This window comes from Neoarius graeffei, chromosome 25, assembly GCF_027579695.1.
Source record: "Neoarius graeffei isolate fNeoGra1 chromosome 25, fNeoGra1.pri, whole genome shotgun sequence".
In the NCBI taxonomy this organism is placed as follows: domain Eukaryota; kingdom Metazoa; phylum Chordata; class Actinopteri; order Siluriformes; family Ariidae; genus Neoarius; species Neoarius graeffei.
Window position 1 is genome coordinate 34,127,463 of NC_083593.1, and position 72,089 is coordinate 34,199,551.

Sequence of the window (72,089 nt, forward strand, 5' to 3'; positions counted from 1 at the left end):
CTGATTTAAAATGGACTGTGGCAAATGGACTGTGGCCAACTGTTCTGTGGTCAGACGAATCAAAATTTGAAGTTCTTCATGGAAATCAGGCACGCCATGTCATTTGGACTAAAGAGGAGAAGGACGACCCAAGTTGTTATCAGCGCTCAGTTCAGAAGCCTGCATCTCTGATGGTATGGGGTTGCATTAGTGCATGTGGCATGGGCAGCTTACACATCTGGAAAGACATCATCAATGCCAAAAGGTATATCCAGGTTCTAGAGCAGCATATGCTCCCATCCAGACGACGTCTCATTCAGGGAAGACCTTGCATTTTCCAACATGACAATGCCAACATACTGCATCAATTACAGAATCATGGCTGTGTAGAATGGGGGTCTGGGTACTGAAATGGCCAGCTTGTGTCATGGTTATAAAGTCTGTGACTGACAAATATTGAGTAGATTGATAAAAAGGTTCAGGGTTAAGCAGGAGCTTATGACTAAACATAATAATTCATGGCAAGATAAGATTTAAAACAATGCACCGGTAATTCATGTTGTTCATACTGTGACAATGTAATTCATTAAGAACAGTGATAAAAAGAATAATAATTCATTATTTTCATGTGTTCAGAGTTAAAAGGGTTAAAATGATGAGTGATCACCTACTCTGTGTTCAACTGCTTTTGCCTTGCGGGTACAGAAAACAAAAGAGACAGTGATAGCAGCTAAGGATAAAAATAGTTAATTTTGTATCATTTTTTATTTATTTCCTTTTACTTATCTTTCATCAAGATGCATTTGCAAATGTTAATTTTGAGAACTCAATTGTGTTTATATTTCCTGTGAAAAAGTCTGTGGCGGATGTGTAGCACAGCGGTCGATTGGTGATGTCTGTTTATATAGCTTCCGTGTTCTGAGAAGAGAAGCTGGGGCAGAAAGAAAAAAATAAATACACAGTGAAGGCTAATGTCGTGCTCACATGGTTTTTTAACTTTTATATTTTCATAATTTTCCCTGGCAATGGGGCGTAACATTTGGAGGCACCGCTGGGATTAGTGTGCAGCATGGTTAAACACCGACGAGAGGTGTCCCCAGCCATCACACATCCTTTTTTTAAAAAAAAAAAAGAAAAAAGAAAACCAACCCGCACCATCGGAGCGAGTGAGGAGTCAGTCGCCGTGGAAACTTGACCGTCTTCGGCTACAAGTGATCTGAGGTATTGCTACATATCAGGAGAGCTACTGCTACGGAGATTAGCCGGTACCACTTCGCCGCTCCACATTCTGCTAGAAGGATGGCGTCGACAGAGATAGAAAAACTACAACTCGGAGTTATAAGAGAACTGTGTTTGCTGACTAGAGAAAGTTTAGTGGACCTGTGTGATTATTTAATCCCTGGTGGAGCAAAGTTTGAGGATGTTTGCGCCAGGGGACGGACGGCTCTCATCACGCTAATTTCAAGCTACATCCAGAGAGAAGAGCTAGAGGGCCTTGAGGATCAAGGTTTGGCTGAATTACTCCATCTTCAAGACAAAATCTACAAGCTACAGGTCGTGTGTAATGCTAGTGTAGCAAAACAAGTGGAGGAGCAGCAGAGAAAACAAGAGGAAACTATAATAAAGGAAATCGAAGCATTACAGCTGCGGCTAGCAAGCACACAGAACGAGAGAGACAACAAGGAGAAAAGAGACGCCAAAAACAGCGGTTACAGCAGACAGGTACAGTAACACAGAACACAGCCCACAATCCCCCACCTCATCACTGGCACAAAGACTTTAAAATTGCTGGACAAATTGGTGAGCTGGGTCAAAAAGACAAACTGACTTTTTCAAGCTTAGCAAGGCAAATTGAACATGGACTAAGTAAGGGGTTTCCAGAACTGGAAATTGTGGATGCAGTGATTAGAGCCATAGCACCTGGCATGCAGCTTCGCAGCTATTTGGAGGGCAAAGTGAACTTGACCTTACCAACACTGAGACAAATCCTCCACTCACATTACCAAGAGAAAAGTGCAATGGTTCTCTATACACAGTTGACTTCGGAGGTGCAAGGAATTAAAGAAACCCCCCAGAACTTCCTCATCCACGCCCTCGACCTGAGACAAAAGATCTTGTTTGCCTCACAGGAATCTGAGTCGGGTCTTCAATATGATCCTGGGCTTGTTCAAAGAATGTTTCTTCACACCGTGTTAACTGGGCTGCAGAACGACAGCATTAAGCGAGATCTTCAGCCTTATTTGGAGCAAACTGACATCTCTGATGAACTGTTGCTTGAGAGAATGAACACTACATGTGCCTATGAGACAGAGAGACAGATGAAAAAGAAAATGGCAGTGCGACAGAAGCCTATTACTGTTCACTCAGCACAGTCAAGTAATGTTCCTGCTGAAAATAATTAAACAACATCCATTCACCAAAATCCCAAAGTTTCCCCCGTCGTTCTCTCCCAGCTTGAGGAGATTAAATCGGAGGTTGCTCTGCTGAAAGACCTGAAAGTTGAAGTGTCACAGATCAGGGAGTCCATGCTACAGCCCCAGCACACGCCCACACCACAACCACCAGCAGGGGGTGCTGATGGCACATCAGGACTGCAATTCTCAGGTCAGCAGATTCAGGATTTGTCACAGAGCTACTGGTTCAATGCAGGCCCTAGACACCGAGGTGGAACTGCCCAGTACCAGCAAAGATTTGCCCCACAACGCAGCTTCCCTCCACCAAATCGCGGACGAATGAGATGTTTTGGCTGTCAACAGAGTGGAGCTGAAGATTATTGCACTCACTGTTACAGGTGTGGCAGCAGCGAGCATTTCCTTGCTGGATGTCGAGCAAAGGGACAGAGACAATTCGGAGGTAAGCCTTTAAATGGAAGGTCACTTGCACGGGACGGGGAGTGACCAATCACACAGCGAGGTCCCAGCGATGTGCACACTGTGGACAGAGGGGAGAAGGGGTAATGCTGAAACAGTGTGCATCCTGTAAAAATTTGCTTTATTGTTCTAGGCCATATCAGGTTGATAATTGGGCTGAACACAAAACACACTGTAAATCTCCCTCATGTATGACTGCTAACGCTACCTCAAGAAGAGAAAAACAGGCTAAGAGAGCTGCATTAGTAGGGGAGAAACACCTGGTGAGCTGCTTCATCCAAGGTCAAAGGTTTCAAGCTCTGTGGGACTCAGGCTCCCAAATGACAATAACTGATGAGTTATGGAAAGGAGTGCACTTACCAGACACAAGACTGAGAGACATTTCTGAAATTTTGGATGTGACACCGGGCCTAGATATAAAGGCAGCAAATGGGGAAAGCATGCCATACACAGGGTGGGTTGAGATAGCTTTCAGGTTAGCTTCTGGGGCTGCATCCAAGACAGAAGTAATTGTCCCCACACTTATAATGAAAGGTGGTAAACTTGCTCAACCAATCATTGGCTCTAATGTCATTAAGATTATTATTGACAGCGAAATTAAACAATCAGACACTACTCAGAAGGAACAGCTGAGCAAAAAAGTGAAGTCAGCATTCCCAGGCCATGCAGACATTTTTGTAAAGCAAGTTACCACTGTTGTTGAGCAGGTCAGTGTTAGGCAAGCTAATGAGTATGTAGTTAAGACAAAAGGGGAGAGGATCAACATACCCAAACACCTGTCAGTACAAGTTGAGTGTCACGTCCACATGGATTCCCCACATGAGAATGCAACGTTAATCTTCGAGCCTGATGTGAATCCTTGCTGGGCAGAAGGACTTGAACTGTATGACATGCTTGTGGAGGTAACCAGAGGCATAAAAAACCCTCTATTACTGTAAGTGTGCAGAACCCAACAGACCACGACATAGTGTTAGCAGGGAGAACTGTTATTGGGACTGTCCAGCATGTACATGCAGTCTACCCCGCCTCTGTGCTGGAGAGATCTCGCCCACCACCGTCAGCCACAACAAATCACATAATTGCTAAAGAGGATCAACCTGATGGTAATGTTTGGGACCCACCTGTAAATCTGAGTCACCTCTGCGAGCCAGAGCAGGAGATCATTCGCCAGATGTTAAGAGACGAGTCTGCCTCCTTTTCAAGGACAGATGATGATATTGGCCGCATAGAAAATTTGCAACTCAGCATCTCTCTTAAAGACACTGAGCCTGTAGCTAAAACATATCTCTCTGTGCCTAAACCATTGTATCAGGAAATGAAGGACCACCTGAGTGACCTCATCACTCAGGTTGGGTAGAGAAGTCAAACTCCCCTTATGCTTCACCAGTCGTCTGTGTCCGGAAAAAGGATGGCAGTCTACGGCGGTGCATTGACTACCATGAGGTGAACAGGAAGACGCTCCCTGACCGTCAGCCTATCCCCAGAGTACAGGATATAATGGATGGCCTAGGAGGCAACTCATGGTTCTCTCTCCTAGACCAAGGAAAGGCGTACCATCAGGGATTTATGGCAAAGGAGAGCAGACCTCTGACTGCTTTTGTGACACCATGGAGTCTCTATGAGTGGGTCAGAATTCCCTTTGGTCTTATGAACGCTCCAGCTGCCTTCCAGTGCTGTATGGAGGATTGTTTGGAAGGGCTGAGAGATGACATCTGTATCCCTTATTTAGATGACACCCTGGTCTTCAGCGGAACTTTTGAGGATCACATCGAACATGTCAGGACAGTGTTACAGTGGCTACGTGAGCATGGTATAAAATTGAAACCCAGGAAATGTGAGGTGTTCAAATGGGAGGTCCGCTACTTGGGGTGCATAGTGTCTGCAGAGGGCAGTAAAATGGACCCTGCTGATACTGTAGCAGTGAGAGCTTTAAAGGAGAAGAGGCCGCAGACTGTGGGAGAACTGAGCGCAGTCATGGGACTCCTGAGCTACTACCGGCAGTACATAAGAGACTTCTCCTGCATCGCCAGCCCACTTTATGCTCTTACAGAATCAGACCCCAAACCAGACAAACACAAAGACAGTAACACATGGACAAGAAAAGTGAAAGGAAAATTTAAAGTCTCACAAACTGATCTCATGGACTGATGAACATCAAAGGATACTGGAGGACTGTCTGGTTGAGACACCGATACTTGGATTCCCAGATTTCAACAAATTATTCATCTTGCACACAGACGCTTCACATCAAGGTTTAGGTGCTGTGTTATATCAAGAACAGGAGAGTAAGCTACGCGTAATAGTCTATGCATCACTCACTCTGACCAAAGCAGAAAAGAACTATTATCTTCATTCTTGGAAACTTGAATTTTTAGCTTTGAAGTGGGCTGTCACTGAGTGATTTAGAGACTATCAAATCGGCTCCTCCTGTATTGTATATACCGACAACAACCCACTTACCTATGTGTTGTCAACAGCCAAACTAAATGCAACAGGGCATAGGTGAGTTGCAGAATTAGCTGACTTTGACCTAATCATCAAGTATTGTCCAGGTAAAGAAAATTGTGATGCTGATCGTCTTTCAAGAATGCCCTGTGACATAGAGACGATGATGGATGAATGCACAGAGGAAATGTCCTCCCCTTCAGTGCAAGCCACAGTACAAGCTGTTGAAAGTGATGTTCCACACACAGCATGGTGCATGATGTCTTTGGAGTGTGCAGAAATAGGTGAAGACACACCTACACCCTTTTCAAAAGCAGATATCTGTCGCGCTCAGAGAGATGATCCAACCATTGGCCCAGTCATCACCTGTAAACAATCAAATGAAAAGCCGACAAGACAGCAGTTGAAGTCATTCAGTGTACAGACTAAGGTGTTTGCTTCGTGACTGGAACAAACTTACCTTTGATGGAGATGGAATGCTTCAACGAAGGACTGCAACCAGAACCCAACTTGTTCTGCCTGAAAGATACAAATCAACAGTTTTGAGACAGCTCCACAATGAGATGGGACATCAAGGCATGGAGCGCACAACATTGCTCATCCGGGGTCGCTTCTTCTGGCCACACATGCAGCAAGAAATAGAGCACTATGTCACACAAAACTGTACATGCCTGAAACAAAAAAAGCCCTGTAGGGAAGCCAGAGCTCCACTCATGCCGATTGTCACCACTCAGCCATTCGAGCTTGTATCCATTGACTTCCTGCATCTGGATAAGTGTTGAGGTGGATATGAATACATATTAATAGTAGATCATTACACGCGCTTTGCACAAGCCTATTCCACAACATCAAAATCTGCCAAGACTGTTGCTGATAAAATATTTAATGATTATGCACTGAAGTTTGGATTCCCTCTGAGAATTCACCATGACCAGGGAGGTGAATTTGAGAATCAGTTGTTTGCACAGCTGAAGAAAAACTGTGGAGTGAGGGGCTCTCGAACCACGCCTTATCACCCCCAAGGCAACGGGCAAGTGGAACGGCTAAACAGAACACTGCTACAAATGCTGAGGACGCTCACAGAGAAACAAAGGTCAGATTGGAGAGAGTCATTGCCCAAGCTCATCTATGCATATAACAGCACCAGGAGTGAAGTCACAGGTTTTTCACCTTTTTACCTCCTGTTTGGCAGATCACCAAGACTACCTGTTGACTTATTTGGTTTGACCCCTGAGACTGGGACTGCTGATCATGAAGAGTACATGAAAAAGTGGAAACAACAGATGCAAAAGGGTTATGAGATCACAACAGCAAATGCAAAAAAATGTGCTGAGAGGAGCAAGAGGAATCATGATCACAAAGTCAGGAGCTCTGTGTTGCATGAGGACGACTGTGTTCTTATTAGGAATATGACACCCAGAGGGGGGACAGGAAAGCTCAGGAATCACTGGGACGATTGCATCCACAAAGTAATCCGTCAGGTGGGAAAAGACATGCCCATATATGAAGTGATACCTGAGCAAGGCAAAGCAAGAGGACGTAGGATTCTGCACCGTAACCTCCTGTTGCCATGTGACCATTTACCCCTAGAAATCCAGTTGAAACCAGCTAGACAAAGACAAATTATAGCTCAGACTCGTCAAGACAAAGAACAAACAGACCCAGAGACAGACGATGATAGTGATGATGATGACTATGTGTACTATCCACTCAGACATCAGCCTGTGTCACAGCCCCAAGCCCACACAGAAAGGATACTGATGAAGGTGTCACACAGTTCGTGCAGGATGTTGAGCCTGAGCATCAGGACATGCACCAGCTGGAGCAGGACACAAGAGATCCAGTGTCAGAAGAAGACATGTCACTTCAAGAGGAGATTGCACTGGAAGAGAGAATACCAGCAGCACGATCACCTGTTCAAAGTGAAGATCACAGTGGGAATGAGCCACAGTACCAGCGACCAGTGAGAGAGAGACGACCCCCAAGAGTCTTCACATATGACCAGCTGGGTCATCCCAGATGCTGTGGCATTGGATTTCCAGAGCACATGATGCACTACTATCCTCCAGCATCCTATGGAGCCATGCAAGCAACAAGTACATGGACTGCTCCAGTACAGCACTGGAATTATCAGCCTGCTGTTGCACAGGGCTACTGAATGAAGAACATGCACTTGCACATATTGAGTATTGATGCAAGTACAAACATATCATACATTCAAGGATGGATTGTTTCACAAAGTGATTGTTGACATATATGCACATACATATTAGGTATTCATGAATGGACTGATGGACAAGCAGCATATTGATACACATGTGCCACACACTTCTGGACTGCGAGTAAGCCAAGTGATTGTATACACTGTTGAATGATTGATCTGATGACATATGGGTAAATGCTCTAAATACTACTTGACTACATTACTTACCTGTTGGATGAGATGTCAGGGACGACATCTGTGTTGAAGGGGAGTGTGTCATGGTTATAAAGTCTGTGACTGACAAATATTGAGTAGATTGATAAAAAGATTCAGGGTTAAGCAGGAGCTTATGACTAAACATAATAATTCATGGCAAGATAAGATTTAAAAACAATGCACCGGTAATTCATGTTGTTCATACTGTGACAATGTAATTCATTAAGAACAGTGATAAAAAGAATAATAATTCATTATTTTCATGTGTTCAGAGTTAAAAGGGTTAAAATGATGAGTGATCACCTACGGTACTCTGTGTTCAACTGCTTTTGTCTTGCGGGTACAGAAAACAAAAGAGATAGTGATAGCAGCTAAGGATAAAAATAGTTAATTTTGTATCTTTTTTTATTTACTTCCTTTTACTCATCTTTCATCAAGATGCATTTGCAAATGTTAATTTTGAGAACTCAATTGTGTTTATATTTCCTGTGAAAAAGTCTGCGGTGGATATGTAGCACAGCGGTCGATTGGTGATGTCTGTTTATATACAGTAGCTTCCATGTTCTGAGAAGAGAAGCCGGGGTGGAAAGAAAAAAAATACACAGTGAAGGCTAATGTCATGCTTTTTTTTTTTACTTTTATATTTTCATAATTTTCCCCGGCAACGGGGCGTAACACTTGCAGTCCAGATCTTTCACCCAAAGAAAACATTTGGCGCATCATAAAACGGAAGATACGACAAAAAAGACCTAAGACAGTTGAGCAACTAGAATCCTACATTAGACAAGAATGGGTTAACATTCCTATCCCTAAACTTGAGCAACTTGTCTCCTCAGTCCCCAGACGTTTACAGACTGTTGTAAAGAGAAAAGGGGATGTCTCGCAGTGGTAAACATGGCCTTGTCCCAACTTTTTTGAGGTGTTGTTATCATGAAATTTAAAATCACCTAATTTTTCTCTTTAAATGATACATTTTCTCAGTTTAAACATTTGATATGTCATCTATGCTCTATTCTGCATAAAATATGGAATTTTGAAACTTCCACATCATTTCATTCCATTTTTATTTACAATTTGTACTTTGTCCCAACTTTTTTGGAATCGGGGTTGTACATGGAGCATTGAAGAAAGAAACCTTTACAGTCGAGAGCGTCTCTGGCAAATTTCCCGGGTACAGGAAGTTGTAGCATGGGGCTAGGAAGAGACTCAGGGCACGGTAGGAGGGCCTGCGACATCACGGTTGCTAGTTGCATCATACAGGTGTTGAGATCCACTAGCATACATGTCAACCCCTTTGGGCGTCCACCTGCAGTATCAGAGGAAGAAATCCATAAAATCAACATAAAATCCTTATAGCCTTCGAATCGCACCAAACTTAATAAATAAATAAGTAAATATAACTTGCCTGAGAACTTCGTCCAGCATGTCGAAAATCGCCTCGCCCGTGCCGATATTGCACACGGGCATGTCTATGATTCTTGACTTCGCCCCTCTGTTTATGTCGAAGATCTGCACCAAAACGGCCAGTCGCTTGTCTGTCTTTTTGTCATTGGATTCGTCGATCATCAAGGAAAATGGCGACGTCTGACAGTGCTGGATGATCGGTAGTGTAGCTTTGGGGGCCAAGCTCTTTTTGATTATTTGCATTGTTTTGTTGCGCCTACAGCTGATAGATTTCGCAATTGTACTGTCCATGCAAATTCGCGGCAACAGTTCTGTCAGGTGGTCCACAACGGCTAGCGGCAAATTGTGCTGAGCAATAAAATTACAGATTGTAACTTCTGCTCTTATTACACTTGTTGGTTGATCATCATTCTTAGGCTTTGCAAACATTGTCATTTGCGGCTGATTCTGTTTCTGGTGCAAATTTCGCTGATGTAGTTTGGACCTCATGTGTTCCCTCACGTCGTAAACTCCAGACACTGCAACTTTTATATCTCGCACACAAACTGTGCAGTGCACGTACTCCTCATTTTTCGCCTGAACAATGACACCATTAAATGTCTCCTTCCATTCAGGAAGATACCGCCCACCGTATCTCATTTTCTTTCTCAGTGTTCCCATTCTTTCACTCAGCAGACGCTATTCAAAATCTCTCAGGTGTAAACAATGTCGCTCTGCACAATGAGAAAATCGTTCGAACAATGACCGTTTGGCGCATTTAAATGCAGATCGTGCGCATGACTGGAACGAGTGAAGGCTCGCAGTCGCGATACTGCACGAGCCTTGAGGAATAAACATCCAGTTTCACATAGCCTGGGTTATCTGCCCCTGCATACACGCTGTTCTTTGTCTATAAATCGAGCTTTTGTATGTTTTTGCGACGATCAGCTGACGATGTTCAAGTAAGATACACAAAATAAATTTAGGTCAGAAAATACTGAAAATCCGTAAGACTTTGTTTATATGCCCGTACGCCCTTGAAATGAGCTAAAATCCGTATAATTTCCGGACAATCCGTATAGGTTGACATGTATGCACTGGCATCTGTTGATTTTCTCCCAGTAAGCATCCCTGAGCATTCAGAGCAGTCTGCCTCTTCCGCTACATCCATGGTGGCAAAGTATCCTGTCAGAGTGCAGGCACTTACAGATGTAAATGTAGAGGAGAGCAAGGAAGCAGACTGTCAATGATGCCAAAACGAGAGACTAGAAGCGAGGTCAGGAAGCAAGCGAGGGTTGGGCGATCGGCAAACAATGTAGTATAGACAAGACAAAGAGTGTAAACAAAATAAGCCTAGCAAAGGTCAGAAAATCGAGAGGCAGATGGAAAAATGCAAGGCTTGGTATGGACTGGATGAAACAGAATGGTACTTTGCATTAGAATGATGTGAGAGAGAGACTTAAGTAGGGGAAGAGCTAATTGGGGAGATGAGTGTCAGCTGTAATTAATACTCCGCTGCCAGAGGGCACTGTGGATCCTGGGGATTGTAGTTCTGAGTGTCCATGTTTGTAGTTTGTGTGTTTTCAGCAGGTTTACTGACAACTAGTCCCTTTTCCAGCAAAATACATCCACAACATATTGCCACAACCCCCATGTTTCACAGTTGGAATGGCATTCTTTGGATTAAAAAAGTCATCCTTTTCCCTCCACACTTTGCTGATTATTATGGCCAAATTTTTTTTTTCTTCTTTGTTTCATTTGACCAGAGAACATGTCTCCAAAAGGCTAAGTCTTAATCCTGGTTATCACCCTCAAACTTCATTCTGACTTTTTAAGCTGGTCTTCTTAACAGTGCATCCTCTTAACAGTGGATGTACATACTTTGGTACCTGATGGCTCTAATGACTTCATCAGTTTCTTTGTTACTGTCTTGGGGTTCAGTTAAACCCTTCACACTAAAACTTGTTCATCCATGGGAATTATTTCCTGATTGATGCAGTGTTGGTGTGGATATCCGTCCATCCATTATCTGTAGCCGCTTATCCTGTTCTACAGGGTCGCAGGCAAGCTGGAGCCTATCCCAGCTGACTATGGGTGAGAGGCAGGGTATACCCTGGACAAGTCACCAGGTTATTGCAGGGCTGACACAGAGACAAACAACCATTCACACCTATGGTCAATTTAGAGCCACCAATTAGCCTAACCTGCATGTCTTTGGACTGTGGGGGAAACCAGAGCACCCAGAGGAAACCAATACAGACACAGGGAGAACATGCAAACTCCACACAGAAAGGCCCTCGCTGGCTGCTGGGCTGGAACCCAGGACCGTCTTGCTGTGAGGCGACAATGCTAACCACTATACCACCGTACCGCCCTGGTGTGGATATGTTATATTTAAATACTATTGTTTGTACAGATGCTCTTGCTACTTTCAATTGTTCCTTAGGACAAGTGAGAACCTGGACTTGTGGCAGTCCATGATTGTTTTTTTTCTGAGGTCTTGGCTAAATTGCTTGTACAACTCCAGTTCCAAAAAAGTTGAGACACTGTGTAAAACATAAATAAAAACAGAATGTGAAGATTTGTAAATCATGGAAACCCTATATTTCATTGAAAATAGTACAAAGACAACATGTCAAATGTTGAAACTGAGAATTTTTTATTTTATGATAAATATATGCTCATTTTGAATTTGATGTCAGCAACACATTTCAGAAAAGTTGGGACAGGGCCAACAAAAGACTGAAAAAGTTGTGTAATGCTAAAAAAAAAAAAAAACCTCATTTGTTTAATTGTCAACAGGTTAGTAGCATGATTGGGTATAAAAAGAGCATCCCAGAGAGGCTGAGTCTCTCCAAAGTAAGTAAAGATGGGGAGGGGTTCACTGCTCTGTGAAAGACTGTGTGGACAAACAGTGCAACAATTTAATAATAACATTCCTCAATATAAAATTGTAAAGAATTTGGGGATCACAACATCTATGGTACATAGTATCATTAAAAGATTCAGAGAATCTGGAGAAATCTCTGGAGACAAGAGACAAGGCTGGAAACTGACATTCGATGCCTGTGATCTTCAGACCCTCAGGCGACACTGCATTAAAAGCAGACACGTGTCTGTAGTGAAAATCACTGTATGGGCTCAGGAATACTTCAGAAAACCATCGTCTGTGAAAACAGTTCATTACTGCATCCACAAATGTAAGTTAAAACCATATATAAACAATATGCAGAAACACTGCCACCTACTCTAGGCCCGAGCTTTTTTACAATGGACTCAGGCAAAGTGGAAAATTGCCCCGGGGTCTGATGAGTCAAAAGTAGAAATTCTTTTTTAGAAATCATGGATACCACATCCTCTAGGCCAGGGGTGTCCAAACTGATCCATAAAGGGCCGTGTGGCTGCAGGTTTTCATTCCAGCCATGCAGCAGCACACCTGACTTGGCTCATTCAATCAACTGAACTGTCTTCACACAGTCAAATACTTGCAGCCACACCCACCCTTGATTAAAGGGTGGGTGTGTCAGTTGATTGAATAAGCCAAATCAGGTGTGCTGCTGCATGGCTGGAATGAAAACCTGCAGCCACACGGCCCTTTATGGATCAGTTTGGACACCCCTGCTCTAGGCTAAAGAGGAGCAGAGACCATCCGGCTTGTTATCAGTGCACAGTTCAAAGCCAACATCTGTGATGGTATGAGGGTGCATTAGTGCACATGACATGGGTAGCTTGTACATCTGGGAAGGCATCATTAATGCTGAATGATATATACATGTTTCAGAGCATGCTGTCATCCAGACAAAATCTTTTTTCAGGGAAGGCCTTCCTTCTTTCAGCAAGACAATGCCAAACCACTTTCACATATAAAAATTGCACGGCTCCTTAGTAAAAGAGTCCGGGTGCTAAGCTGGCCTGCCTGCAGTCCAGACCTGTCTCCCATGTAAAACATTTGGCGCATTATGAAATGCAAAATATGACAAAGGAGATCCAGAACTGTTGACCAACTAAAATTGTACATCAGGCAAGAATGGGACAACATGTCTCTTTGAAAAGCAATTAGTCTCCTTGGTTCCCAAACATTTGCAGAGTGTTGTTAAAAGTAGAAGTGATGCAGTCCAGTAGTAAACATGCCCCTGTCCCAACCATACCTGTCAACCCTCCCGTTTTTCCCGGGAAATCCCTTATTTTGACTTATTTCCCACTGTCTTCCCGGTTTTTTATTTTCCCGAAAATATCCCGTATTTTCACATTATATAAAAGTCCCATATTTTCACAATATAAAAAAGTCGGTAGGTCCAGAATTCATGAAGCGCCTCTGACAGGAGTTTACAGCAGGAAGTCGGGCCATGAATTCACGTCCCCGCCCTCTCAGGCATCAGTAATTACAGAACTCCGTCCGGAGGCGAGGCTGAACAAGTGAATAGGTCCAGTGTTGCCAGATTGGGAGGTTTACCGCCCAAGTTGGGCGGTTTCAAGTGCATTTTGGCGGGTTTTGAACATAATTTGGGCTGGAAAACGTCAGCAGTATCTGGCAACACTGATTAGGTCTGAGGTGAAGATGGTGATGCTAATAGCTAAGAAAAACATTAGCCTCTCTTTCTTTGATGATTTCAACAAGTGCGTGGCTGGAATGTTCCCAGACTCTTCCCTCGCAAAGAAATTTTCCATGGGGAAAACGAAAGCCTCCCAAATAATCAAAGGTAAGCTATACATGTTTACATTAAGTATGTCCTGGCTAAGACCTCATAAATAGCCTAGTGTAAACTAATTGGTGTATTAACTGTTTTATCCACTCATTGTCTATTTTATTTTCTATCTGAAACTTACCCATTTTAAATCACTCTTGGTTTAATATCTTATATTACTCTTTATCTCTTTATTTATCTCTTTATCTATCTATCTATCTATCTATCTATCTATCTATCTATCTATCTATCTATCTATCTATCTAGTGTTCCGAGGCCATGACTATGGTAAAACCATAATAAATTGCAATGGAACTGAATTTATTGACTGGTTATATAATGACCTTTCTTATTTTAACATAAGATACGTATTTTAGCCCTTAATTTGGGAAATAACTGGTACCACTGAAAGCAAATAAAAATAAATGTATAGTTTATTCACAAATGCACTCTATAAACCATAAGCATATTGAGTTTGGGTCTTGGCTATCACCAACATGCACCAGAGTACAGGAAATCACAAATACTAGATAGAAAATTGCCCCCCATTCAACTACACACCCACTTTTGGTGAAGGGTATGACTTTCCGAAATTTTCCCTTATTTTGAGTTAAAAATCTGGGAAATATCCCTTTTTTTCAAACCTCAAAGTTGACAGGTATGGTCCCAACTTTTCTGAAATGTGTTGCTGACATCAAATTCAAAATGAGCATATATATTTTTTCAAAACACAATAAAATTTCTCAGTTCCAACAGTTGATCTGTTGCCTTTGTACTCTTTTAAATGAAATATAGGGTTTCCATGATTTGCAAATTCTTGCATTCTGTTTTTATTTACAGTTTACACAACATCCCGAATTTTTGGGAATTGGGTTTGTACAAACAAGTGAGCTGACTAAAGTTAGCTATTTATTGATTCAGTACTTTCTCTCTTGAAACAAGTAACAACAGGGCTGCCCATAATCATGTGATTTTTCTTTATCTCAGTAAAGAAATTCAGTGTGAGTGCAGATGTGGGTTTTCCCTTAAAGCTTTACAAATCCTGCTGAATGCTTGTCATATCTTTATTTTATTGATAGTTAAATGGTATCACTGATAGAACCATGACAGTGTGACGAATGCTAGGTACAGAATGTATTTAAAACTATAAATCAGATGTCCTCCCACTAAAAATAAAATTGTGGAGGGAAATGCAATGTGTGGTTTTGTCAAAATTAAAAAAAAAATTGCTCATCATAATCTCTGCCACCTATTTTATGGGCTTCAAGGGCATGATGTACTGAAATATAACAGCAAAGACATTGGTGCTCTTCTCATCTCATCTCATTATCTCTAGCCGCTTTATCCTGTTCTACAGGGTCACAGGCAAGCTGGAGCCTATCCCAGCTGACTACAGGCGAAAGGCGGGGTACACCCTGGACAAGTCGCCAGGTCATCGCAGGGCTGACACAGACACAGACAACCATTCACACTCACACCTATGGTCAATTTAGAGTCACCAGTTAACCTAACCTGCATGTCTGATTGAGTGAACGCTGGCATGTTGATGGCTGCCGCTGCTCATCAGTAACTTTCTAACTTTTAAACCCGCCTTTGTTTTAAGTTTTTTAAAAAGTGATTTTATGTTCCCTGCTGGGGGCGGCACGGTGGTGTAGTGGTTAGCGCTGTCGCCTCACAGCAAGAAGGTCCTGGGTTCGAGCCCCGGGGCCGGCGAGGGCCTTTCTGTGTGGAGTTTGCATGTTCTCCCCGTGTCCGCGTGGGTTTCCTCCGGGTGCTCCGGTTTCCCCCACAGTCCAAAGACATGCAGGTTAGGTTAACTGGTGACTCTAAATTGACCGTAGGTGTGAATGTGAGTGTGAATGGTTGTCTGTGTCTATGTGTCAGCCCTGTGATGACCTGGCGACTTGTCCAGGGTGTACCCCGCCTTTCGCCCGTAGTCAGCTGGGATAGGCTCCAGATTGCCTGCGACCCTGTAGAACAGGATAAAGCGGCTAGAGATGATGAGATTAGATGTTCCCTGCTGTTTATTATGCGGTTCAAGAAATCTTATGCCTGGTTTGTACTCGCCTGGACTGTAGCGTCTCTTCTCTTCCATCTGATACCTGGTCTGATCCAATACACCGCTGCTGAGCTCCTCCGCCTCCGCGGTCAACTGTCTGTGCCCCCACCGGCATCGCTACACCCGGACATTGCTCTCCAGCCTCGGCAGAGATACATTCACTGTGACTCCCGTCAGAACTTTTACTACGACGACTCCAGACCCATTAAATTACTCTGGTCCACCTCTCGCCGACCCCGCAGACTTGCTGGTCAGGCTGCTGATCACAGTGCGTTAGCCATCCCGGCTAGATCAATAATCAACGCCTCTGTCAGACAAGACAACTCCACCGTCAACTTTGGTCTCCTCAACATCCGCTCACTCAGGGGCAAAGGTCATCTCATCCAAGATCTCCTCAATGACCGTAAGCTTGACTTCCTCTGTTTGACTGAAACATGGCAACAACCCGGCGATTTCTCACAACTCAATGACTGTACACCTCCTGGATTTGTTTACATCTCTCAACCCCACGGCTCGGGTCGCGGTGGTGGTCTCGCATTAATCCATCGTGAGACATGGAAAATCCAGCCTGTGTCCGTGCCCGCCTTCAGTTCAATGGAATGTACAGTGTGTCAACTTCCAGGCCCCACTCCCACCATCATTGCTTCTGTCTACCGCCCTCCTAAGCCACACAAAGACTTTTTAAATGACGTTGCTACCCTGCTCACTCACCTTTCCACTCTCTCTCCTAATATTATTCTGTTAGGGGATTTCAATATCCATATGGACAATTGCAGTCTTCCTCTCACCCGTGACTTTTCATCATGTCTTGATAGTTTTGGATTTCAGCAATTTATTGATTTCCCCACCCATGTTAAAGGTCATACACTGGACTTAATCTGCTGCTCTGGTCTCTCCCCTTCCAACTGCTCAGCTGATGACCTCCACATATCTGACCATTTCCTTGTCTCCTTCAGTATCACACTCTCTCTATCCATCATCAAGACTCCTCGTCTTATCACTTTCAGGAATATTAAGGACATTAATATTGATTCACTGTCTGCCTCTATTGACAATATTCTTATTCCCGACCATCTCCCTTCCCCTGATGAACTAGTCACTTTATACAACAATGGTCTTCACAACATCTTGAACTGTATCGCTCCTGTTAAAACTCAGATTGTCACCTTCTCATAAACTGCCCCCTGGTATACCCCCGAACTCCGGTCCATGAAAGCCAAAGGTCACCAACTTGAACGTCTCCACAAGAAAACTGGTCTAACTGTCCACAAAGAAATGTACAAAGCCCACATACTTCAATACAAGTACTCCATCATTCAAGCTAAATCTGACCACTACTTTACTCTAATTCATTCCAACGACGGCAATTCCAAAGTACTGTTCACCCTGCTCAACAAAATCATCAAACCACCTGACTCTCTCCCCACTCAGCTGTACTCAGCTGACACCTGCAACAAACTATTGCACTTTTTCAATTAAAAAATTCACAAAATTCACCAACATCTTAGCTCCAACCCTCCATTTCACCCCTCCACTGAACTCTTTCCCTTCCACCAGCCATTTTCTAGCTTCCAGCTCCCTGATCCCTCTGAAATTTCTGGCCTCATCCGCAAGTCCAAGCCCTCTACCTGTCAGCTTGATCCCCTCCCCACTTCCCTTGTTAAATCCTGCCTTCCCTCTCTCCTCCCCATCATATCTGCTATCATCCACTCTTCACTCATCACTGGAACTGTTCCCACACCATTCAAAGTTGCTGCTGTCACCCCAATACTCAAGAAACCTGGCTCTGATCCCACAGACTATAATAACCTCCGCCCCATCTCCAACCTGCCCTTCATTTCCAAAATCCTCGAAAAAATTGTAGCCTCTCAACTCCACTTCCACCTATCTCACAACTCCCTATATGAGCACTTCCAGTCTGGATTCTGCCCCTGCCATAGTACAGAAACTGCTCTCTTAAAGATCACCAATGACCTTCTTATGGCAGCTGATTCTGGTCTACTCTCCATTCTCATCCTCCTCGATCTAAGTGCAGCCTTTGACACCATCTCTCACTCCATGCTCCTCCATAGACTCTCCTCCATCGGTATCACTCACACCCCCCTCGACTGGTTTCACTCCTATCTCTCTGGCCACACTCAGTTCATTCAACTCAAGTCCTTCAGATCTCAACCCTCCCCCGTCACCTCTGGCATGCCCCAGGGCTCTGTCCTGGGGCCCCTCCTCTTCATCACCTACCTCCTTCCCCTCGGCAATATATTTCATAAATTTAATATCAACTTTCATTGCTATGTGGATGACACCCAGCTCTACCTGTCTGGAAAACCCTCTTCCACCCTCCCTTCCCATTCTCTTACCACCTGCTTAGCTGAAATCAAATCCTGGATCACCTCTAACTTCCTGAAACTGAACAGCGACAAAACTGAAGTCCTCCTTGTAGGCACCAAATCTACCCTCTCCAAAGTTGACAGTATCTCCTTTTCAATTGATGGTTCCATAGTCTCCCCCTCCCCTCAGGTCAAGAGCCTGGGTGTCATCCTAGACAGCTCTCTATCCTTCCTCTCTCATATCCATAACATTACACGGTCTGCTTATTTTCATTTACACAACATAAATTGTCTTCGCCCCTCCCTCACCTCCCACACCACCTCTATCCTTGTACACAGTCTTGTCACCTCCCGCATTGACTACTGTAATTCTCTCCTCTTTGGTCTCCCTCAAAAATCCCTTCATAAGCTCCAATTGGTCCAGAATTCAGCTGCCCGTATCATCACCAATTCGCCCTCTTTTCATCACATCACCCCAACACTACAGACTCTCCACTGGCTCCCTATCAAATACAGGATCAATTTAAAAATTCTCCACACATTCAAGGCCGTCCATAATCTTGCCCCTCCATATTTGTCCAATCTTCTACACATTGCTATCCCCTCTTGTTCCCTCCGATCCTCCTCCTCCATCTTCCTCACTGTCCCCTCTGCCCGCCTCAGTACTATGGGGAGTAGAGCTTTCAGTCACTCTGCTCCCCAACTCTGGAATTCACTCCCCCCTGACATACGTAATATCGACTCTCTACCTCTATTCAAATCCAGACTGAAAACTCACTTGTTTCAGTTAGCATATTCATTGTGACTTTTACCATCTCTAAATTCTCTGTTTACTTTCTCTGTGCTTTTATTGTGTCTTGTTTTACTGTTTTTACTCGTTTTTACTGTTTGTATAGTGTCCTTGAGTGTTTTGAAAGGCGCTTCTAAATAAAATGCATTATTATTATTATGTCTTTGGGGGAAACTGGAGCACCCGGACAACATGCAAACTCCACACAGAAAGGCCCTCGCCGGTCATGGGGCTTGAACCCTCTTGCTGTGAGGCGACAGCGCTAACCACTACACCACCATGCCACCCTGGTACTCTTCTATTTTAGGTAAATCAAACACTTCAAGCTTGTAATAGCAGAAGGAATATCACTGGGTGGGAACAAATTATGTGGAACCAAAAATAAGGAAAATGTTTCACAGAAATAAGCCACTGTCATTCACTCCTATAGAAAATCACCAAATATTTTTTCTTTTCATTTCCCCCCAATTTTCTCCCTTATTTAGTCATAACCAACCCCCCCCCCAATCAGGCAACTTTCCTTTATCACAATGCAGCTAGCAACAAGTGATGATGAAGGCTATCACATGCTTTCTCCATGACACATGAGGCTAACTGACTGCAACATTTGGAGCTGCTGCTCATGCTATGTAAAGGGGCAGTGTAACACACTCAGAGGAAATCACCAACCACCCACTTCATGCATGAACATGTATGAACTCATAGATGCCCATGAAACACTACTGTCGATGTGAATGATAAGGGAAAGAGAGTATGCCACCCCTCCCTCCTTGACAGCAGGGCCAATATTGTGCTTTTGGACTCCCAGCCACATAACTGTGTCCTCCTCTTGGGCGATTTTCAACGTGACTGAAATCACCCCAAAAGGGGCAGTACTCTAGAAGCAAGACCACCCTGATTGGACAATGATACCCAGAGACAGATTAAAATGGCCTAGAGTAGCATTGGTGAAAGTTTGTTTAAAAAAAAGAAAAAATCTTTTTTTTTTCGTTTTGGCAGTGCATCACCCAATCACCCTTATACACCACCCGCCCTTGGTCCTCCTAGCTTTTAGTAAACAGAATGAAACAAAACTTTGAAGGAAATCAAATATATTTAGAGTTTTAGTAGTACACCAACACTGAAAAATGGCCAGCTGAATGCAATTGTTGTGCTAAATAGGAAAATTCTAAATTATACTCTAGATAATCCATAAACAACTATGTCTGGCCCATTTCTATAGAGATGAACTTGACCTGTCAAACAGCAGACCCTGTCATTGCATGGTAGAATGATCACCACCCACACTCTATAGAAATACACTTACTCTCAGTGTTTTTTCTACTTCTTGTTATACTCCCTGTTTGGTTCTGCTTCAAATAGTGGCATGGTATGGCAGTTTCACAGTCCAATCCCACTGCACAGGAGTGTGTTATCTGAGAGAAAGGCAAAGACTTCACCATCAGGACATGATGCTTCTCTGAAACTTCTATTGATCCAGCTGTCCCTTGATAGATGGAAAGTCATGAGAGACTTTTTAAAGTGTATTTTCTTCAGCCTTAACCCACCCACCAACCACCCCCATCACACACACACACACACACACACACACACGCACACACACACTTTTGCATTGTTTTTGTCCCTAGGTATCTGTCAGTTCAGTGTGAGTGTTAGAACAGTGCTGTGTTGTGTTTTGGGGCTTGCTGTTGTTTTAACTTGCTTTGTAGCCTGAAACCTGATACACTGGGGGAAATGAGAAGATGCTACTTAGAAAGAGAGTGATGTGATGCGTGTGTTTTGTGTGTGTGTGTGTGTGTGTGTGTGTGTGTGTGTGTGTGTGCGCGCACGCGCGTGTGCATGTGCTTGTGCACTCATCATCTGAGTTGTGTTCCTTTATATACATATCAATGATTTCTAACTTGCTTGTGGTGTGTTTCTTTAAAAGATCCATATGGAATAAGAATAAGGTCCATGTTAATCCATATTGAATAAGAATAAATCCATATTGAATAAGAATAAGGTCCATGTTAATGTTTGCTGAGTCTACTGAAACATATCCCAAACTTTTTGACCGAATGAAACTTTTCCTGATGTTGGAATGCATGTACTTCATGGCATTCTTTATTGTCACTGCTTCTGCTTCTTCTTCTTCCTCTTCTTCTTCTTAAATATGTGAATATACTAACTGAACATTAAAATAAATAGTCACTCTTTTTTGTAGCAGAATCTGATGTGGCAATTTATTGTGCATTTAGTGCACAATGTAGCATCTACTACCTTATAGTGTGCACATGTAAATATTTGATATCCCCCGTCCTGTTTAGGTTTACATGAGAATAAAATTATGTGTGAAGATGACTGAAGCTTTCACTTACAAGCTCATGAGAAGATTGGGAAACATACTCCAGCACATTTCTCAAAGTCAAATGTTCTTTAACTAATGATCATTTCTCAAAATTATAACTAATAAAGCATGTAAATTAGTTTGGAAAATTAACAAGTAACCAAACCCACTGGTTATTTAGTAAGAACTACTTTATTTGGATCTTAATGTGTAAAGGGTACAATTATTATTGTCCATCCATCATCAATTATCCTGTGCAGGGTTGCATGCAAACTGGAGCCTATCCCAGCTGACTATGGGTGAGAGGTGGAGTACACCCTGGACAAGTGGCCAGATCATCACAGGGCCAACACATAGAGACAAACAATCATTCATACTCACATGTACGGCCAATTTAGAGCCACCAATTAACCTAACCTGCATGTCTTTGGACTGTGGGGCAAACCTAAGCAGACATGGGGAAAACATGCAAACTCCCCACAGACTGGGCTTGAACCCAGAACCTTCTTGCTGTTAGGCAACAGTGCTAACCACTGTGCCACCCTTGTTGTTGTTATTATTATTATGTGGGGGAAACCATGGCCTAATGGTTAGCGAAGCAGCTTTGGGTCCAGAAAGTTTCTGGTTTGATTCCCTGGACCAGCAGAAATGGCTGAAGTGCAATTAAGCAAGGCACCTAACCCCCATCTGCTCCCCAGGCTGCTCTGGGTATGTTGCATGTCACTCTGGATAAGAGCATCTGCTAAATGCCTGTAATGTGATGTATTATTAACAGTAGTATTAGTGCCAGAGTAGTATATTAAATGTAATTATTTTGTATCTTTTTTTTTTGTAAACTGATCATTGTCATACCTTTTGAATTCACTCTTGAACTAACTAAAATGATTAACTCTAATTATTAGCCAAGTATTCCAGTCAGACATGTTTGTCTTCATGATGCAGCTCCAATATGAACCAACTCTCTCAACTCTCAACTGTCTCAGTGAAGTTGAGTAGTGGTGTGTCCAGCTGGGATATCAGAGAGCACCATGGGGCAACAGTACAGTAAGGATTATGTTGTCTTCTGCAATCAGAACATCTGATTGCATTCTTGATGGAGTGCTTACATTACTACAATAATGGTTTAAATCAACTAAAGTGAGATATGACTTATTAAGTCTGCATGAATTGGACAGTAGTGTCGGCTGTCACTGAGTGCCACCCATATGGCAGGAGCAGCCTCTTGAGGTGTGACCACCATGTTGCCATGGCATACTCCTGAGGCCTTCAAAGTAGCAAATTAAGAAATTTACTCTCCAATACAATTTCATGACCTCAGTTTAATATCTTATGGCTACATGAAGTTATTATGGTGCATGAGATAATAAAAATCAAATGCAAAAGAATATGATGTGCTGGAACAAGTGTTATTTTATAAGGTTTGGAAAAATGAAGGTAATAATAATAATAATAATAATAATAATAATAATAATAATAAAGGATGAAGGACATATTGAACAAGGTCACAGTGACTGTGATAATTATAATTAGGACTATTCACAATATATACATTGTATATAATATATTGGATTCTGATAAGGTGTTTATTTCAGTCAGTGCTCACCATTATTCATTCATACAATCACCACAGGGGCGGCACGGTGGTGTAGTGGTTAGCGCTGTCGCCTCACAGCAAGAAGGTCCTGGGTTCGAGCCCCGGGGCCGGCGAGGGCCTTTCTGTGCGGAGTTTGCATGTTCTCCCCGTGTCCGCGTGGGTTTCCTCCGGGTGCTCCGGTTTCCCCCACAGTCCAAAGACATGCAGGTTAGGTTAACTGGTGACTCTAAATTGACCGTAGGTGTGAATGTGAGTGTGAATGGTTGTCTGTGTCTATGTGTCAGCCCTGTGATGACCTGGCGACTTGTCCAGGGTGTACCCCGCCTTTCGCCCGTGGTCAGCTGGGATAGGCTCCAGCTTGCCTGCGACCCTGTAGAAGGATAAAGCGGCTAGAGATAATGTGATGTGATGTGATGTGACAATCACCACATTAGTCTTTTCATTTTTTCTTTTTTAAAATATATTTTTAAAAGAACATGTTAAACTGTTATACTGTATACTACTACAACTATACTTTAACTGTCATTGAGAAAAGGATGTATTTTGATTCTTGAGAACTGTACTTTTTATAATGTCCACTATTTTATTAGAAAATAAGTAAATAAATGTTCAATTGTCAAATCATCAAAATTTTATATTAGACTTGTGAAAATATTAACGTGATATTAATTTTCTGAGTATATTCAGGGCATAATTATATTTCAGTTGAAATCTTTACCACCATTCCATAAAGCCAAACAATCTTAACAGCCTTATTTGAAAGCACAGAATTTCAGATATGACTTGAACATGATGAATGTTTTGCTAGGATCTTGTATGCCAAACAAACAAACAAACAAACAAACAAAAACCACTATTACAAAGCTCACGACATCCTTTTAAATGGAGCAGCAGAGGTGGAATACAGCTTTCAAATAGCAGTGTTGGAGATGACTGCTTATTTGGGGACTTTATATATTGATAACTGCCTGGTAGAGAATGAAAACACACACACACACACACACACACACACACACACACACACAGAGTTTGTGCTGTTTGAAGGCTTGTCAGAGAGAAGGAATTAAGTTATGGACTATGGATTATTGCAGAGTTTAGCCTGTCAGAGGCTCTGCACCCAGGAGAGGGAGTATTCATCACACGAGTCATCAAGGACTGACAGCTGCACCATGCATCCATTTAGTGAATCTCTCTCTCTCTCTCTCTCTAGCTAGCTAGCTAGCTGTCTTGGTGCACAGATTTTGAAATGCCATCTATACATACAACCTCAGAGGTTGGAAAGGAAATGCCCCATTCTTTCACCAGTATTTGGACTTTATAGAGTCCAGTATCAGCATTCTCCTCCCTTTGACATGATTCATGGCTGATGTGAGTGACTCTGTTCAAGCACTCTTATGAGAGCTCCTTTTAAAATGCTGTACTGCTTAGAGCTCATACGTTTCTTATTAGTCATTAGCATGCCAAAAGCACAGCCTCACTAATGAAGACACTTGTTCAGTGTGTTTAATGGGGCTCAAGTACCACGTTTAACAGCCATCACTAAGCGAACAGTTGTTTTTGCCCTCTTGATGTTTTTGTTTCTCTGAAGAACCATTTCCAGTATATGCAGTTATTACTGTGGATTAATGTTTCTTCAGTGACATTTTTTTCGAAAACATTTGTGCCTGGTTTTGAGTCATACAGTGCACAATGGCCTTTGTGCAATAAATTCCCAGAGTTACGGCTCAGTGAGCATGCATGCATGAGCAAGAATGTATTTCCTTAGAGTGTAGACCAAAATGTGGGCTGAGAATTCTTTCTCTATATGATATTTAACCTGCTAAAGCAGATTGTTTTATTTAGCCCTGTGTGGGACATGGATAGAGATGATCAAGAATGGTTTTCGTATATGAAAACTGATTGTGTATCAGTATGGGGTTGGTATTGTTGGGGAAACCGGAGCACCCAGAGGAAACCCATGCAAACACAGGGAGAACATGTAAACTCCACACAGAAAGGCCCCTGTCAACCACTGGGTTCAAACCCAGAACCTTCTTGCTGTGAAGCACCAGTGCTAACCACTACACCACCAGCCTAGAGACAAAAAACAAAAAAATCTAATTGGATAACTCTATTTTTTGGGCGGCACGGTGGTGTAGTGGTTAGCACGGTCGCCTCACAGCAAGAAGGTTCCAGGCTCGAGGCCGGCGAGGGCCTTTCTGTGTGGAGTTTGCATGTTCTCCCCGTGTCTGCGTGGGTTTCCTCCGGGTGCTCCGGTTTCCCCCACAATCCAAAGACATACAGTTAGGTTGACGTGGGGCGGCCTTGGGCTGAGGTGCCCTTGAGCGGGGTACCAAACCCCTGACTGCTCCCCGGACACTCTGGCTGCCCACTGCTCTGGGTGTGTGTGCGTGTGTTCACTGCTTCAGATGGGTTAAATGCAGAGGATGAATTTCACTGTGCTTGAAGTGTGCATGTGATGAATAAAGGTTTCTTTTCTTTTTAGTGGTGGTAAAATGACACAACACAGCTCAGTTAACACCACAATATCATGTAAAGTTACTGTTTCACATTTTTGAGCGCACACACAATAGCTGAAGATCTTGATGAACATCAGCAGTCAGTCGCTCTTGGGGGTGAGGTGGGCCTTTGTCACTGGCTAATGAGACAGATACCTAGCAAAAACACAATTTTAAACACAATCACAAGCAATTATCATATGATACATATAATAAGATACATGCTGCTTTAGCTGCTGGAAGGAGTGGAGATGTGGGTAGAACAGGATAAGACACTGAACCATCTCATGGCCAGCTTGTGTTAGTCAGGCATTCGCAGTGATGTTTGCAGGTGATGAGTGGCATGTCGTGAATGTCAGCTGGTGAATCCACTGGCCACCTCAAAATTCTGATGGTTTTCCCTAATAGCAGTGGGCTCTTTCAGCAGGATAATGTACCTTGCCACACTGCAAAAATTGTGTCGGAATGGTTTGAGGAACATGACAAAAGGTTCAAAGTGTTGAATTAGCCCCTAAATTTCCCAGATCTCAATCCAATCAAGCATCTATGGGATGCGATGGACAAACAAGAACAATCCATGGAAGCCCCAACTCACAGGATCTGCTGCTAATGTCTTGGTATCAGATACCAGAGCACACCTTACATGCCTTGACTGCTAAAGCTAGTTAGGTGGCACAACACAAGGGGGACTGACACAACATTAGGCAGGTGGATTTGCATATTACAGGTGAATATATATATATATATATATATATTGGTCAGAAGTTGGCGGCACGGTGGTGTAGTGGTTAGTGCTGTCGCCTCACAGCAAGAAGGTCCTGGGTTCGAGCCCCGGGGCCGGCGAGGGCCTTTCTGTGTGGAGTTTGCATGTTCTCCCCATGTCCGCGTGGGTTTCCTCCGGGTGCTCCGGTTTCCCCCACAGTCCAAAGACATGCAGGTTAGGTTAACTGGTGACTCTAAATTGACCGTGAGTGTGAATGGTTGTCTGTGTCTATGTGTCAGCCCTGTGATGACCTGGCGACTTGTCCAGGGTGTACCCCGCCTTTCACCCGTAGTCAGCTGGGATAGGCTCCAGCTTGCCTGCGACCCTGTAGAAGGATAAAGCGGCTAGAGATAATGAGATGAGATGGTCAGAAGTTTACATACAGTGACATGAACGTCATCTTGGATATGAATGTCATGGCAATACTGGGCTGTCAATGATTTCTCTGAACTGTTTGTTTTCTGTGACAAAATGATTGTACAACATATTTCTTTCATAGAAAAAAAAACATGAATTTGGTGCAGAAGTTTTAATTTATTTTGGGTTTTCTGAAATCATCACAGGGTAAAAATTATACATACAGGGTTAAAAATTTACATACATTCACTTAGATTATTAATTCAAAGGTGCTGAGACTTCCAAAATGTCTCTTGTCTTGCCAAGGCCAAGGTCTCTTAACTTTCTGCTAATGATTATGATTGACTACAGCTGGTAGCTTCTCTGTGCCTTCATAAAAAGGGTTTGTTTACAGCACTCATTGGATTGACCAACACACAGTAAAATGGTAAAGTCCAAGGAGCTCAGTGCAGATCTGAGAAAGAGGATTGCAGATGTACACAACTCAGGAATGTCTCTTAGAGTCATTTCTTAACAACTGCAGATCCGAAGATCAGTTCAAACAATTGTATGTAAGTTACTGGGAGGTGTCACCTTGCCAAGCCACTTTGCTTCAAGAAAACTCAATCTGTCACCCTCAGCTGAAAGGAAATTGGTTCAGCTGCTCAGGTACAACCCAGGAACTACTATGGCACAGCCCTGCCATGAACTGGAAGCTGATGGATCACTGTCTACAGTTCAGTGAGTTTTATAATCACCATGGAATAAGAGGCTGCTATCCAAGACATAACCCCCTGCTCCAAAATTGACACCTTCAAGCTTAACTAAAGTTTGCAATTGACCACATGGACAAAGAAAAAGCCTTCTGGAGGATAGCTGTATGGTCACACAAGACAAAGATTGAGTTGTTTGGCCACAATGACCACAATGTACAGAGGAACACTGTACCAGCTGGTGGTGGTGGTAGCAGCATCATGCTCTGGGGCTGTTTTACTGCCAGTGGAACTGGTTCATTGCACAAAGTGGATAGAATAATGAAGGAGGACTACCTCAGAATTTTTCAGTATAACCTCAAACCATTGGAAACTTGAACATGATTGGGAGTCACAACAGAACAATGAACCTAAACATACATCAGAGCAGGTTGTGGAGGATAAAGCAGGCTAACATTACACTTAAAACAAGCCCTGACTTCAACCCTATTGAAAATATATGGACCATGCTTATAAGTCAAGTCCATGCCAAGAAAAAAAAAATTGAACTCTACCAATTCTGCCATTAAAAGTCATGAAATATCCAACCAGAATTTTGCCAGAAGCTTGTTCATGGTAAACGAAAAAAATGCTTGGTCAAGGTAAATCTTGCAAAGAGACATGTTACACAAATGGCACCTGCCAGGGGATGGGATATATTAAGCCACAAGAGAACAGTCTTGAAGTTGATGTTGATGTGTTGGAAGCAGGAAAAATGGGCAAGCATAACAATCTGAGTGACTTTAACAAGGGCCAAATTGTGATGGCTAGTTGACTGGGTCAGAGCACCTCTAAAATGGCACATTGTGTGGGGTGTTCTTGGTGTGTAGTGGTTAGTACCTACCAAAAGTGGTTCAAGGAAAGACAACAGGTGAAACAGCGACAGGGTCATGGGCATCAAAGGTTCATTGATTTGCATGGGGCACAAAGACTAGCCCATATGGTCCAATCCTATAGAAGAGCTCCTGAAGCACAACTGCTGAAAAATTTTATGCTGACACCTTTCTGTTTTAGCCAGCATTAGCTTTTTCAGCAGTTTATGCTACAATAGCTCTTCTGTGTAATTGGACCATGTGGACTAACCTTCGTGCCCCATGCAAATCAATGAGCCTTTGATCCCCATGACCCTGTTGCCAGTTCACCAGTTGTCCTTCTTTGGACCACTTTTGGTAGGTACTAACCACTACATACTGAGAACACCCCACACAATGTGCATGCATGATCATAATATGGGGGTGTGTTAGTGGACATGGCATGAGTAACTTGCACATCTGTATAGGCACCATTAATGCAACAAGCACTATTAATGCTACAGTAAAAGAGTGTAGGTGCTACTTGCCTGCCTCCCTTTGAAAATGTGTAGTACATTATATGTGGCACATAAAATACAACCCTGGACTGTTGAGCAACTGAAGTCATATATCAAGCAAGGATGGGAAAGAATTTCACTTTCCAAAATTTCTGCAGTTTGTGTCCTCAGTTCCCAAAGACTTACTGAGTGTTGTTAAAAGAAAAGGTGATATAACACAGTGGTAAACATGCCTGTGCCCCGACTTTTGAGGAACATGTTACAGAGTTCAAATTCAGAATGTATGTTTATTTCCAAAAAACAATGCAGTTGATCAGTTTGAACATTAAATATGTTGTCTTTGTATTGTATTCTATTGAATATAGGCCAAAAATAACTTGCAAATCATTGCATTCTGTGTTTATTTATCTTTTACACAGAATCCCAACTTTTTTGGAATCCGGATTGTAAATAATTCAAGTTCAAATGTGCAATATTGCAGTAGTTGGTAGCAGCAGTATGGTGTGTGTGTGTGTGTGTGGGGGGGGGGGTTAATTTAGTTAGTCCAGCATTTTATTGGAAAGAGGCAGTTGCATGTGCTGGTAGGAACAGCAGTGGGTGAGAGCCATTGACAAGCCTGGGTTATTTTCATGGTTATATTGTGGGCTCTCCTGGTGACCCTGGGTTTGGTGAATATTCTCCAGTGATGGGAAGGCTGCTCCTTGAATGATACAGCAAACACTCTGTACTGGTATATCCACCCTAATAGTCCTGGAAAAATACTTCAATTTAATTTTAGAAAAGTTGTGAGAACCCTGCCTTCAACTGCCAATTTGTATAAATAAGGGAATATAGAGTTTTTTGTTTGTTTGTTTGTTTGTTTGTTTGTTTGTTTTATGCTTCCAAACCTGAGGTTTATTGTTCAGTGACAAAGTTTAAAAGAATACAAAATGATTAAACTAATATTATGCTATATTATATTGTACAAGAAGAATTGTGGAATCATCCACAATTCCATTTGGTTTAAGATGTCACTGTAATGTTTGATCTGTTTTTGTAGTGTGTGTGTGTGTGTGTGTGTTTTGCAAAATGCATGCATGCTTGTATTTTGTTTGCTAGTTGATGATCTCTTAGATAACGGAGAAAATAAATTTCCACAATAAGCAACACTAATGAAGTTATATTGTAGTGAAACACCTCAGCCTCTAGGCTGACTGCAAAATTAAATTCAAGCTTTCTCACTCACTCTCTCTCATCATATTGCATCAGGAGCTCTGCAGACAGTAACACCAGTCGATGTGAAGATATTGGCTTCTCATTATACCACTGTAATATGCTTGTTTAACCATCGTGTTCTGTTTACTACTTAATATTTAGCACAGGACTGCTTGTTCTTCATTCCTTCCTTCATTCCTTTATTTATTTGTTTGTTTGTTTGTTTGTTTGTTTGTTTGTTTAATTTTTCTCCTCAGTGAACAATCAAATTATCTTAATTTTTATGAAAAAATAAAATGAAAAATATATATGTTATTTCCCAGCTGGGAGGTCCGTATCGTGAAATACCGTGACCGAGGTCTTGAAAGTACTGACCAAGGCCCTCTGGGACGAGGTCAGTATTCAAGGCCGAGGTCACGGTATTTCACCATATGGACCAACCTTAAGCTGGTAAATAATATATTTATTTTTTCTTTACCAAATGAGAAATTCTAACAGAAAACGAGAGCGCCCGAAAGGGAAAACCGAGCCGAGCCATGATTTTGAATCCTTATTCACGGCTGTAATGCAAATGGCTTCCTCCTCGGTATACAAGTCCACTTCCATGGCAGGAAAAAAATACATTTTGCTGCCTATGTAGTCCCCTATTTATACAAATATGAGTCATTCAGGATTCAGCCATGTTTTTGCTCAGCGTTAGCAAGTTAGAGGTTTTTAGCTTTCTCCTGAAATGTTTTATTTTACTTTGTCTTCCTCAGGGTAGTAAAAACTCGCTTTCGCTGTGAACACTGTCATTATCGCTATCCATGATGAAAAATTAATGCTATTTTGAATCCTCATTCACGGCTGTAATACAAATGGCTTCCTCCTCAGTATACAAGTGCACGTCAATGGCAGGAAAAAAATACATTTTGCCGCCTATGTAGTCCCCTATTTATACAAATAGGAGTCTGTGGCAGCGGGGGCATGGTCAAGAGTCGGTCTGTGAATGGAGGGCAGAGTCAGGGAAGGTAAGTGGTGGAATCACTGCACCTGATGGGAATTAACCTGTGTTTGTGTGTCTTCCCCAGTGACCGCGCCCTATTAGAGGAGAGGGAGAGCGGAGGAAGGGAGCTTCTCCCCAACCTGGATACTTGTGTGCGTGCGTGTGTGTATGTGTATAGTTCAAAGCTGAAAAACTATAATAAAAAAAGAGTCTTTGAGAACTCAGTTCTGGCCTGCCATGCTTCTGTGCTCCACCGACCTAGAACACTTGCTACAGTGGTGCTGAAACCTGGGAACAGAGCACAGGAGAGAACAGCCCCATGGAGTCCTCCCCCTTCAAGGACCTGATCCATGCCCTCACCATGGCCCAACAGAGCCAGCACCAGGTGCTGGTCACCCTCCGGAAGGAACAGGAGCAAAGGTTCAAGGCCCTGGTGCTGGCGCAGCAGGAAGATCGCCAGGTGTTCCGGCACCTACTCACATCGGCGGGGTCCACCGCTGCGGGCCCTCCCCACCTCACCCTAACGAAGATGGGCCCGCACGACGACCCCGAGGCCTTCCTCACTCTCTTTGAGCAGGCAGCAGACGCGTGGGGTTGGCTGGTGGAACAGTGCACGGTGCGCCTCCTCCCCCTGCTCACGGGCGAGGCGCAGCTGGCCGCACTACAGCTCCCCGCCGACAGCCGGCTGGTCTACGCGGACCTCTGCAGGGCCGTCCTCCAGCGCATGGGTCACACTCCGGAGCAGCAGCGGCAGCGCTTCCGCGCGCTGCGCCTGGAGGAGGTTGGCCGGCCGTTCACGTTTGGCCAGCCACTCTGGGATGCCTGCTGCCGGTGGCTGAGGGCCAACAATCGTGACGCTGAGGAAATCATCGATCTGGTGGCGCTGGAGCAGTTCGTCGCTCGACTTCTGGAAGGAACCGCAGAGTGGATCCAATGCCATCGCCTGGCGTCGCTGGATCAGGCCATTGAGCTGGCGGAGGACCATATGGCAGCTGTTCCAACGGCAGGACAGCGTGTCTCCCCTTCTCCCCTCCCCTCTCTCTCTCCCCTTCTGTTCCTCGCCCCATTCCCCCACCGCGGAGGCGGGGGCCGGCTCCACCCCAGCCGGCCCGCCGCACCTGTGGTGTCCTACTGTTTCCTACTTCCGTGTCTGTGTCTTCCCCCCCTCAGGTGAGTGATATCCGGAACACCGGTGCAGAGAGAGAGCCTGGGCCGGTGTGCTGGTGCTGCGGGGAGCCGGGGCACCTCCAGCATCAGTGCTCGGCGATGGAGGTGGGCGCGGTGGTCCGGATCCCTGACACGCTAGGAACCGCCCTCGATCGGGCCGGAGCGTATCGCATACCGGTGAGTATCCAAGGGGATACGTATCAGGCTTTGGTGGACTCCGGCTGTAATCAGACCTCAATCCACCAAAGCCTGGTGCAAGACGAGGCATTGGGAAGAGCACAATTGGTGAAGGTGTTGTGTGTGCACGGGGATGTTCACAACTACCCTTTAGTGTCGGTCCACATTCCGTTTTGAGGGGAGAAATTTAGAGGACAGGCAGCAGTTAATCCTCGCCTTACCCAGTCTATAATTTTGGGGACTGATTGGCCGGGATTTCAGGATTTAATGATGCACTCAGTGAAGAGTGGGTCCTGCCGTAGTTCAGCGGGGGGAGGTCCCGGTGTGGCATTGGCAGGATCAGCTGTCACAGACCTGTCTATGTCATCACCACGTCAGAGTGAGGAGCAGCAGGCTCCTCCTCCTTCTCTTGGGGAATCCCTCGCAGATTTCCCATTAGAGCAATTGCGAGACGAGTCTCTGCGGCATGCGTTTGACCAAGTGAGAGTAATTGATGGTCAAATGCTCCAGCCAAACGCCACCCTGTCCTTCCCCTATTTTTCCATTGTTAAGGATAGGTTATACCGAGTGACACAGGACACTCAGACTAAGGAACAAATAACTCAACTTTTGATCCCAAAGAGCCACCGGGAATTGGTATTCCAGGCAACTCACTTTAATCCCATGGCTGGGCACTTAGGGCAGGAGAAGACACTAGCCCGAATAATGGCCCGTTTCTATTGACCAGGGATTCACGGCGATGTCCGTAGGTGGTGTATGGCATGCCGCGAGTGCCAGTTAGTAAATCCAGCGGCCATCCCAAAAGCACCTTTGCGCCCTCTACCATTAATCGAGGCCCCGTTCGAAAGAATTGGGATAGATCTTGTCGGGCCATTAGATCGGTCAAAGCGAGGGTATCGCTTTATTTTAGTTCTGGTGGACTATGCAACGTGATATCCAGAAGCAGTGCCGCTTTGCAATATCTCCGCACGTAGTATTGTGGAAGCACTCTTCCACGTCATCTCCCGAGTCAGAATCCCCAAAGAGATTCTGACTGATCAAGGCATTATGTTTATGTCACGCACACTGCGCGAACTGTATGGGTTATTGGGAATCAAGCCAATCCGCACCAGCGTTTATCACCCACAAACGGACGGCTTAGTCGAACGGTTTAATCGCACCCTCAAAAATGTAATTAAAAAATTTGTAAGTGAGGACGCACATAACTGGGATAAATGGCTCGAGCCCCTGCTTTTCACAGTGCGAGAGGTCCCACAAGCCTCCACGGGGTTCTCCCCATTTGAATTATTATATGGGCGTAAGCCACGTGGCATCCTATACATGCTGCGGGAAAATTGGGAGGAGGGACCTTCCCTGAGCAAAAATGAAATTCAATACGTTATTGACCTGCGCGCAAAACTCCACACACTCACACACCTAACCCAGGAGAATTTCTGGCAGGCTCAAGAACGTCAAGTCTGCCTGTACAACAGGGGTACGTGCCTTAGGGAATTCATACTGGGAGACAAAGTACTCGTGTTATTGCCCACGTCAAGCTCTAAATTAATCGCCAGGTGGCAAGGACCCTTTGAGGTCACATGGCGAGTCGGGGACGTCGACTATGAGGTGAGGCGAATGGACAGGGGTGGGGTGTTACAGGTATACCACCTCAATCTATTAAAACTTTGGAGCGAGGAGGTCCCCGTGGTGCTGGTGTTGGTGGTTCCAGAGAAGGCGGAGCTGGGGCCAGAGGTTCAAAAGGGAAAATCAGCATCACCCACCGCTCCGGTCCCCTGTGGAGCCCACCTCTCCCCGACCCAGCTCGCGGAGGTTGTCCGGTTGCAAACGGAATTTTCTGACGTGTTCTCGCCCCTGCCCAGCTGCACCCACCTCATAGAACACCACATTGAGACGCCCCCGGGGGTAGTAGTGAGCAGCCGCCCTTACAGACTGCCCAAACACAAGAAAAAGGTGGTTCGGGAAGAACTCGAGGCCATGCTCGAGATGGGCATCGTCGAGGAGTCCCACAGTGACTGGAGCAGTCTAGTGGTCTTGGTTCCCAAGGCCGATGGGTCGGTCCGGTTCTGTGTGGACTATAGAAAAGTCAACGTGTTGTCTAAATTTGACGCATACCCAATGCCTCGTATTGACGAGTTGCTCAATCGACTAGGCATGGCTCATTTTTATTCAACACTGGATTTGACAAAGGGATATTGGCAGATCCCCTTGACTCCACTATCCCAAGAGAAAATGGCCTTTTCCACACTATTTGGCTTACACCAGTTCGTCACACTTCCGTTTGGGCTGTTTGGGGTGCCTGCTACGTTCCAGCGGCTTATGGATAGGGTCCTCCACCCCCATGCCACCTATGCGGCTGCATACCTAGATGACATTATTATTTATAGTAATGACTGGCCGCGGCACCTAAAACACCTGAGGGCTGTCCTGGGGTCGCTGAGGCGAGCGGGGCTCACAGCCAACCCAAAGAAGTGTGCGATTGGGCGGGTGGAAGTACGGTATCTGGGCTTCCACTTGGGCAATGGGCAGGTGCATCCCCAAATCAATAAGACAGCAGCGATTGCGGCCTGCCCGAGGCCCAAGACCAAAAAGGGGGTGAGGCAGTTCCTGGGGCTGGCTGGCTACTATCGTAGGTTTAAACCTAATTATTCAGACGTCACCAGCCTGCTGACTGATCTCACTAAAAAGGGGGCACCAGATCCGGTCCAGTGGATGGAGCAATGCCAGCGGGCTTTCTCTAAGGTAAAGGCTGCACTGTGTGGGGGGGGGGCACTGTTACACTCCCCTGACTTTTCTCTCCCCTTTGTTTTACAGATGGATGCATCAGACAGAGGGCTGGGGGCTATTCTGTCCCAGGAGGTGGAGGGGGAGGACCATCCAGTGCTGTACATCAGCCGCAAGCTGTCGGTGTGCGAGGGCAGGTACAGCACCATAGAGAAGGAATGCCTCGCCATCAAGTGGGTGGTCATCGCTCTCTGCTACTATCTGCTGGGGCGCCCTTTCACCCTCTGGTCGGACCACACGCCCCTGCAGTGGCTCCACTGCATGAAGGATGCCAATGTGCGGATCACCCGTTAGTATCTGGCACTCCAGCCGTTTAAGTTTGAGGTGGTCCACAGGCCGGGGGCACAGATGGTTGTGGCGGACTTCCTCTCCTGTCAAGGGGGGGGGGAGTCAGCTGCAGGCCGGATGGCTCCCCAGCCTGAGTCAGGCGGTGGGGGTATGTGGCAGTGGGGGCGTGGTCAAGCATCGGTCTGTGAATGGAGGGTGGAGTCAGGGAAGGTAAGTGGCGGAATCACTGCACCTGACGGGAATTAACCTGTGTTTGTGTGTCTTCCCCAGTGACCGTGCCCTATAAGAGGAGAGGGAGAGTGGAGGAAGGGAGCTTCTCCCCAACCTGGATACTTGTGTGCATGCGTGTGTGTATGTGTATAGTTCAAAGCTGAAAAGCTATAATAAAAGTCTTTGAGAACTCAGTTCTGGCCTGCCGTGCTTCTGTGCTCCACCCACCTAGAACACTTGCTACAGAGTCATTCAGGATTCAGCCATGTTTTTGCTAGGTGTTAGCAAATTACAGGTTTTAGCTTTCTCCTAAAATGTTTTATTTTGTTTCTTCTTCCTCAGGGTAGTAAAACTCGCTTTCGCTGTGAAGACTGTCATTATTGCTATCCATGCTGTAAAATTAATGCTATTATGCTGAGAAATGACTGGCAGCTGCAGGCCGACCTGGGAAAGCAGCTGAGGTTTCCCCAACGTGTGGCAGCAACAACTCTCCGTCCAGATGTGGTGATAACATCTGAGGCTTCAAAACACCTCATCATTCTGGAACTAACTAGCGTCTTGAGGAGGCCAATGAGAGGAAAAGAGCCAAGTACCAGGAGCTGGTGGAGGAGTGCAGGGAGAGAGGTTGGAGAACCTTCTACAAGCCCATAGAACTCGGCTGTAGGGGTTTTGCAGGGCGCTCCCTCTGCAAAGTCCTGAGCCCCTTGGGCATTGTAGGAGCAGCTAAGAAGAGGGTCATTGCATCCGCAAGCGAAGCCGCAGAGAAAGCCACACGGTGGCTTTGGATTAAAAGGGGTGATCCGTGGACTGCTACTGGGATGCAAGTCGGGGCTTGATCAACCCTGGCTGGGTCGCCTGGGTGAGGGTGTATGATGTTGCGAGACCTGAAACACCCAAGGACCCCAGGATACATCACTGAGGATGTGTTCCAGTGCATCCATTAGGTGTTTCTAGCATAGTGAATGTCTGGCACAGCCAGTGACCCCTAGGAACAGACTTGGTGACAACCAAGAATAGTTTGGTCGACTACTGGAGAGACAGTTGACAGCACGGAAAGACGGCACCCGGGACAGTTTGGGTTAGCAGCCCAAACTGTATCTTTCGTGAGAAAGAACCCAAACAAGCTATGGAAAGCCCTACAGTGAGATACCCCCAGAAGATCCCGAGAGGGGGGGAGGATGAGATCTCCAATCGGACGGACCAAACGTTGATGACCCATGCAAACAGACAGATGATGAATGTGATATGCATTTGCAGAAAGCTGTGCAAGAACCAGTGTGGCCTGAAAATCCATCAGACCAGAATGTAATGCTTGGAGCAGGAGATTGAGGTACAATGCACAGGTCCAGAACCTGGTGAGACGCAGGAGGCACCCGACCAGGAGGCAAACCACAGAGCCCAGTCCCTCCACGTACCTGAGCCTCCCAATCCCAGCAGAGTAATTCCACAGCAGCAGATTAAGTGGCCCCCAGCCAGCTAGCAGAGTGAGTAGCTGGCATTTGACCAGGATGTATCCAACATCATCCAAGCTACAGCCAAAGGAGATGTTGACAGCCGACTCCAATCGATGACCACCATCATCTTCAGCTACACCTCAGAGAGATTTGGGCAGGTAGAGAAAGGAAGATCTAAGCCCACCTCCTACACAATGAACCGCAGGGCCACTAGGATACATCGCCTGCACCAGGAGCTTCACACTCTGAAGAAACAGTACAAGACTGCTGCTGATGAGGAGAAGCAACCTTTAACAGAGCTGATAAACATCCTGTGGAAGAAGCTGATGACCCTTCACAGAGCAGAGTGGCACTGGAGACAGGGAAGAGAGAGAGCGAGGAAGCGAGCTGCATTCATTGCTAATCCCTTTGGCTTTACAAAACAACTGCTTGGGGACAAGCGCAGTGGCTGGCTTGAGTGCTCGATAGAGCAAGTGAATCGCTTCCTCCAGGACACAGTGTGTGATCCTCTGAGAGAACAAGACCTGGAACCCAACAAATCTCTCATCAGCCCCCCCCCAACAACAGAGTTCAACCTGAAGGAGCCAAGCCTGAAAGAGGTCGAGGACATCATCAAGGCAGCTCACTCAGCATCTGCTCCAGGCCCCAGTGGTATTCCCTATCTGGTTTACAAGCACTGTCCAGAGCTTCTATGGCACCCGTGGAAGATCCTGAAGGTGATTTGGAGAAGGGGAAAAGTCGCTGACCAGTGGAGGTGTGCTGAGGGAGTATGGATCCCCAAAGAGGAGAACTCAAAAAACATCAACCAGTTTCGGACCATCTCACTCTTGAGTGTTGAAGGGAAGGTGTTTTTCAGCATCGTCTCTCGGAGACTGACAGAGTTTCTCCTCAAGAACAACTACATTGACCCATCAGTGCAGAAGGGAGGGATCCCTGGAATACCCGGCTGCCTGGAGCATACTGGAGTCATCAGACAGCTGATTAGAGAGGTTCACGAGAACAGAGACGACCTAGCGGTCTTGTGGTTGGACCTGACCAACGCCTACGGGTCCATACCGCATAAGCTGGTCGAGCTTGCGTTGCACCTCCATCATGTTCCCATTAAGATCAAGGACCTCATCTTGGATTACTACAACAATTTCAGGATGAGGGTCACTTCTGGGTCAGAAACATCAGACTGGCATCGCATTGGGAAAGGAATAATAGCAGGCTGTACCATCTCTGTTATCCTTTTTGCACTAGCCATGAACATGGTGGTCAAGTCAGCCGAGGTGGAATGCAGAGGGCCCCTGACCAAGTCAGGTGTACAGCAGCCCCCAATAAGGGCCTACATGGATGACCTGACTGTCACTACAACATCAGTTCCAGGGTGCAGGTGGATCCTACAAGGGCTTGAGAGACTCATTACCTGGGCAAGGATGAGTTTCAAGCCCTCCAAGTCAAGATCGATGGTGCTGAAGAAGGGGAAAGTGATTGACAACTTCCGGTTTTCCATCTCAGGAACTGTCATTCCAACCATCACAGAGCAACCTGTCAAGAGTTTGGGGAAACTCTTCAACTCCAGCCTGAAAGACTCGGCTGCCATTCAGAAGTCCAGCATGGAACTTGGAACCTGGCTCACCAAGGTTGACAAGTCTGGTTTGCCTGGTAGATTTAAAGCCTGGATCTATCAGCATTCTATCCTGCCAAGAATCCTCTGGCCCATGCTAATCTATGCAGTCCCAATGACAGCAGTTGAGTCCCTAGAAAGGAAGATCAGTGGCTTTCTTCGAAAGTGGCTAGGCCTCCCACACAGTCTCACTAGTGCAGCACTGTAAGGGGCAAGTAACACTCTGCAGCTTCCTTTTAGCAGCCTCACTGAGGAGTTCATGGTGGTACGCACCAGAGAAGCCTTACAGTACAGGGACTCAAGGGACTGCAAGGTGTCAGCAGCTGGCATCGAGGTGAGGACAGGAAGGAAGTGGAGGGCTGGGAGAGCAGTGGAGGTGGCAGAGTCTCGCCTAAGACAGAAGGCACTGGTGGGCACGGTGGCAACAGGAAGAGCAGGCCTGGGTTACTACCCAAAGACCCTGATCAGCCAGACCCGCGGTAAGGAGAGACACCACCTGATCCAGGAAGAGGTCCGAGCAGGCGTGGAGGAAGAGCGTGTGAGTAGGGCGGTGGGACTCCGGCAACAGGGAGCATGGACAAGGTGGGAGAGCGCACTACAGCGCAGGATCACCTGGACAAACACCTTGCAGGCAGACTTCCATCGGGTCCGTTTCCTAGTGCAAGCTGTCTATGATGTCCTGCCTAGCCCAGCGAACCTCCATGTCTGAGGAAAGAGTGAGACACCCTCCTGCCTTCTGTGCTCTGATAGAGGCTCCATAGAACATCTTCTCAGCTGCTGCCCAAAGGCCCTGGCTGATGGCCGCTACCGGTGGCGCCATGACCAGGTGCTTAAGGCAGTTGCTGAAAGCTTAATCTCTGCCATCAGCTCCTGCAAGCACCATCATGCCCCAAAGAAGGCAGTCTCCTTCGTAAAAGCTGGAGAGAAACCCTGAGCATGCCAACATATAACAACAGGCCTCCTCCACACGGCAAATGACTGGCAGCTGCAGGCCAACCTGGGAAAGCAGCTGAGGTTTCCCCAACATGTGGCAGCAACAACTCTCCGTCCAGACGTGGTGATAACATCTGAGGCTTCAAAACACCTCATCATTCTGGAACTAACAGTTCCCTGGGAAGAGTGTCTTGAGGAGGCCAATGAGAGGAAAAGAGCCAAGTACCAGGAGCTGGTGGAGGAGTGCAGGGAGAGAGGTTGGAGAACCTTCTACGAGCCCATAGAAGTCGGCTGTAGGGGTTTTGCAGGGCGCTCCCTCTGCAAAGTCCTGAGTCGCTTGGGCATTGTAGGAGCAGCTAAGAAGAGGGCCATTGCATCCGCAAGCGAAGCCGCAGAGAAAGCCACATGGTGGCTTTGGATTAAAAGGGGTGATCCGTGGACTGCTACTGGGATGCAAGTCAGGGCTTGATCAACCCCGGCTGGGTTGCTTGGGTGAGGGTGTATGATGTTGTGAGACCCAAAACACCCGAGGAACCCAGGATACATCACTGAGGATGCGTCCCAGTGCATCCATGAGGTGTTTCTAGCATAGAAATGCTGGCAAAAATGTATAAGTTTTTTAATAAAAATCTTATAAATAAATCCTTATAAAAATAGATAAATGTTGACAAAAATTGCTGTTGTTGTTGTGAACGAGCGAGTCGCCAGAGGTCCATAACCGGGGTCTGTACCATAGGATACGGACCCGCTCGCCAGCCAATCAGAGCGCAGGATTTGATGGAAACCGGACCACGAAAAAAATAATTTAATATATTCTATATATTAAAATATTGAGCAAGTGTAGCACTCGCAGATTGGGGAAAATGAGGAAATGGGAGACAAGCTCGTAACAACTCAAGGTGCCTTTTATTTTCTCTTAGTTTCGCTTTTCAGTGAATTTTTCACTCGATGCACTTGATCCACACATTTGTGCACACATACGGCACTGGCCTGTTGAGCTCTCTCTCTCTCTGGTTACCAGTTGCTCTTTGCAAACATGTACAAAGGGGACACATAAATAAACTGCTGGCAATCTGACCCAGGTGAGACTCATCAAATACTTCCTGTTGGTTCTACCTGCCTCCTCTCTATCCACAGATGTTGCTCGACAACACCCCCACTGTCATATACCCTACTGCCTGACTAAGGGCCTCTGCATGCTCTTGCGACAAGGCTTTCGCAGATAGCTTTTCGCAGACAGTTGTAATTTATCATTGAGCAGGGATTAATAGGCGTGCACGATATTATTCACCACCACAACACAAGGGGGCGCGAAGTCGCGAAATCGCTAGGAGTAGTTGGTGGGTGTGGTTAGTGGAGTGTTTATCCTCCGGTTACTTATAATGACTAGAACTGGAGTCGTATAGATGTACGTACTTCCTCACTTCCTCGATCAACCACTCTTCGTGCTGCTCCATCTTCGCTCGTGTTTTAAAAATGGCGGTAGTGAAAACAAATCAAACCGGGAAAGTAGGGAAGCGGAAGTGCGTGTACAGCAGATGTAGAGTGGACCAATCAGAGCCCTCTTGTCTGCGACGCTGTCTGCGAGACTTCTGCGGTGGTCACAATTTTTGGGAGGTGCGCGCAGAGTGTCTGCGAAGGGGGGGGCTTTGCAGACGCCATCTGCGAGGACTGCGTTGTCAGCATAAATTGGCCTTAAGGCTGGGGAGCCATCCAGCATGCAGCTGAATCCCCCACCCCCTGGAGGGAGAGGTAATCTGCCACCACCATCTGTGCCCTTGACCTGTGGAGCACCTCAAACTTAAATGACTGAAGCACCAGATACCAGCACCAGATTGATCCATTGATTGATATCCTTCATGTGATAGAGCCATTGGAGCAGGGTGTGGTTGGAACACAGAGTGAAAGGACATCCCAGTGGGTCATATCAGAAGTTGAGGACTGCACACTTGATGGCCAGACACTCCTTCTTAATTGTGAAGTACTTACTCTTTTATCTTACTTATATCTTACTTTTTTTTCGTTTCCGTTTCCGGTTGAGAGTACGTCGTGCGCATTCTGGCTGCCGCTTCTCACCAGAGCTTTTTTTAATTTTATTTTCTTTTTTTTTCAATTTTCATTTTATATATTTATTTTTTCTGTGTGTTTGTGTAGTTTGATGTTTGTTTGAGTGTTTTGTCCGCCGGTTGTGGTGTAGCTCCGGACCCAGTTTTGGGCGTTGGTTCCCTCTAGGCCTTGGTTCGCTGTGGGTGATGCCTGCGCTCCCAGCTATGGACTGCAGCGAGCTCGCTGCTCATTAAACATTCTTGGTTGTCCAGTGCTCTGCGCTTTAATGCTTGGCGTGATGTTCCGAGCGATGTTGCTCGGTGGCGTCGCGGTGGCTGTGTAGGCGGTTTGGGACACACCAGCACTCTGCGTGGCGGTGCTTCTGTGCTCGCTTTGTGGATCCACGGTGTGGTGTTTGAGCGATGTGGCTGACGACGTCACGGCGGCTGTGCCGGAGATGTGGGACTCGTTTTCATGCGCCTTTTGGTGGGACTGTCGTTGCTACACCACTGGAATTACATCCTGACCCCTACTTGGTGGACTTTTTACTTTTATTTTTTATTATTTATTTATTTATTTTTTATTTTTTTCTTTGTCTATAATTGTAAAGCATCCTTGGGTTTCTTGAAAGGTGCTATATAAGTTGAACTTATTATTATTATTATTATTATTATTATTATTATTATAATTATTACTCTCCCACACCAAGAGTTTAAGACTGATGTGCTGTAGAGGGTGCTCCTCCCCCTCCATGATCTGGAACAAAATGGCCTTGAGCCCTCTGTCTGATGTGTCAGTCTGCAGAACAAAAGGAAGAGAAAAGTCAGGTGAATGCAACAGCGGGCCCCCACACAAAACTGCTTTTACCTATGTGAAAGCCTGTTCACATGGCTCCATCCACCAGACCGGATCTGGTGCACCCTTTAGAGTGAAGTCACTCAGTGGTCTGGTGATGTCTAAAAAAATATTTACAAAGCTTCTGTAATAGCCAGCCAGCCCTAGGAACTATCTCACCCCCTTTTAGGTCTTGTGTTTTGGCAGGCTGCAATCACTGCAGTCATATCAATTTGGGAACATGCCTACCCATGACCCAAGTGGATGCCCATATACCGTAATTCCACCTGCCATATTGCACACTTTTTTGGGTTTGCTGTGAGTCTCACTCATCTTAAGAATCTCAGGACTGCCCTCAGATGTTGTAAATGCTGCTGCCAATCATTACTGTAAATGAATGTTTTCTAAATAGGCAGTGGTATATACATTGTGCTGGTGGAGGATTCTGTTCATGAGTCATTGAAATGCAGCTTGGGATCCAAACAACTCAAATGGAATAATGACAAACTGGTGTAAACCAAACAGAGTGAGAAAGGCCATTTTTTTCTCAGGACATTGTAGTCAAAGGAATATGCCAATACTTCTTAGTCAAATCCAATGCCAAATAAAAGCTAGCTGCTGTTAGGGTTTTGCTGGAATTCAAACTTGGTTTGCTGGTGTGATAATCCAGCAAACCCCCACTAGGCCACCAGGGGAATGACTCAAATGCAGAGACGTGAGGCGGAAGTAGAAAAAATATCAAAAGGTTATTTACAATATTTACAAAAAATCCAAAAAGTATAATCCAAAATGCTCAGAAGATCTTAAGGGAAAAAATAAAAAATCCAAAAGTTCAAAGTCAATACAAAAGCCAAAAAAAAAAAACTAGAAAAGAAAAGGCAAAAATACCAAACGCTCAGAAGATTCACAAAGTCAAAAAACAAAATCCACAAAGTCCAAAAGAAAGCAAAAATACAAAGAACACAAGGACATGGACGAGGAAATTGGAACAGAGGTAACTGGAGCTTAAACATAACAGCACAAAGACTCCGTGACAAGAGGACTGAACTCAGGGGTATAAATACACAAACTAAATTGGAAACAGGTGACACTAATGAAAACAGGCAATCAACACCAACCCAAAACAGGACACAGTGGCGGCCTCTAGAGGCCAAAACAAACAGACAAAAAACAGGAAATAACAGCGGCCTCTAGAGGCCAAAACAGTCCCAGTCCTAACAGGACACCCCCCCCCCCCCCCCCAGGAGCGTCTCCTGACGTTCCCAGGGCGATCCGGACGGGCCGAATGGAAGTCCTGACACAGTTCTTTATCTAAGACATCCCGAGTGGGAACCCAGCAGCGCTCCTCAGGACCATAGCCCTCCCAGTCCACAAGATATTGCAGCCCACCACGGACCCAGCGGGAGTCAAGCAGGCGATGCACGGTGAACACAGTCTGACCCTGGAAGATGCGGGGGGGTTCCTAGGGGCAGGAGCATACGTGGATGTCAGTACGGGCCGCAACAGGGAAACATGGAATGTGGGGTTGATCCTCAGAGTCCGGGGCAACTGGAGCCGGTAGATGACAGGGTTCACCCTGCGCACCACCTTGAAGGGGCCAATGTAGCGAGGAGCCAGCTTGCGGTTCTCCACCCACAGCGGAAGGTCCTTAATGGACAGCCAAACCCGCTGCCCAGGGCGGAAAGCATGGGCAGGTCTTCTATGGTGGTTGGCCTGAGTCTGGTTGGTTCTGGAGGTCTGGATGAGGGTCTTCCTGACCTTGATCCAGGTCTTGCGACACCATCTCACATATTGGTTGACCGAGGGCACCCCCGCGTCCTCCTCCTGGTCCGGGAACAGAGGTGGCTGGAACCCGAATTGGCACTGGAATGGCGACAGCTTGGTGGCTGATGACTGCAGGGTGTTGTGGGCGTACTCTGCCCATGGCAGCCAGGTGCTCCACGATGTCGGGTTATCCATAGCCAGGCCTCGCAGGGTGGTTTCCAGGTCCTGGTTGAGCCTCTCCGTCTGACCATTGGACTGTGGGTGAAACCCAGAGGAGAGGCTGGCAGTGGCTCCGATGACCTTGCAGAACCCGTGCCACACTCGGGAGGAGAACTGGGGCCCTCGGTCTGAGACGATGTCCTGTGGGAGACCAAAGGCTCGGAAGACATGATTAAAAATAAGTTTCGCTGTTTCAAGAGCAGAAGGGAGTTTGCACAGTGGTATGAAGCGGCAGGCCTTCGAGAATCTGTTGACTAAAACCAAAATGACAGTGTTACCTTGAGACTCAGGGAGACCCGTGATGAAGTAGACTGCCACGTGGGACCAGGGACGCCGGGGAATGGTCAGAGGATGCAGGAGACCCTGGGGACGCTGTCGCGGGTTCTTGGTTCTGGTGCAGACCTCACAGGACAGGACAAATGACCTTACTTCCTTCTCCATGTTAGGCCACCAGAAGCATCTTTTCAGGAAGTCCAGGGTCCTCCGAGCTCCCGGGTGGGCGGTGAGAGGGGAAGAGTGACCCCACTGGAGAACCTTGGCCTGGGCTTGATGTGGGACGTACAAGAGGCCCGGTGGCCCCATCCCAGGACCAGGGTCCTGGCGTTGGGCTCGTCGGACGGCCTCCTCAATACCCCAGCGGACAGGGGCCACAATCCGGGACACAGGGATGATAGGCCCGACTTCACTCTCCCTGTTAGTGGCAGAGAACAGCCTGGACAGTGCGTCAGGTTTGGTGTTCTTGGACCCGGGGCGGTACGAGAGGGTGAAGTCAAACTGACTGAAAAACAGGGCCCACCTAGCCTGTCGTGGGTTCAGTCTTTTGGCTTGCTGGAGGTACTTCAGGTTCTTGTGGTCAGTCCAAACCAGGAATGGATGTTGCGCTCCCTCCAGCCAGTGCCTCCACTCCTCAAGGGCCAATTTGACCGCTAGCAGTTCTCGATCCCACACATCGTACCGGGACTCCGCAGGACTCAGGCGGTGGGAGGAGTAAGTGCAGGGGTGCAGCTTTCCTTCCGAACATTGAGAGAGCACCGCACCAACACCACTGTCCGAGGCGTCCACCTCCACGATGAATGGTTGGGAGGTGTCCGGGAGGACCAGAATGTGTGCCATGCAGAAGCAAACCTTGAGGTCTTTGAACGCCTTTTCCACCTGAGGAGACCAGACATAAGATCCACCTGTCCCTTTGGTGAGGTCCGACATGGGTGCTGCTACAGAACTAAAGTTCCTGATAAACTTGCGGTAGAAGTTAGCAAATCCTAAGAACCGCTGAACCTCTTTGACGGACTTGGGAGTGGGCCAGTCCCGGACGGCCAGGGTCTTGGCTGGGTCCATTTGGAGTTGGCCTGTCCGTACAATAAAACCCAGAAAGGAGACCTTGGGAACATGAAATTCGCATTTCTGGGCCTTGGCGAACAGATTGTTCTGTAGCAGCCTCTGGAGAACCTGGCGGACATGGTGGCAGTGCTCCTGCACGGTCTTGGAAAAGATAAGGATGTCGTCGAGGTAGACAAAAATGTACAGGTTAATCATGTCCTTCAAGACGTCGTTGATTAGGGCCTGAAAAACAGCTGGTGCGTTGGTGAGTCCGAAGGGCATCACCTGGTATTCGTAGTGCCCAGATGGGGTGTTAAAGGCAGTCTTCCACTCGTCTCCCTGTCGGATACGGATGAGGTGGTATGCGTTCCGTAGGTCCAACTTGGTGAAGACGGTGGCGCCTTGGAGCAGGTCGAAAGCTGTGGACATCAGCGGAAGGGGATATCGGTTGTGCACAGTGATCTTGTTCAGGCCCCTGTAGTCAATACATGGTCGGAGCCCCCCATCCTTCTTGCCGACAAAGAAGAAGCCGGCACCAGCAGGTGAGGTGGAGGGTCGAATGAACCCAGAGACCAGGGCGTCCTTGACCTCCTTGAGATCCCAGTACTCTGTGGGAACTTGAGATAACTTGGTGAGATCAGGGGGCTCGGCAGGAGACACAGGAGAGCTAGAGAGCAGACAAGAGGCATGGCATGCAGGGCCCCATTCCACAACCTGGCTTGTTACCCAGTCTATGCGAGGGTTGTGGCGAGTAAGCCAAGGAAGGCCTAGAATAACTGGGAACTCAGGTGAAGGAATCAGGTGCAGGGATATTTCTTCCTTGTGACCTTGAGACTGGAGGAAGACTGGAGAAGTAACTTGGGTGACTCTTCCATCACCTAACGCTTGGCCATCGAGGGCAGACACAGACAGTGGGACTTCAAGAGGTGCAGTCGGGACATTGATACTTTGGGCGAAGTGAATATCCATAAAGTTCCCAGCCGCCCCTGAGTCTAACAAAGCTTGACAAGAGTGGACAGACTCACCCCAGGAGATGGAGACCGGGATGTAGATTCCTTGGCCAGGGAGTCTGGGAGAGAGGGTAGGCCCCATCACAACCCTCCCTCGGCTGGACGGGGCGGTCCTTTTCCCGAGAGTTCGGGACATGATGCTCGGAAGTGACCAGGCTTGCCACAGTAGATGCAGCACTTGTCCCTCCTTCTGCGCTCCCTCTCAGATGCGGAGAGGTGAGTACGACCCACTTGCATGGGTTCTGGACAGTCACTGGAGGAAGTAGACGGGCTCCAGGTAGAGGTAGGGAGGCTGGGGGGGCTTAGGACTTGGCAGCGTTCTCTCATCCTGTTGTCCAGACGAGTAGAATGTGAGATGAGAGTTTCGAGGTCACTTGGGCATCCAATAGAGGCCAGGCCGTCCTTGATGGGGTCAGACAGACCATGGTGGAAGGCGGACACCAGGGCAGTCTCGTTCCATCCACTTACTGCTGCGAGCGTCCGGAACGAGATGGCGTAATCTGCGACGCTTCCTCCTTGCCAGATGGACATGAGCTTCCTGGCTGCGTCGGTACTGATGTCCACCTGGTCGAAGACCCGAAGCATATCTTCAGTAAATAGTTCAAAATCAGAGCACTCGGGTCCCCGTCTCTGCCAGATAGCTGTTGCCCAAGCTCGTGCCTTACCAGCTAACAAGGTTATCACAAAGGTGATCTTGCGGCGATCCGTAGTGTAGGTGGTAGGCTGTAGCTCAAAGGTGAGTTGGCACTGGGTAAGGAACTCCCGGTACTCACTGTGCTTGCCATCACACCTCTGTGGTGCAGGAAGGCTGGGTTCACGAGGTGAAGGAGACAGTGTGGCAGGAGGCACTGGGGCAGGAACAGGAGCTGGATCAGGATGAGGAGATGCAGGCAGAGGTGTCAGCTGTGCCAGGGTTTTCCCAATTGGCTGAATCAGTTCCTCGTGGCGAGCAAGGGCCTCACGTTGGCTGGTGAGCGTTTGTCCATGAGCTTCCATGGTCGCTCCGAAGCGTATCGGAGCTGCCATAATTCCCTGAAGGTTGGCCGGGTAGACAGTTGAAGCAGCCTCTGCTGAGTTGGTCATGACGGAGTCTTTCTGTTAGGGTTTTGCTGGGATTCGAACCTGGTTCGCTGGTGTGATAATCCAGCAAACCCCCACTAGGCCACCAGGGGAATGACTCAAATGCAGAGGCGTGAGGCGGAAGTAGAAAAAGTATTAAAAGGTTTATTTACAATATTTACAAAAAAATCCAAAAAGTATAATCCAAAATGCTCAGAAGATCTTAAGGGAAAAAATAAAAAATCCAAAAGTTCAAAGTCAATACAAAAGCCAAAAAAAAAAACTAGAAAAGAAAAGGCAAAAATACCAAACGCTCAGAAGATTCACAAAGTCAAAAAACAAAATCCACAAAGTCCAAAAGAAAGCAAAAATACAAAGAACACAAGGACATGGACGAGGAAATCGGAACAGAGGTAACTGGAGCTTAAACATAACAGCACAAAGACTCCGTGACAAGAGGACTGAACTCAGGGGTATAAATACACAAACTAAATTGGAAACAGGTGACACTAATGAAAACAGGCAATCAACACCAACCCAAACACAGGACACAGTGGTGACCTCTAGAGGCCAAAACAAACAGACAAAAAACAGGAAATAACAGCGGCCTCTAGAGGCCAAAACAGTCCCAGTCCTAACAGCTGCACCTAACCAATCAAGCTCTTCATCAATGCGAGGCATTGTGTATGTGTCAAATTTAGACTCTGCATTAATTTTTATAAAGTCCGTACAAAAGTGGACTGGACCGGCAGCAAGGACCTACTGTAGGGCTTGGGCACCAAGACCACTGGGATGCTCTAGTCACAGCAAGACTCTTTGATTACCCCCACATCAAGCATAGCCTTGAGTTCATCCTGAAACACATTGTTCTTATGTTCAGGCAAGCAGTATGGGTGGCTGCACGCAACCACACCTGGAGGAGTCTCAATGTGGTGTTCTATGAGGTTAATGTGACTGGGAAGAGGCAAGAACCCATTGAAAAATTCCCCCTACAACCTAGCAACCTGTGCTGTCTGGGATGATAAGAGTTGGTCTCCACAGAGGAGCAGGTGACTTGGTCCACACTATTTGGGCCACACTATTTGGACTTACCTCCAGCCCCAGCTCCTCCCTCTTGGGAACCACCATTGCCAGAGCCACTGGGACCTCCTCTCTTCATGGTTTTAGGAGATTGTGGTGGTATATCTGAAGTGCATCACCTGTATCTGTTCATCTAACCTCACTGTGGACTTCTCTGACTTGCCGTGTGACCTCAAAGGGCCCTTGTCACTTCACAAGTAATTGACATTTCAATGTTGGTAGTAAAATGAAATATCTCCCGAATTCCCGTAGCCAAACACCCCTATTATACAGCCAGGATTGCAGGTCTTGCCCCTGTAGCAAATTCTAACAAATCATGTTTTTAAGTGTCTGATTAAATCAGCCTGTCCATTTTTGGGTGGTAAACACTGGTATAAATCAATTTAATCCCCAATAATTCATACAGTATGTGAAGTGTGCATGACTTGATCAGTCAGGATCTCTTTCAGGATACCAACTTGGGAGATAACATTGAAGAGTGCCTCCACATCTATTCACGCAGAAATGGTACAAAGAGGCACTGCTTTCGGGTATCGTTTTGCATAATCTACTCAGACTAATGCAAAGTAATGCCCTCATTCTGTCTAATCTAATGGCTTGACAAGATCCATACCAATTCTTTCGAAGGGGATATTGATCAGTGGTAAAGGGTGCAATGGCACTTTTGGGGTGGCCAGCAGAGTCACCAGCTGACATTCGTGATATGCTGCACACCACCTGTGAACATTGCTGTGAATGCCCAACCAATAGAAATGGGCCATGAGATGGTTCATTGTTTTATCCTTTCCTAAATGCCCCACCAATGGATTATGATGAGCCACATGGAACAAAAGTTCCCTCTGGCTCTTTGAGACCAACAACTGTCATTTCCTCCTTAGTTTTAGTGTCCTGTGTCACTTGATATAACTATCTTTAATACTTTAATACTCTTGAACATTCATGTGAACACAACTCACCTTCAACAATTGTGCATTTCCCAATGCCCCACATTGAATCTCAATGCCCCACATTGAATTGGTTTTGATGAACTGTCATCTGATTCCACCCCAAGTCCACTAAAGCCTCATGTGTACTCCCTTGAATACTATCACTCAGTATGTTCCTGTTCAATTGAGGGAGGTCTGAAGCATGTCAGGAATGTGAGTCAGAATCCCCCGCTTCCTTAAGGGGATGCTGATCTCAGAAATGCCTGGCTTTCCCACCATGCCTAGACACCTGCACAGACTTTGCCATGGTCCTGGTTTGCATGGATGGTTCTACCTATGGAGAGAGAGAGAGAGAGAGAGAGAGAGTGTTAGTTGTAGCATTGGCATTGAGGCACAAAAGGGTGAGGGAAAATAGACAGAGACATGGGTTTGGGGAACTGGCTTTGGGGGAATTGGTTCCAGTTTCCACAGTGCAGGGATAGGGGATGTTGGGAAGACACAGGGGAAGGATGAGAGAAAGAGAGAGGAAGAAGAGGTGGGGTACCTGCTCCTGGAAATGCTGGCAAATGATTTCCCCCCAGTCAGACCACCTCTTCCAGTGATGCTGGGTGGTGACACTGGCCCCAATTCTTTGCTCCTTCCGGCAGTCAAATGACAAACTGCTCCAATACCATTTGGTCGATGATGTCATCGGCATATCTTTATTCAGAGAAAAACAAATCACTCATCAAAAAAATATTATTTTCAACAAAAAGTGCATGTGCCATTATTGTTGGCACCCCTGCATTTAATATTTTGTACAATCTCCCTTTGCCAGGAAAATAGCACTGAGTCTTCTCCTATAATATTTTGTAAGGTTAGAGAAAACAGAGCAGGGCATCTGAGACTATACTTTTTTACAGAATCTCTCCAGATCATCTAGGGTCCTAGGGCCTCTCTTATGCACTCTCCTTTTCAGTGCACCCCACAGGTTTTCAATGGGATTCAGGTCAGGGGACTGAGATGGTCATGGCAGAAGCTTGATTCTGTGGTCAGCTCATCATTTTTGTGTTGATTTGGACATGTGCTTTGTATTGTTGTCCTGCTGGAAGATCCAATGATGACCCAGTTTTAGTTTCCTAGCAGAAGCAGATAGATTTTGATTTAAAATGTCCTGGTATTTTATGGGGTCCATGATGAAAAACCCCTCCTTGAACTGCCACCTTATTGTGGTGGAGGGGTTTGTGTGCTTGAATGATCCTAGGAGCTATGTTGTCGGGGGCATTATGCCCCTGTCAGGGTTTCCCAAGGCAGACAGGTCCTAGGTGACAGGCCAGACTAAGAGCAGTTCACCAAAACCCCTATGGAGAAAAATCCGAGGACCGTGACGTCGCCCGGGATGACGCAGCCGGGGCCCCACCCTGGAGCCAGGCCCGGGGTTGGGGCTCGTATGCGAGCGCTTGGTGGCCGGGCCTTTGCCCATGGGGCCCGGCCGGGCTCAGCCCGAAGAGCTGACGTGGGCCCGACCTCCTGTGGGTTCACCACCCACAGAGGTAGCAGTAGGGGACTGGTGCAATGTGGATTGGGTGGCAGTCGAAGGCAGGGGCCTCGACGACCTGATCCCCGGACACAGCGGCTGGCTGTTGGGACATGGAATGTCACTTCGCTGGGGGGGAAAGAGCCTGAGCTTGTGCGGGAGGTTGAGAGGTACCGGCTAGAGATAGTCGGGCTCACCTCCACGCACAGCTTGGGCTCTGGAACCCAGCTCCTCGAGAGGGGCTGGACTCTCCACTTCTCTGGAGTCGCCCGTGGTGAGCGGCGGCGGGCTGGTGTGGGCTTGCTTATAGCTCCCCAGCTCAGCCGCCATGTGTTGGAGTTTACCCCAGTGAACGAGAGGGTCGCCTCGCTGCGCCTTCGGATTGGGGAGAGGGCTCTTGCTGTTGTTTGTGCCTATGGCCCAAATAGCAGTATAGAGTATCCGGCCTTCTTGGAGTCCCTGGGAGAGGTACTGAGGAGTGCTCAGACTGGGGACTCCATTGTGTTACTGGGGGACTTCAATGCTCACGTGGGAGATGACAGTGACACCTGGAGGGGCGTGGTTGGGAGGAACGGCCTCCCCGATCTGAACCCGAGTGGTGTTTTGTTATTGGACTTCTGTGCTAGTCACGGTTTGTCCATAACGAACACCATGTTCGAGCATAGGGGTGTCCATAAGTGCACGTGGCACCAGGACACCTTAGGTCGGAGGTCAATGATAGACTTTGTAGTCGTTTCATCTGATCTCCGGCCCTATGTCTTGGACACTCGGGTGAAGAGAGGGGCTGAGCTGTCAACTGATCACCACCTGGTGGTGAGTTGGATCCGCTGGCGGAGGAGGAAGCTGGACAGACCTGGCAGGCCCAAACGTATGGTGAGGGTCTGCTGGGAACGTCTGGCCGAGCACTCTGTCGGGGAGGTCTTTAACTCCCACCTCCGGGAGAGCTTTTCCCAGCTTCCGAGGGAGGCGGGGGACATTGAGTCTGAGTGGACCATGTTCTCTACCTCCATTGTGGACGCGGCTGTTCAGAGCTGTGGCCGCAAGGTCTCCGGTGCCTGTCGTGGCGGCAATCCCCGAACCCGGTGGTGGACACCAGAAGTAAGGGATGCCGTCAAGCTGAAGAAGGAGTCCTATCGGGCCATGTTAACCTCCAGGACTCCCGAGGCAGCTGACGGGTATCGGCAGGCCAGGCGTGCTGCAGCTCGGGCAGTTGCGGAGGCAAAAACTCGGAACTGGGAGGAGTTCGGGGAGGCCATGGAGAAGGACTATCGGTCGGCCTCGAAGAAATTCTGGCAAACCGTCCAGCGCCTCAGGAGGGGGAAGCAGTACTCTGCCAACACTGTTTACAGTGCGGGTGGGGAGCTGTTGACCTCGACTGGGGACATTGTCGGGCGGTGGAAGGAATACTTTGAGGATCTCCTCAATCCCACCGTCATGTCTTCCACTGAGGAGACTGAGGCTGATGACTCAGAGGTGGACTCGTCCATTACCCAAGCCGAAGTCACTGAGGTGGTTTGCAAGCTCCTCGGTGGCAAGGCACCGGGGGTGGATGAGATCCGCCCTGAGTATCTCAAGTCTCTGGATGTTGAGGGGCTGTCTTGGTTGACACGCCTCTGCAACATCGCGTGGCGGTCAGGGACAGTGCCTCTGGAGTGGCAGACTGGGGTGGTGGTCCCTCTTTTTAAGAAAGGGGACCGGAGAGTGTGCCCCAATTATAGGGGAATCACACTTCTCAGCCTCCCAGGGAAGGTTTACTCCAGGGTACTGGAGAGGAGAATTCGACCAATAGTCGAACCTCGGATCCAGGAGGAACAATGCGGTTTTCGTCCTGGTCGCGGAACACTGGACCAGCTCTATACCCTTCATAGGGTGCTCGAGGGTTCATGGGAGTTTGCCCAACCAGTCCACATGTGCTTTGTGGATCTGGAGAAGGCATTCGACCGTGTCCCCCGTAGTATTCTGTGGGGGGTGCTTCGGGAGTATGGGGTTCGGGGCTCTTTGCTAAGGGCTGTCCGGTCCCTGTACGAACGGAGCAGGAGTCTGGTTCGCATTGCCGGCAGTAAGTCAGACCTGTTCCCAGTGCATGTTGGACTCCGGCAGGGCTGCCCTTTGTCACCGGTTCTGTTCATAATTTTTATGGACAGAATTTCTAGGCGCAGCCAGGGGCCAGAAGGAATCCTGTTTGGGAACCACAGGATTTCATCTCTGCTTTTTGCGGATGATGTTGTTCTGTTGGCTTCTTCAAACCAGGACCTTCAGCATGCACTGGGGCGGTTTGCAGTCGAGTGTGAAGCGGCTGGGATGAGAATCAGCACCTCCAAGTCCGAGGCCATGGTTCTCGACCGGAAAAGGGTGGCTTGCCCTCTCCAGGTTGGTGGAGAAGTTCTGCCTCAAGTGGAGGAGTTTAAGTATCTCGGGATCTTGTTCACGAGTGAGGGAAGGATGGAGCGTGAGATCGACAGGCGGATCGGTGCAGCCTCCGCAGTGATGCGGTCGCTTTACCGGTCCGTTGTGGTGAAGAAGGAGCTGAGCCAAAAGGCGAAGCTCTCAATTTACCGGTCGATCTACGTTCCGACTCTCACCTATGGTCATGAGCTTTGGGTAATGACCGAAAGGACAAGATCGCGGATACAAGCGGCCGAAATGAGTTTCCTTCGCAGGGTGGCTGGGCGCTCCCTTAGAGATAGGGTGAGAAGCACAGTCACTCGGGAGGAGCTCGGAGTAGAGCCGCTGCTGCTCCACATCGAGAGGAATCAGCTGAGGTGGCTCGGGCATCTTTTTCGGATGCCTCCTGGACGCCTCCCTGGGGAGGTGTTCCAGGCATGTCCCCCCGGGAGGAGGCCCCGGGGAAGACCCAGGACACGCTGGAGGGACTATGTCTCTCGGCTGGCCTGGGAACGCCTCGGTGTTCTTCCCGAGGAGCTGGCCGAGGTGTCTGGGGAAAGGGAAGTTTGGGCTTCCCTGCTTAGACTGCTGCCTCCGCGACCCGGTCCCGGATAAAGCGGAAGAAGATGAGACGAGACGAGATGATGAAAAACAGTCCCAAAATATCACAGATGCTCAACCATATTTTACAGTTCGGACAGGGTTCTTTTCATTATAGCCATGCTTGTTTTTAAGCCAAATGCACCTTGAGTATTTATTGCCAAAAAGCTCCAGATTTTTTAGACCATCAGACCATAGAACAAGGTTCCAGTCAGAGTTGTAGGAGTGTTTCACAAATTTCGGGTGCTTACATTTGTGGATAACTGACAGAAAAGGCTTTTTTTTTGGCATACAGTACCTTCCAACTAATCCTTTGGCATGGAGGTGGGTTCTGGTGGTGGTTTTGGAGAATTGGAAATGCTAAGATTTAACTTTTTTCTTGTAATTTACCAACAGCAATCTTTGGGGAATTTTTAGGATAACCCTGACTAGGATAAAGTGGCTACTGAAGATAAATGATGTGCAAATTGCTCAGGGAAGAGTTTTCCCTTTAAAATGATGCAAGTCATGTTTTTTTTAAGTGGCCCATTTAATTTGGAGCAGAATCATCACAATTTCATCATTCAAAAAACTATAGTCCATTCTAATTGGCTGAAGACTGCACAATTCATAAATAAACAAATGTCATTGCTGAATTTCAATATTTAAAAGAGGTTCTGACTCGTGGGACATATTTTATATTTTAGATTTATTTTATTAATTCTGTACTTTAAACCCCTATCCAGCAGCTAATGTACATCTTGAGCATGAGTAGTGCAGGGATTTGCCCTGTATACAACACAAATAAGCATGTATTTCCACTACTAAAAAAGCTTTCAAGGTTTCTCAGCTTTTTAATGGACTCTTTGAAAGGGCTTGTAATGCCATGTGACAGGCTCCAGCTGAAGTGTTAGGGGGCTGTGTGGGTTGAGTGCAGCTAGGTGTGGGCTCTCTGCCTGAGGATTAAAAGCTGTGCTGAGTACTTGCTGGTCCTCAGGTGTTTCAGGAAAGCAGCTAAAGTAGTACAGCACTTACACACAGTAGGATCACTTTCCATTGTGCTCTCAAGTGATTCAGTTCTAATGGCAGGCCTACATCAGTCCTGCATTTTCCTTCCTTCAAAATGAAAGAAAGATTGATAATAAGATATGATTGTTTCAAGTGTTTCAGTATAGACATTATTTGGGGAAAATGTTGAATTTGTCTAAAGGAAATTATTAAAAAATGTAAGCAAGAAGTCTGAATATTGCTTTGAGAATTATTATATTTCTCAGGATCCTGGGGTCATCTTTTGCTACATACAACTAATCTGACAAAATTTGTTTATCCGCCTTGATAATTGATTTTTCTTTCTGCCACAATATATCAATTCAGAAAGTGTTTTTTTTTTAGATTTGCCATTTAATTAGAATCCACACAAAAGCAACACTGAAGCTTTGGTTGAGAAACAAAAAGAGCTTGGTGGTGTAGGTGGCTGTAAGCAATGAAACAAGGCTGGCACCTGGATATGCACGCACGCATATATAACCACATAAATATGCAGAAATGGAGAACTGGGATTTTAGAAGCTTAAGGTACAACAACATTCACTGCACACACAAAAGTGCAATATGAATCACAATGCCAAATACTTAATATTTATTTATAATGTCTAAAACTAAATATTTAGACGTGCATAATGTTTTTTCACACATTGTTCATAATGTACACATTCATTATTCAATTTTTATACAATCATTTATCTCTCTGTATATTACTGCTGTAACCAAATGCAAGTGTATTATTTGGAATGAACAGATAATGTGTTCTAAACTGATATAAATACATATATGAATATTCATTCTTTGTTCTCTTTTGTATTCTTTTTTCTTTTAAATTTTGTGAGTGATTTGTTCCAGTAATCTGACCTAAATATTGCTTGACTGAGCTCCAAAATAAAACCATATTTCTACAATATGGTGTTTGATATAATTGTGTTTATTTTATCCATTTCCTTTAATAATAATTGCCATGTGCAGTGATTTTAGTGACACTACATTGTGTAAGAGTAAAGTTATTGAATATTTTTGTAGTACAGGTAGTTGTCGACTTATGACTGCGTTTGGTTACGACTGACCGGTCGTAAACCGATCTGGTCGTAAGTCGGCCTATGTTAAATGAACGTAAGTATATTGTGATGTGTAATGATATTGTAATCATCTTAAAGTCTTATTTTATCAACATTTTCTTATTTCATTACCTTGGCTCATTATTTGGTTTAAGTCAAACACTGCATACTACACTGCGTACAGTACAATTCGTTTAATATGTGCAAAACAAAAAATACGAAATACAGGTGTGAAAAATAGAAAACATTTTAGTTTGAAACATACCAAAATACAAAAGTAAAACATAGCAAAATACAAAACTTAGTGACCGCTGGCATCACTGGTGCTTGGCTGTGGGTCGTCTACATCATCATCAGCTGTTGCAGTGCTCGGGCTGGCGGGAGCATTTGCTCGTTTCATAAGCCAGGAGCTGGGGCGGAAACTGTTGTACGCGGCGAGAGGCTGGATGCTGGGTGCTGCCAGGAGCTGGGGCGGAAACTGTCATACGCTCAGCTAGCTCAGCTGGGAAACACTTGCCAGTCATAACCAGACGGTCGTAAAGTTGATCGGTCGTAAGTCGACGACTACCTGTATCTCTTTTCACTGTTGAACTTTGTTGATGGTCACACTCATGTCACAGCCAGGTGCACAGAGACCAAAATTATTTCTCCACCTTGGAGTACGGTGCGTTTTGGTGACAATTAAGTTGTAACTTGTTGTCTACCTTACTATGGCTGGAAAGAGGCATTTTTGTGCTTTACCATTGTTTCGCTTATGGTACAAAGATGCATTTTCAAGTGACTATGCAGGGCTGCCAAAGCCTGAAACTGCCAAAGCCTGCTCCAAAGCTTGAAACTGACTTCATCAAACTTTAAAGGCTGTCTGATATATACAACTTTATATATTCACAGCGCGCCTTTTGGCGGATGCCACCTGAATCGCGCAGATCCGATTTTTTTTTAGGGGGGGGCGTTGGAGTGTCTGATTATAATTTCAAAGTAAATTCTGTATTAAAATTACTAAATAAGCAAATCCGTTACAGTCCATGAAACAGGAAGTATAAGGATGAGAAAAAAAACAGTTTAAATCGGGAAGCTGCGCACATTTGCGCAGTCCTGCACACCGCTCGGGCTGCACAAATGTGCGCAGCTTCCCGATTTAAACTGTTTTTTTCTCATCCTTCTACTTATACTTAAAGACGCCGCCTTCCGCGTAGAATCATACGTCATCCTCGCTGCCATATTGGAAAGGTCAAAGCGGAGAATAAAGATTAGCTGCGTTTAACTGTACCAACAGGTTTGCCGTCCAAACGAGATCACATGGGATTACCTTTCACAGGTGAGACTGGAAAAATACTTTTCATTGTATTTGGTCATTATAATGTAATTTTACGAACAGATTTTCCTGACTTTGTGGCTAATATGAAGTCTCGCGCATAATAGTTTATGCGCATGCGTCCTTACTTCTTCTATTGTTCTGGTGTCTCCGAAGGGACCGTCTTACAGTGCCCCTAGAGGTGTGGCATGTGTATTGCATCGTTTTCAGCAAGCGTTGCGTTGCCATATGGACCTGATATTTTACTGATCGTTGCCCATTTGGACGCGATATATTTTTAAATAACATCTCGTTGCCGTTGTCGTGTGGATGTAGCCTGAATTCATGGCCTTCAATATAACATCCTTGACTCCCCTCAAAGTGGTGACCATCTTCAACAAGTCAATGACTTTAAATATCTTGGCTCAAGAATGGAGAGCACAGAGAGGGACATTAAAGAGAGAAAGGTACAAGCTTGGAGAGCCCTCCACAACGAGCAATTCCAGCATTATGGATGTGACACTTGAACTCAAAATGGCAACAAATGACCCAGTGCATGTTTTATTGTCTCCCAGTATTTAAACAGGTGTTGCATATTTTAAAGCTGTACCATACTGGAGAAGTGATAGAACAAGAACAATTCCCATAGTACATCTAGGGCATGCCAGAAAATGCCAATAAAAGATGCGTTATGGATGTGACAGAAAAAGTATCACTTTTCTTGGGTGACTGTACGTTTTTATCAAACTCTGTGAAATTGTAAACCTAATGTCGAAATGGAGATATCCATTTGATAGAGGGGTCCAAGGTGAATATTAAAAAATCTTTAAAATATTTTGTATTTCATGCAGAGTTTCGGAAGGAAAAGTCAGCATTATGGATGTGACGAAATTCCGTTATGGATGTGACGCGTCTGAAATAGACATGGCATATGTTTAGAAAATCAGCAATTTAACCACCATAACCCTTTGAAAAACTCTCTAAATATCAGCTAAAACTATCAAAGTTCTTAAATAATATTTAGGATGGCTATTGTTTTGCTGTTTTGTGGATTTTAGCATACATTTCTGTGGCTTGTGGCAATAATAGAGAATTGTACATGATCAAAGTTGATTTTAGCTTGGGTTTTACATTATAAGAAAGAAAGACTGACATATTAAGGTGAAGGGAACAATTCTTGTGACAAATTGGTTCAACTTATTCACATCTGTAAAATACAGATATCTCCCTCTAGGCGATATCTCCCGGAGTGGTTTTGATGTATTACATGTTGCTTTATTTTTGCATGGTGAGGTTGACATTTACATGGAATTGCCCCAACCTGAAAAGAGTTTGGACATCCAAGTTATCAAGAGGGTTAAAAGCCAGGACATTCACAGCAGCCATTGAATCCATCCTGCTCTATGGCTGTGAGGCCTGGACTTTGACCACCCCCCAAGTCCCTAGATGGATGTTATACAAGAATGCTTCAGGCCATTCACAATATCAACTGGCAGCAATGCATCACCAATCAAGAATTGTATGGAGACCTCCCTAGGGTCTCAGACAAAATAGCAGCAAGACGACTCAGGCTAGCCGGCCGGTGCCTCTGACATCCAGAGATCCCAGCATATGTAACAGTATTATGGGAGCCCACACATGGCAGAAGAGGCCCTGGGTGGCCACTCAAAACAATGGTGGATGTCCTCAAAGAAGATGCTGGAGTAGTCGACACCATTGAATTGAGGACCCTAATAATGGATAGAGAGGAGTGGAGAGTCCGTTATTTTGCCTGACTGAGGCCAATGTAGTAGTAGTAGAATTTGTTACATTTGTGTGTTAATTATTTACAGTGTGCGTTTTGTTGTGGTTGATTCAGCTGTATTTATCAACTCAACTGTATTAGATTTAATCAGCAGTGTTTTGTAATTTTTTTTAAAGAGGTTTAGCCTCACAGAAATATTTGCCAACAGTAAGCATTCTAGCAAACCTGCAGATGGATGGATGGATAAATCTCATCTCATCTCATTATCTCTAGCCGCTTTATCCTTCTACAGGGTCGCAGGCAAGCTGGAGCCTATCCCAGCTGACTATGGGCGAAAGGCGGGGTACACCCTGGACAAGTCGCCAGGTCATCACAGGGCTGACACATAGACACAGACAACCATTCACACTCACATTCACACCTACGGTCAATTTTAGAGTCACCAGTTAGTTAACCTAACCTGCATGTCTTTGGACTGTGGGGGAAACCGGAGCACCCGGAGGAAACCCACGCGGACACGGGGAGAACATGCAAACTCCACACAGAAAGGCCCTCGCCAGCCCCGGGGCTCGAACCCAGGACCTTCTTGCTGTGAGGCGACAGCGCTAACCACTACACCACCGTGCCGCCCTGGATGGATAAATAAATAAATAAATGTATTATCTCATCTCATTATCTCTAGCCGCTTTATCCTGTCCTACAGGGTCACAGGCAAGCTGGAGCCTATCCCAGCTGACTACGGGCGAAAGGTGGGGTACACCCTGGACAAGTCGCCAGGTCATCACAGGGCTGACACATAGCCCATGTTTACATTAGACCATATCAGCAGATCATCAGATTAACGTTTTTAAAACGATTAGTGTGCACACAGCAACACCAATACACGATTTGCGTGCACACAGCAACACCAATACAAGGATACGCTCGGCTCCGCAGGCATCCTGCGCTCCAAATCACTCCGCCCTGAACAGCGAGTGCCCTCTGGAGGGTGCGCACTCCGGCCCTGCGCAGCTCACACAGCGCGCGAGTGAAGTGCACAAGCAGTGTTTTCGGGACTGAGCCGCTGTGTGTGTGATCCCAGCGCACATCACTTACCACTTGCAAGTGGAAGGATGGCAAGCCTAAAGACAATCATAACTACACAATGGGCAGTATTTGCATCAGTATTTGCAGTATTTTCATACTTTTATACTCTTTAATAAAAGGTGATACAAGGCGGAAGTCCGCGCCGTTTTTCAGCAGTCGCGTCACATGACCAACGCCAGCGAATCAGGAAGGTGGATGTCACAGTGACGTTGTCCAATGACAACACCAGCTAGAGCTCAGCTCAGCGTATCCGTGTATCTCAATGTTTACACAGCACCGGATCAGACACGATCTGGATTGAATACATGGACCCTGGCGGATTCCCGTTTCCCGGCGTTTCCAGGCGGTTTAATGTAAATGGACAGTGCATCCGCGAAGAAAACGAGACAGATACGGTCTAATGTAAACTTGGCCATAGACACAGACAACCATTCACACTCACATCTATGGTCAATTTAGAGTCACCAATTAGCCTAACCTGCATGTCTTTGGACTGTGGGGGAAACCGGAGCACCCCCACGCAGACACGGGGAGAACATGCAAACTCCGCACAGAAAGGCCCTCGCTGGCCACGGGGCTCGAACCTGAACCTTCTTGCTGTGAGGCGACAGCGCTAACCACTACACCACCATGCCGCCCCTGTATTATTATTAGTAGTAGTAGTAATAATCAATTGTTTGTCATATGTTTTTCACAAAGTTAACCAGAAGTCCACAAGAGTTTTGCTACAAAACTAATTTTCATGTGAAAATATGACCATTGCCAAAGGTCAACCAACTGTCGACCAGAAACCTAAGATTTTTGTAAAGGTAGACACCTAAAGAATATATTGTAATTATAAAGATGCCCCAGAACTAAAACATGCATCAAATACAGCTTTTAGCTGTGATGCAACACAGACTATAGAAATAGTCAGTATAAAACAGATTAAAGTAAGCTAGACATGCTGTTGAGCTGCTGTTGAGTGTTTTAGTCACACTGGTGGGAGGTAAAGAATATAGTGTGTCCCATCCCAGTTTCACAGCTGGTGGCTTCTATTGAAAACAGCCTTCATTGTGCTTGCACAGACTGTCTGCTCTATTTGGCAAGTATGATATGAAATCTAAACAAAGAAAGGCTGAATCATATTCGCTGAACTTCACCTTGTTAAGTGATGGTGCAGGTAAAAGCCGCAGAGTTAAAATAAACACAGCAGGTCAGTCATTACCTTAAAAGAGTCAGATAATTTGAAGATAATTTGAATGTCCCCGAGATCTAGCCTTAAGGTTGTTGCTTCACCATTATGGCAGGTAACAAAAATGATATGGGGAGTATTTGTAATTAAGATATTATTCCAACTAAGATATTACAAGACTGTTGCATTTTGAGTTAGTAAAACTTTTGGAAAGTATGCAAAGCTGGTATTAAACATAATAGAATACAGGCAGGGCGGCACGGTGGTGTAGTGGTTAGCATTGTCGCCTCACAGCAAGAAGGTCTTGGGTTCGAGCCCAGCAGCTGATGAGGGCCTTTCTGTGTGGAGTTTGCATGTTCTCCCCGTGTCTGTGTGGGTTTCCTCTAGGTGCTCCAGTTTCCCCCACAGTCCACAGACATGCAGGTTAGGCTAATTGATGGCTCTACATTGACGTAGGTGTGAATGGTTGTTTGTCTCTATTACCCTGTCCACACTAGGGATTTTGTACCGATACGAAACTACTTTCGTACCGCAACACCTGTCCACACTAGCAACTACTGTATACCGGTACTGTAGCGGTATAACTGTATCGGTACGAAACCCACAAATGTATGGGTTTCGTACCAGTACAGTATTGGTACTGTAGCGCTTTGCGTAGTGTGGACAGATGAAGCGGCTCTGTATCGATACAAATATAATGCGCATGCGCAAAGTCACACACCTCAATCGATGTCTTCGCTGAATAAAATAGTGAAGAACGGAGATTCGTTTGTTTCTTTCTCAACTGCCTCGCGCGTTTTATACGATTCCAAGTCATTCATAAAATGTACTTCACTTTCAGATCCAGTGTATAATCGGTAAATAAGGTTAATGGGAAAAGCCAGCATCAGAGCACAGAAGAGGTATAGGATTATCAGAACCAGAAGATAACAGGAAAACCCATTGTGGCAGTCAAGTGTGATCGAGCCTCAGCTGTGGGTGGTGAGGAGTCAGGTAGAATTGGCAGGTAACACATGATGAGTGTCACCTGTGTTTGATTACTGGCAATTTATTTGTGTCTGTCTCTTGTGTTCTTGCAGGGAGAAACTAGTAACGAGAGACAGACAGACAGATGGATGGACGGACTGACTCACTTGCTCTGGGGGGAAAGGGTTAAACTATAAATAAAATGCACCTTGAGTTGTCAAGCTTGTTACACCCATAAGAGTAGCAAGGGTCTTACATGGAATAGCAATCAGGAATGACAAAGGCTTAGAACTCACTCACACAGGATGCCCCTGCAACAACTCAAGAAATGCAGTAGAATTTGGGGGTGTTTCACAAGGGTACTGGGCCATAGTCTTCCCAGTCCACCAGACAATATGGTGCTACCCCATTGTTTGGAGTTGAGGAATACTGTATGCAGGAGCTCCCCTGATCTCCATATTCAGCCACTGCTTCCATCTGTACTTGGTCCAGCTCAACCACTTGTTCATCCAGGATGTACCAAGGAATTTGACTGAGGAACAATGGAATTCATGTTTCTCGAGCTTCACAAACAAGTGGTTTTCCGGTACTTTCTGAAGCCCCAGCTGTATGTGGTAAACATGATATTCCTTTGTGGGAGAGAAGTTAAAGGTTCTGAGTTGAATTCTGGGCAAAATGTTCTATTCTGTTGCTGTTGGAGTTTCAACATGGCTTGCTGCTGCACACACTGTGTATCCTATGTGTAAATATTTTGCCAAGATAAAATGTGTCCTGCATTTTACAATTCAAGTGAGCAATAATATCACATGACCACCGTGGGGTGTGTTTGACCTACTTTTAACCAAAACAAGTCGGCATGGGCAAACATGGCGGACGCCACTCTCTCGCCAGCTAAAAGCCAGCAGAAAAGAAAAGGAAAGCCTGCCTAGTGAGTGCAACTGCAGGAGACCGCAAGGATAGATGTAATTTTTCTGGACAGATAGCTAAATCTTTCTAACTAATGCTTAGCTAGCTTAGCCTTCGAATACATGGGCTTGACTCCACGATAGCAAGTATGGAGTTATACATCTAATGTTTTGATCTTACAGAGAAAGAAACAAGAACACACAAAAGCAGGAACAGAGAAAATATATATTCATCTTTTTGTTTCACGAATCTAGTTCAATTCAGTGCTTTTGCTAAGATGCAAACATCCATGTCCTATGAAGAGTTAACCATAAAGCACACATTCCCCTCCCCTTGACTTCCCTGAGTCCTTCGTTCTGTCTTGCCGGTAACCAGTGAAACCCTCCAGCCTGACGACACAGTTGGGCACACAGGGCCCCAACCATGTCTGGCACCCCTTTGGTGTTTAATCCGTGCATGCGGCTTGTCCAGTTTGCTGTCCTAAGACTAAACATTAGTGAGTAGGATGCTAGGCAGTGGAGGCTTGTTTCTCTATCGTGAGTGGCACATAACTCCAACACACTTTCCTCACTTTGTTTTCTTCTGGCGTCATGCGAGTAAACAAAAGACCTGGGGGAGTGTGGCATCCACGATATCAAAAGTTGATTTAAAGTATGAACTGTCTGACGGTTGCAACTCCAAGAGAGTTTGTCTGTCATATTGAATGCATGATGGCGTTGTATGTGCAAAAAGAGCCAGTCATAAAAAGTAAATAAATGCTAATTTGCTGAGATGTCTCAGAGCTCTTGTCGGTGCAGCCATCTTACAGCGCAACAGGAGTAATTTGTGAATGTCAACCACACATTACATACCTGCGATTCAAAATTCTCCAAGGTCAATGCAGAGTCATGATGTTTTCTGCATATTGCCATCTTGGTGCGACGCAGTTCCATAGTTATGCTAATTAGTCAAAGCTCTTTGCATTTGGCTATTTTCATAGGACTATTTTCCTACCTAAAGAGGTAAAAGCAACCCTAAGCACATCAAAATGATCACATCTCATCCACATGATATTGTTCCTGCAAGACATAGGAAAATGTCATGCACAATTTAAAAAAAAAATTTGAAAATGTCAGATGACTTTGCAGTCGCCACCTTTAATATGTGTAGTATGGCAGGGAAGACATTGACAGGTTTTAAAACAAGGTTGATTCCATGAAGTGAGCTCACCTTACTTGTTCAACCTTTTTGATTGTTTCATTGACAGTGGTGCTTGAAAGTTTGTGAACCCTTTAGAAGTTTCTATATTTCTGCATAAATATGACCTAAAACATCATCAGATTTTCACACAAGTCCTAAAAGTAGATAAAGAGAACCCAGTTAAACAAATGAGACAAAAATATTATACTTGGTCATTTATTTATTTAGGAAAAAGGATCCAATATTACATATCTGTGAGTGGCAAAAGTATGTGAACCTCTAGGATTAGCAGTTAGATAGATAGAATGCCTTTATTGTCACTGTACACATGTACAATGAGATTAAAGCATCTCCAATAACAGTGCAAAACAGCATGTAGAGTGAGAGAGAGAGAGAGAGAGAGAGAGAGAGAGAGAGGAGGGGGGGAGAAAAAAAAAGGGGGGGGGGGGGGAGAGTGTCAGGGGGGTAAGGTGCACAGTCCTGAGGTGTATGTGTTGTGTTACACATTATGGAGTGAGGTATTGCTCATTGCACATATAAATTATTGCACAGAGAGAGTCACATTATAAATTATGGAGCACTTGCATGTGACGTCACATCCGCTCCAGATTGTAGACAAACGCCATCTTGTCGGGCAAGTGCCATATTTCCGCCGCCTTTCCGACGCTGACTTTCATTTTTTTTTTGCCGAAATATTCAAAAATTACCGTGCCACAATGTCGGATACTTGCATGGCATATAAATGCCACAACAGGAGAGGCCAGAAAACAGGAAGAAAGTTTCATAGGCTGCCACGGGACCCTGACAGGCGCGCAAAATGGATTGCTGCTATCGGCCGGGCTGATCCAAACAACAAGAACAAGGCATGGGTACCGACTGGAAGGAACGATCACTGGCGCCTGTGCAGTGACCATTTCATCTCAGGTTCGTCATGTATTTATTTCAGTATATCCATGTGGTTATTTGCAGCATAAGTTTATGACTTGCTCTAATAAAAAAATTCCGAGAAGTGGGAGCCTGAGAAAAGAGGGTTGGGGTGGATTGGGTCTTTAGCGGTGTGGTACGAAAAAAAACAGTAAAGAACTTATAAGAATTTACCACTGTCTTAGTAGTAAATCCTTATAAATATAAGGATCAATCCTTATAAGGACTTATAAATAAATATATATGCCATGTATGATTTACTCCTGAAAGTGGCGCTTTTTGCATTATCCTCATACAAATTTATGAAAATCTAGTATGTATGAAGTGAACATTGTGCATGGTTTTTACAGATAATGTGTATGATGAATTACACCGTCTTTGTATGCTTCATGTAATGTTTATAGTTTTAAATTATATTTTACAGTTTAAAATGTATATGCCTTTTATATGTAAATCCACACAAACATATATGTTTTTGTTAGAATTTATAAGCACGCAGTGCTTCACCACTGAACAGCGAAGGAAAGTTGATTAAGTAATTATACACGTCTGGGTATTCCACCTCCGGCAGTTCAAGATCCACTGACACGGTCGTGAAAACTCCGTCCGGTAAGCCATAATGGTGATGATACACGGGGCAACTTTTTGGGCAATGTTGCCGAGCAATGTTGCTGGGCAATTGCGTTTTGACTCTTTTCTATTGAGACTGGGCAACATTGCTTCTTTCTGAATGGTTTTGATAATCTCTGGCAACTTTTTGAGATAAGCCAATCAGAACGCGAGTATCGAGTCATGTGACCTCCGGTGAGGTTCGGATCAGAAATTTCAAACAAATATGGCGGCCGCTCAGTGTCGAGTGAAGAGATGGAGAGACTCCTCATCTGTTTTTACGCCGGTAAGTTGTTATTTTAATATTCTATATGGAGGAATTTACCTCACCAAAGCTCTAAAAAACAACAGACAGCTTGATTAAATGGTCACAGCAAAAATTAAGACATCGATTTTTTTTTTTTTTAGCTAACTGTAAACTGCCGTTGCTAACTGTTGTTGCCCTGAAAAGTTGCCCTGTGTCTCACCTAGTTGCCCGTTGCCAGCAACTTTGCTCGGCAACATTGCCCAAAAAGTTGCCCCGTGTATCATCACCATAAGGGTCACAAATCTGTAGACCGTTTATTTTAGACATATATCTAATTATCTGTTCATTAGAAAAATGAGCCGTGTAGTCCGTCGGTTGAAAGTGATCCATTCTGTACACGAGTGCAGCAGTATTCAGCTGTGTTGTTGCCCGACAAGATGGCGTCTGTGTACTTTCCGGTCACGTGACTGCAAGATCTCTATAGCATGAGAGATTCACATTATAAAATAAAATAAAATAAAATATTACACATTTATGAAGTATTGCAAGGTAAGGTAGGTGCACAGACTTGGTGTGTGTAAGGTGCACAGTCCTGAGGTGTATGTGTTGTGTGTAAGGTGTACAGTCCTGAGGTGCATGTGCTGTATGTAAGGTGCACAGTCCTGAGGTGAGGTGAATGTGTTGTGTTTCACATTATGGAGTGAGGTATTGCACATTATAAAAGTATTGCACATAGAGAGTCCCTTATAAAGTACTGCACATTATAAATTATTGCACGAGGAGAGTCACATAGTAAAATAGACTATAAAGTCAGAGCATATCCAAGTTCAGGGCGGTTATGGCTTTTGGAAAGAAGCCGTTTTTGAATCGGTTTGTCTTTGTCCTGATGCACCTGTAGCGCCTCCCTGAGGGCAACAGGTCAAACGGATCAAAGCCAGGGTGGGAGCGGTCCTTGAAAATGTTTTTAGCTCTGCTAAGGCAGCGGGAGGTGTAAATGTCCATCAGGGAGGGGAGAGGGCAGCCAATGATCTTCTGTGCTGCCTTAACTACCCTCTGGAGCCTCTCCCTGTCTACAGCAGTGCAGCTGCCATACCATACTGTAATACAGTATGTCAGCAGGCTCTCGATGGATGAGCGGTAGAAGGTCAGCAGGTAGAAGGTTAATTTGAAGGTGAAATTAGTCAGGTGTTTTTAATCAGTGGGATGACAATCAGGTGTGAGTGGGCACTCTGTTTTATTTAAAGAACAGGGATCTATCAAAGTCTGATCTTCACAACACATGTTTGTGGAAGTGTATCATGGCATGAACAAAGGAGATTTCTGAGGATCTCAGAAAAAACATTGTTGATGCTCATCAGGCTGGAAAAGGTTACAAAACCATCTCAAAAGAGTTTGGACTCCACCAATCCACAGTCAGACATATTGTGTGCAAATGGAGGAAATTCAAGACCATTGTCTCCCCCCCCCCAAATCTGTCCCTCTGAGTTACATGTCGGTCCTGGGATCAAGATGCTGACCTCTTCTGCTCCTCGGACCTGCCTGATCCATCCTGGTGCCCTATGTCTGGTTGGAGCCTCATCGCATCGCTCCTGTGGAGGACGGCCCCATGTGGACAGTTGAAAGTCACACTTGGAAGATGCTCTGGAAACTTACAGTAATGCTTTTATGGCTGAGGACTACAGCTGACTTGCTAACTTTAGGACTGCAGTTGTCATGAACAGTTTTGCACTCAAGTTTCCATCAATGAAGATGTGGCAGTGGGGGCGTGGTCAAGCATCGGTCTGTGACAGGAGGGCGGAGTCAGGGAAGGTAAGTGGCAGAATCACTACACCTGTCATTAATTAATGTGTTTGTGTGTCTTCCCAGTGACCGTGCCCTATTTGAGGAGAGAGAGCGAGAGCAGAGGGAGCTCTCTCCTCAACCAGATGACTGATGTGTGCGCGCGTGTGTCTGGGTGTGCGTGAGAGAGTGCATAGGCTGAAAAGCTGAATAAAGCCAGTTTTGTGAACTCAGTTCTGTCCTGCCATCCTTCTGTGCTCCACCCACCTACACAAACTGTCACAGTGGTGCTGAAACCCGGGGGCCGAGCACGGAAGAGAACAGCCCCATGGAGTCCTCCACCTTTGCCGACCTGATCCACGCCCTCACCACGGCCCAACAGAGCCAGCACCAGGCGCTGCTCACCCTCCGAAAGGAGCAAGAACAATGGTTCGAGGCCCTGGTGCTGGCGCAACAGGAAGATCGTCGGGCGTTCCGGCACCTCCTCGCATCGGCGTCCGCCCTCCTGTCACAGACCAATGCTTGACCACGCCCCCACTGCCACAGAAGAGTTTATAACATCAATGAAACTGACTTTATGTTAAAATTGTCATGTTGTCTGTTGTTGCCCAAATGAGGATGGGTTCGCTTTTGAGTCTGGTTCCTCTCAAGGTTTCTTCCTCATGTCGTCTGAGGGAGTTTTTCCTTGCCACCATCGCCACAGGCTTGCTCATTGGGGATAGATTAGGGATAGATTTAGGGATAAAATTAGCTCATGTTTTAAGTCGTTCAAATTCTGTAAAGCTGCTTTGTGACAATGTTTATTGTTAAAAGTGCTATACAAATAAACTTGACTTGTTATCCTCCCAAGGAGTGGTTGACCAACAAAGATCACTCCAAGAGCAAGGCGTGTAATAGTCGGCAAGGTCACAAAGGACCCCAGAGTAACTTCTAAGCAACTGAAGGCCTCTCTCACATTGGCTAATGTTAATGTTCATGATTCCACCATCAGGAGAACACTGAAAAACAATGGTGTGCATGACAGGGTTGCAAGGAGAAAGCCACTGCTCTCCAAAAAGAACATTGCTGCTTGTCTGCAGTTTGCTAAAGATAATGTGGACAAACCAAAAGGCTATTGGAAAAATGTTTTGTGGACGGATGAGACCAAAATAGAACTTTTTGTTTTCAATGAGAAGCATTATGTTTGGAGAAAGGAAAAACACTGCATTCCAGCATAAGAACCTTATCCCATCTGTGAAACATGGTGGTGGTAGTATCATGGTTTGGGCCTGTTTTGCTGCATCTGGGCCAGGACGGCATGCTATCATTGATGGAACAACGAATTCTGAATTATTCCAGCAAATTCTAAAGGAAAATGTCAGGACATCTGTCCATGAACTGAATCTCAAGAGAAGGTGGGTCATGCAGCAAGACAACGACCCTAAGCACATAAGTTGTTCTACCAAAGAATAGTTAAAGAAGAATAAAGTTAATGTTTAGAAATGGCCAAGTCAAAGTCCTGACCTTAATCCAATCGAAATGTTGTGGAAGGACCTGAAGCGAGCAGTTCATGTAAGGAAACCCACCAACATCCCAGAGTTGAAGCTGTTCTGTACAGAGGAATTGGCTAAAATTCCTCCAAGCTGGTGTGCAGGACTGATCAATAGTTACCAGAAACATTTAGTTGCAGTTATTGCTGCACAAGGGGGTCATACCAGATACTGAAAGCAAAGGTTCACATCCTTTTGCCACTCACAGATATGTAATATTGGACCATTTTCCTCAATAAATAAATGACCAAGTATAATATTTTTGTCTCATTTGTTTAACTGGGTTCTCTTTATCTACTTTTAGGACTTGTGTGAAAATCTGATGATGTTTTAGGTCATATTTATGTAGAAATATAGAAAATTCTAAAGGGTTCACAAACTTTCAGAATAAGAAAGAAAGCACAATTTTATTCATCACACATTTGTGAAATTTCCTCTCTGCATTTAACCCATCTGAAGCAGTGAAAACACACATATGTGAGCAATAAGCACACACACAGAGCAGTGGGCAGCCATGCTAACAGCACCCAGGAAGAAGTCAGGAGTTCGGTGCCTCGCTCAAGGGCACCTCAGCCCAAGGCCATCCCATATTAACCTAACCGCATGTCTTTGAACTGTGGGGGAAACCGGAGCACCCCCACGCAGACACGGGAAGAACATGCAAACTCCACACAGAAAGGCCCTAGCCAGCCGCTGGGTTTGAACCCAGAACCTTCTTGCTGTGAGGCAACCGTGCGAACCACTACACCATTGTGCTACCCCTGTACCACTGTATGAAGTTTCCTCCTGCCCTAGAGTCGACGAGTGCTGGAAAATAGTGGGATTGTAAATACCATGATAAATTTTGTTCTTTCGTTTTGTAATTAATTCATTTTTTTTAATTACACCAATTAAAGGACTGTACAGGATAACAAAACAAAAGACAATTGGCAAAGACAGTAGTGCATAGACAGTGAATACAAGATATGTGTAATGAACAAAAGGAAGAGGTAGATTTTTAAAGTGCAAACTATATTTAAGCAAAATTAATAAATCCTAAAGTGATTTATACAGCATCTGTGATTTATAGTATACACAGTACCAGTCACAACTTTGTACACTCCTACTCATTCATAGTTTTTTTCTGTATTTTGACTATTTTCTACACTGCAGAACAAAAATGAAAACATCAAAACAATGAAATAACATATGAAACATGTATGGAATTATGTGGTTTTAAAAAGCTTCATATTTTACATTCTTCACAGTAGCCACTGTTTCCCTTTTTTCTTCTTTCCTTCTCTCCATTTTTCTTTTCTTTCTCTTTTTATTTTATTTTTTGCTTAGAGGCAACAGGAATGAAAGACAGGATAAGAAAAAAGGGATAAAAATTAAAAAAGCAATGACAAAAAGACAAAGCAGGAAAGATAAACCAAAAATAGACAAAAAAAAAACAAACAAACCCTGCAATACTTATATTATGGTTGTGTAATGCAAAAGAGATAGCAAAACCCCATCATCCCCCAGCTGCTGGTGAATCAGACCGGTGCCAACACAGACAGACACAGCAACCACTGACAGGCACAAACCGCTGCACCCAGTACCCCAGACAGACCAACACTGGGCAGTGAGCATGGTGGTGGGGGCATCAGCACCCTCTTCCAGGACCTTTGCTTTTTTTTTTTTGGTCGACAGGTGGGTGGTCATGAGGTGTGGACCTGAGCTGTGCATTTTTGAGTATTAGCACCATGGTTCAGCAGCAGGTATACAGTGCTTGTGTGGCCTGTTGAGGTTGTAACGTTCATTGGCAAGCAAAGGTCTGGACTGATCTGCCACATGCTGGTGCCCAGCTCCACCAGCCCTCACACCACCCCAGCCTGGCCCATCCAAGGCACCAGATGCAGCAACACACACTACAGACCGCCCCATGCCTACACCAGCACCCACCTGCCAAGCCATCAGCCAGAAGACGACAGAGCGTCAGCTCGATTGACACCACAGTTGTTGAGAGAGGAAAACAAAAACAAACATCAATAAGAATTGATATTTTTTTCTTTTAAATTATATATGCTACATAGATATATACAGTATATTGTAGTAGACATATGGGTAGATAGTGACAATAATGACAACAGCAAGGGTACCAATTTTCAATAAATAATTTACAGAGATTTACCATAAGATTAGGAGTTTATTCGTGTGTGTGTGTGCATATAAGGAGATTTTCTTTGTGTGTGTGTTTTAGTGAATGAGGACATGTTTATTGCATGATATGTTTGTGTATGGTTAAGTAGGGGGGTTGGGGGGGCACATTTTCTGTATGCTGCTGCACAACCAATATAGTTTCTGTGTGTGCTTCATTGTCTGTGTCTGTGTATATGGTTATGGGGCTGTATTGTGGTTGGGGTAGTTCTATGAAGGGATTCCAGATTTCTGTAAAAATTGGTATGTTTTCCTTATGTGACGCAGTTTGTTTTCAAGTGAAAAAGGAAAGAAAA

The 72,089-nt window shown here is 45.6% G+C and overlaps 1 pseudogene; it reads left to right on the forward strand.

Annotated features, from left to right (window-relative positions):
* Nucleotides 1-36,889: 36,889 nt before the first annotated feature.
* LOC132873224 (uncharacterized) lies at nucleotides 36,890-39,839 on the forward strand (annotated as a pseudogene).
* Nucleotides 39,840-72,089: the final 32,250 nt, after the last annotated feature.